Below are 72,089 nucleotides of genomic sequence, written 5' to 3' on the forward strand. Positions count from 1 at the left end.
CCAAATCCGTGAGAACCACCTCGGGTCGTCTCCTTGTGAGTGTGTAATATCAGCTATTTCATTATAAAAATTGTCTCTTATGAGAAATAAGACTTTAAAAATAGAATGCGGTTCACAATTGGTGGTTTTAGCGCTGTACTTTCGACAGTCGTTAGCTTGAACCAACACTGCCTTTCGATTCAAACTTAGGGTTGATAGGCTTATGATTATATGTATTTGCAACTCAGCCAAATTAGTATCTGGCCTACGAGGGAACAAGTTGACGCCCACATGCCAGAAGAATTCAAAACCACATATCCTTCAACGCGTGTCAAATTGGTTGCAAGTGAGATCAAGTGTGAAGTACCAAGCTCGTTAGTGTTACAATCGGGTACATACTCCAATTAAAAATCATGTAACACTTACAAAGCTCTAATCGGAATCAGTCCAAATGGTTTCGTAACGTTTGTGTCAAGCTTATACACCGGCTGCATATCGGATAAAGAACTTACTCAGAGAAGTGGCTTTTGCGAATTAGATTTCGATGAGAATGACAGTGTAATGGCCGACAAAGGCTTTTTAATAGATGATATGCTTAAGGAAAAGAATGTTCGACTCAATATACCACCTTTTCTTGGGCCACGAGATCAATTTGAAAAACACGAACTTGAAGAAACCCAAAACATTGCACCTGTTCGAATACATGTAGAGCGCCGAATACAAAGAATAAAAGGTTGGCACATTTTTGACCGGCCGATACCGATAAGTTTATCTCCAGTGATAAATCAGTTGTTTACTGTTGCTGCACTTCTCACCAATTTTCAAAAAAAAAAAATTATAAAGAAGCATAATAACTAAAAACCGTGCAAATAATGAGAATTATGATTTATTTCAATTCGACGATACATTAGAGTGGCCAATAGATGTATGAAAATATGAGGTTGTTTTTTAAAATATAATTTTTAATTCATGATTACGAAGAGTAATTTATAATTTATGATATTTGTCAAATTTTCCGTATGACTAGAAATTAGTAATATTGAAATAAACATTGAGTAATTAACTAAAATTATTTCGCTACTTTCGTTATTACAAAATATAATTTTCATTCATAATTCATCTTGTTAAAATAACGTAAAATATTACTACGGAGTAAGTCAATCACAGATAATTTCTATGGCATAATAACATGATATCACCCGTTAAAAACTTCATTTAGTAGATAATTCTACTTTAGTAAAATAAAAATAGGAACTTAATTATCATATATCATAGATGATACTTATGGGATTGACTTAAGCCGAGTTTCTGTTTTTGACTAGTTTACACAACATGTTATTAAAAAAAAATCGATCTAATTTTTCTTCCATTACCCTCCACTCGATTGCGTGAAAATATACTCTTTGAATTATAAGACCTTGAGCGACGTAAACAATATAATCGCACCACGTGTATCTAGTCAACGCCATTTGACCCATTGGTTGGTGGTAATGGTTGTGCATTTTATCGAATTTCAAATTACCATTTTCTAGTTTGATGTGATAATCGCTTGAATTCACTAGTTTCGATGGCTTTTCGTCACGAGTGTCTCTATCCCGATCCTGTACGCATCTCTGATTCGCTGTTTTTCTCGTCTGCTTTTTGTGGTTATATAAACGATTTTTTAAAAACACGTTTTTATCCTGAATGTATAAGAACTTGACGTGTTAATATCTTAAACACCATTAAAATTTGATCATGCATATTAAACTTTATTTTCTGTTTATAGTACTTAGGTCATGTCAATAAAATTTACAACTCTAAAAAATATTTGCTAAATTTAGGTTTGAAATTGATGACGACACTATAATAGGCTAGTGTAGATTCAATATTTAAAACTATGATAATGATGTTAAAATATCTGTAATTTTTTTAGTCTTTTACTGTCACAGTTTACTAATATATTTTACAAAATTTACAACCCTGAATTTTAAACTTTACTAAATTTGTTTGAAATTGACTAAGTATAGCTAATAGTGGAAAATGCAATATATTAAAAATTATATTATATTTTTATAATATCTGTAAATATTATATTAATTTAGTCTTCGAGAAATTTTCACCCCTGAAATAGAAATTAAGCTACAATATAAATTTGAAATGGAAGAAGTCCGCTAATAGCGGAAAATGCTATATTTTTAAGACATGATTCTGTACATATAATTTTTATTAGTCCTTCCTAAACTGTTAGAAATTATTGAGCTATGAACTCTTTTCAAATGACTGGTTAAAGACGATCTGGTATTAAATTCTTTAGAACAAATCCCGCAAAACAATAATTTTTATACATCGTCGATAAATTAAATTAAAATCTTCGATAAATGCGACGGAGACTAAAATGCATATTCGTTAAACAGACGACGCCACAAAAGCAGACGAGAAAAACCGCGAATCAGATATGCGTACAGGATTGGGATTGAGACACTCGTATTTTCGTCTCGCAGCGATGAGGGACATTTTATTTCGATAGTCCCGAAGGGGTTAGCTTCTCTTGGATCATATGCAAATCCATCGGGTCAAGCCAAAATTTATTTGGGTTGATGACATATCCAGATGGAACTACAGTGACAGTGTGGCCTATGTTGTGCATTTCTTGAACGTACTTGCTTTTAGCTACTGGTTCAAATTTCCCCCCGTACTTTATGGCATTTAGATGTCCGATATCCTTGGGGTTCATAACATTTTTCAGTCCAGCTTTATTTCATTCTTCCTTTCGTCTTTTACACACAGTTCCAAACGTAGAAGAATTTAGCCTCGTTGACCTCATCTTTTTCCATAAACTCGAATCCGACTGACTTTTTGAGTCTTTTTCTATGTCTTTCGAATCTTCATTAGTAACAAAATTTTTCTGAAAAGGAAATGTAGAAGAATCAGTAAACTTTACACCCTAACAAAAAGCTTTTAAATTACCAAAAACATATCATTTTACTGAAAATCGAGAGGAAAATAAAGGCCAGTGATTTGTAGTATTGAAGAGTTCGTTGAAAAAGAAGGTATTTTAAAATCTACAGCTCTGCTGGACAGTGTCACCACTGGGTACCTTGTCAGAGTATGGACAACCTCAAATCCTGTTGTATTGAATGGCAGTTGAAAACTAAGCGGGGAATTCATGGAAGCGTCTCCCATTTTGGTGTGAACCCATTTTGATGAGTTCGGGAGTGGAATTCATGAGAACATATCATCCTCATCGTCAGATTTAGTACTTTCGAAAGCCGCTTTCAGTTTTAGCAGTGCCAATTCAACTTCTTCCGCAGTCCGAGGGTTTGCTCTACTCTCGTAGATACGACAAGGTAGTGGCTTCGTACTTCCACCTTTCTTGGATGACTGAAAATTTACATCAACAAGCGCCAAAAGAGTTATAGTTGAAGTCCGTGGTCTATTCCACTTCTGCGGGAGATCTGTACAGGCAACTTGTTGGGGTGGATCAGATACATCCTTCTGTTTCAATAGCGATAACAACCGCAGTAGTGAAATCAGATGATTGCAAGTTCCAGATTGGCCAGCTTTGCATTCGCAGTAACATCCATCCTTTACATCTACTTGAAGTGGCCAATACTACCGCTACTAGATATGGTTTTTCAGTTTTCCTTTGACTGCGAAAGCATTTTGCTTTTACAAATACTAGTCCATTTTCCCTAAAATAAATTAAGATTAATATATATAATATAATTCGACTGATTCAAGAAGAACATAAATTTTTCAACTTACTTCAAACTGTTAGAATTTGTCAAAATTGTATCTGAATCAACATATCCCTCGACAAGGTAGTTATAGCTTTTTCGGTAATGCTTTGTTGTGGGATTTATTGAATTGTAATACTTTTGAATAGTCTCCGAGGTTATAAAAGGCACATCTTTAATGGAACGTTTGTAGCCGGTTATGGGAAAAATAATTACACTATTATTATCATTCATTGTAATTAGTAAAAACAAGCGACTATCACACGAGGCGTCGATGCACACGACAGAATCCCTAAAATTTATAAAAGACGGAGTTTATAAGCAGACAACATATCTTCCTACAACTACTAACGCCACCTCTTGACACCTTCTATCATTAAAAAAAAATTCGAACAAATATTTGTCCATTTGGCTTACTTCCCTGTTGGACACTAGTAAACCCACCTATAGCCCGTTCCTAACCAAGTTGTAAATTTTCCAATGGCGTCCAAAAAACGTCCAAGCCCGGATATTGACGATAATCGCCCTTTTGTTACAATATTTTTAATTATATTTGATATTTCCTCTGTTTTAAAAAGGCTAGGCCAAAATAAATTGATTTTTAGAGAGAAGAAATATCAAATTTCTTAAATTTTGAACACTTATCCCTGATCTCCATCCCGATTAATATATTTTTCTAAAGTTAGCAACGTGCCACCCGATGAAGCGTATAGTTGGCAACAGGGAGTCATTTTCGAAGGCGCATTATTAGTTTAATATGTATTAACATAAGCTTATCATAAGGTATCCATAAGAAGAGGTCACATACCCGTTATTAAGAGGTAGGTATTCGAAATCTGCACCTCCTAGTGGTTATGTTATCAACTAGGCATTTCCCCAAATGAATTTAGCTCGTTGCATAATGAATGCGCAGACAAGGAATTTTTTTCACCCGGGCAAGGGGGATTTTTGGCGCCCCTGTTATTTTGAAACTGAATTAAACTACCCCCCCCCCAGTAAAAAATATTACCATGTCCGTGTTATAAATTTACGGTTTTCATAGCAATAAATAATTCCTTTAATAACCTTCTAAATACTTTGTGTAAACATATTTACTACCTTCTTTATGGTACATGGTCATTTTACATGGGGCTTGAAACACTAGGTAAGGTGGCAAGACTAGTATACCTTAAGTACATTAATTATAATGTCCATACTGAATAATCTCAGTGGCAAAAACACTTCCAATTCAACGACCGTGTCGGTCTGACCGTCCTGACGGTCTCCACTGACTCACCTCTACGCCAACATGGAATCGCTCTGCAATAAGATCCCAGCCTTCCGAGGTTACCCCTCAACTCTCCACCCTGCTATTGTCGCGTTAACTCGGACTTTGCCGTATACCGTCACGACCGATATCGACACGGTGGTGGTGTCCTGATCGCGGTCGGCAATAGCATAAAATCTTATCCAAATGTTTGAGGGTCGCTTGCGTCTATCGTCCCCCCTCGTCCAATAAGTCGTATTTCACCCAGGTCAACCCCTTTAACTCTCGATTCAAAGTTCTTGTGCACTGTGCTACACGTAGCACGTTCTTCGTGCTACCAGAACTACGTCTTCCTGTGAAAGCATTCTCGACTTAGCGCTCTCGTCTCCCGGAGTAGTTGTTGGTGACGTGATACACCGCCCAGGTCTTGGGGACCACGACTTCCTTCAATTCAATCTACCAGCTCTCCGCTCACCACCTAGACTGCCCCCCCCCGCACATGCCTAGCGATCGGCAAAGCGGATACTGAAGCTATCTCCGCTGAACTCCAGTTACTGTGCCTCCCAAACCAGGATATGTGTGACAAGTGGACACTTTTAAGGCTACCCTCTCTGAGGCGGTCTTACGTCACACCCCTCACGGAACATCTCATCCAGATTCGGTGTCCCCCTCCTCCCTACGGTCTGCCCCCCTATGGAAGATATCACAATCTCAAGCAAGGGAATCCTAAAGATCCTTCAGCAGCTAAATCTGCATTAGCGCCAGGGCCCGATGGACTTCCCCCGGCAATCCTGAAACGTAGCGCGGGACCGCTGGCCTCACCGGTGGAGGACATGATTGCTTGCTCGCTCTCCACAGTCACACTCCCCCAGGACTGGAAGTGCGCCAATGTAACGCCGATTCCAAAGGGAGGGCCCCAGATGATCCAGAGGAATACAGACAAATCTCCCTGTGGGCCCAACTCCTAAAGGTTGCTGAGCACGTTGTCACCTCCTCCGTCACCACCCACTTGGAGCTCCATAATGCCATTACTCCAGCCCAGCACTGCTTCCGCCGCGGTTACAGTACCGAAACCCAGCTCCTCTCCAGCGTAGGTGCTTGGTGCATCGGTCTGAAGACCGCCCCCGAAGTGGATGTGGTCTTCCTAGACTTCAGAAAGGCATTTCACACGGTGCCTCATGAGCTCCTTCTTTCGAAACTACATAGCTACTGCGTACGTGGCCCCACTCTACGGTGGCTAGCCTCCTACCTGGAGAGGCGTGAGTTCCGTGTAGTCCTTCCTGGTTCCGAGTCTGATTGGTATCCCGTCACTTCAGGCGTACCACAGGGCTCAGTACTTGGCCCTCTTCTCTTCACAATTTATGTCAATGACGTAGGCTCTGGTGTATTATCTCGTTTGTCCATTTACGCCAACGATGTCGCCCTGTCTCGATCAATTTTCTGCCCTGGCGATCACAACACCCTGCATCTGGACCTCGACCAAATCATGCTCTGGAGCTGCCACTGGAAGCTGAAACTAAACTCCAAAAAATGCAAAGTGCTAAGCTTTCACCGCCCAGGGTTTAAACCCACCTCCTTCGGGTACCAAGTTGAAGGCACGGCCATCGATCACGTTCAAGAGTTCAAGTATCTCGGTGTTACTTTAACTGTCACGCTCTCCTGAGATGTCCAGGTTTCTATGACTGTCTCTAGGGCCCACCGAGCTCTCGGCTTCCTCCGCCGAACCCTCGATGGCTGTTCCTTTCCCACGAAAGTATCAGCCATAAAAACCTACGTCACTCCGATTTTGGAGTAGTGTTCAGCCGTGAGGTCCCCACACACCGCGACGGAAACCCACAAACTCGAAATGGTTCAACGAAAGGCCTCCGTTTTGCCACATCAGTCGGGTACTCGTGGGACATCAGTATCTCACAAGTTCTTAAGAATGTTAACTGGTCCACTCTCGCGTCTTGTGGCGATCAACTCCATCATCCATAAAGCGAATGGGGCGCTTTCACCAATCGCGCATACAATATCATCGTGGATTCGTGCCCCCCGCGGTTTGAAAACCGGCCAATCCTATGTTATCCCCTATCTGAAAACTAAGCTTCGGAAGCACGCATTTGTTCCCTCCTCCATCAAGGACTGGAACTCACTCCCGGACCACCTGAAGTCCCTGCCAAACCACGTAAACTTCACAAGTGAAAATATCTAGGTCAGCTCTAAGCTGACCTTCTCTTTTACTCTGACTTGAACTTTAGAACTTTAATATATGTGAAATAAAAGAATTAAGTTTACGAAGATCCCGTGAGTTGAAGATAATAATAATGTATATTTTTATTTTTAACTCACGGGTTGTCCTTAGTAAACCTAATTATTTTATTCCTTACATCATATCTAACATAATTACTCATAAGTATGCCTCTGTATAACATTTGCATTGAAAAAAAATCAATGAGACCTTGTTTCACGCGGAACATAAATTGAGCGGACCCAAAAGTGCAAAAATGCTTATAATCCTTGCGCTATTGAAAAGGTTACCATGGAAATGAAATCATCTGATCGCGAGGCACTAGCTAAACTTGACATGGGCAAAGCCAGAAACGCGCGAGGAATTCTCACTAACTTCCGTTTCCCGTCAGTAAAGTTGATGACGCGTATTTCGTCACAGAGTTGTAAGTGACGTAATTTACGTCTTATCCCGTGAACAAGGTTTCATTCACGAAAATGCTTTTATGGCATACTTATGAGTGATTATGTTACATATGCTTACATTAATTGTTTTAACAACTTAATTAAAACACTATTTTGCGAGATTTTTTTAAGGCCTACACTTATGGACTTTTTTAAAGAGCAAGTCTGTCGCTTGCTTTTCTGCTTCAACGGCTTCTGTTAATTTCCTTTTTTTTATAAAAAGAACCAGAATTCTTCTTTTTCTCTGACATCTGAATTCAATTCAATGTGACTCTAATTAATATCTATCTAACTAAAACTATTGAACTAAAACTAATAAATGGCTTTCTGCGCGTGCTCGTAAAATAGAAGAGACTTAACTCTGTAACCACGGACACACGACAGATTAAATCATGCCGATAGACTGCTTTGGAACTAGCCATTGAAAACGGTTTAAATGCATTTTAGAAGATTGAATGCCGGTTCATAAGAGCCTAAAAAACAAATAGAATTATTGAAGATGGCCTGCTAGTTTATTTATCACAAAGCTGGATAAACGACAACGAAATAGCAAGCAAGTATACAATGAAGTACTGTATTCCTTTGGGCTTCCTTCTTTTCTTGTAGTATCGCCCAATCACTTTTTCTTCTTCATATTACATACGCTGGTTTATAAAGAAAATACCAGGAAAATGCTTTATCCGTCAGAACTATCCACTGTAATTTTATGGATAATTTACTATTGTAAAGTAAATAGTAGAGAAAAAATGTTCATCGACGATGTTGACATTTTCGTTGGGAAAGCGATATGTATTTCTAATTAGCTAAAGATTTTTCGAATTATGTTATGCTTTCATTAAAATTTTTATAAACAAATCCAATTCTTGGTAAACCAAAGAGGTGCGGAACTCAATTTCGGCGCCCCTCTCAAACTGGCGCCCCGGGCAGTTGCCTGTGTTGCCCGGCCCTTCAGCCGCCCCTGTGCGCAGAAGGCGTGCGCGAACGTTTTTACACTTAGAACCATGCGGGAAAAATCTCCGCCTCCAGCCCTTAGCACCGTAGCCAAGGCTAATTCGCAATTGTATCATTTTCAAACTTAAAATTAACATTTATCGTTGCAAAATGATTCATCAGAACCTAAACTGCTTTAGAAATTAGAGTTGTGTTTCTGAAGGTATTTATTTTTCAATTTTGATATTTAGACGCCTTTTGTGTGACCTTTATGATGTGGGTGCAAAGGGTGCGGTCGCACCCGGCCCCGCGCTAGCTGGAATTTAAGGGGCCCCGCAAATTTCACTTTTATGTTTAGAAAATAAGTGATTTTGAAAAATATTTATTTTCATATTCAAATAAATTGTGGGATCATTTCACCTATTTTATTATACATCTAAAATTTTTAAGAAACCATTAAACGAAGCGGGTGACTATTTTTGTAATAAACCGGCCCCGCAGCGTAGTGGGCCAGCGGGGCCACCGCTGGTTTCTCGGTATTTCACACTTTCATTTAACGGGAAATTCCTGGAAAATCCAGTTATAGATAAGGTAACAATGCAGGTGTCCATTTCCAATATCCGGCGGTCACTAGCCAGGGGCGCGGGCACCGCTATTTCAACAACAAAAATTTATTAGTCGCCCTGGCTTAGACTGGTCAATATGTCAACAAGTCGCGATAGAGATATGGGTAGAAAGTATATGAGTGGCGCAGAGAAGAAAAGACGGAAAAGAAAGCATGAAGAAATTGCCGATAAAGAGAAGGATGCGCTTTTAAATTTTTTCGAAAAAAGGAATTGTTCTGGCACACTTATAAACAACGAAAACTGTAGGGATCACGAAGAATTAAGAGAGAACTTCGTTCAGTCATCGGGTGTCGAAGAAGAGAAAATTGTTTGCGCGATTGAATCATCGTTCGAACGCGTAACTTTGTCACCAATCAAGGTTTCTAGTAGTATTCAAAATTTAGATAACTCAGTTTACTCAGATAAGTGTAACGGCCTATTGGAAGATTCGGTGCTGAAAGTTAATCTAAATGATCCGTGTGAATGGCCAATATTGAATGATAAGAATAGACTACTTTTAGTCGAACATGGACCCAAGCAAATTGACGATTGTGAATTTCCAAAAAACTCTGAAAATCGGTGCTTTTCTGTTAAGTATTTTAAAAGATAATTAAGAAACGGTGATTCATCCAAGAGTAGGTGGATTGTCTATTCTAAAAAGCAAAATGCCGTGTTTTGCTTTCCATGTAAGTTGTTCAGCGATTTTCAGACGGCTTTTAGTGGGAAAGGCTTCGATGACTGGGTTCATTTAAGTCAAAGAATTAAAGCGCATGAAAGGTCACAAAGTCATCGACAGGCAATGAAAAATTGGATAGAAACGGAAAACCATTTGAAAACAGGAAAAACTATAGACGAAGAAAACGAAAAACTAATCAAAAGTGAATTTTTGAAGTGGAAAAATATATTTAAGAGAATAATAGAAGTTATTTTATTTTTAAGTGAACGCAATTTGGCCTTTAGGGGGTCTTCTGACACTTTGTTTACGCCTAATAACGGAAACTTTCTTGGGTTAATCGAGCTTCTCGGAAAATTCGATCCTGTTATGCAAGATCATTTAGACCGCATTAGCAAAAACAAAAAGAATAGGTTTCCTAACCACTATTTGTCTCATTCAGTTCAGGATGAGCTTATAATGAGTATGGCGAATAAAACCAAAGGAAAAATATTAGAGAACATTAAGTCAGCCAGATATTTTTCGATTTTTTTAGATTGCACTCCCGATGTTAGCCATAAAGAACAACTTTCAATTATTATTCGAATTGTAGATATTTCCGATTCTGAAGCTGAAGTTAAAGAATACTTTTTAGGATTTTTAGAAGTAGATGACACAACTGGGTTGGGTTTATATGAAACGCTGAAGGAGTTTTTAGCTGTGAATGGACTGAAACTTTCCGATTGCCGTGGTCAAGGATACGATAACGGCGCCAATATGAGAGGTATAAATAAAGGCGTACAGGTGCGATTTTTAAGAGAATATCCTAGGGCTTTCTTTACTCTATGTGGCTGCCATAATCTAAACCTAATGCTTGGAGACATTGCAAAGTCGTCATAAAGGCTGTGTCATTTTTTGGTGTAATCATGAATATATCTAGCTATGAATATCCAACCCTACGATATAGCCCTTCTATCATGTCGATTTGATTTGGGTGGCAACTTTCGAGACCAATGAAGCGTTTTCAGCCAATCAGGAGACTGAAGGAAATGACGGCATGCTCCTCACTCGGTCGGAGCAGTAGTGATTGATCACGTGACTAGATAAGCCCAACCCAAATTTTTGCGGGAGGTTAGAGAGGCTATTGCTATTGTATATTCATAGCTAGATATATTCATGGTGTAATGCAGAATTTGTATACATTTTTTTCCGCTTCGACATCTCGATGGGGTATTCTTAAAACTCACGTAAAAATTTTAACACCGAAACCATTGTCGGAAACCAGATGGGAATGCCGTGCCGAGAGCGTTAGAGCTGTTAGATTTCAAATTCCGGCCTTTTTAAAAGCCCTAAGCGAGATTTCAGAAAGAGCTTCAGATGTGAAAATTAAGAGCGAGGCTCAGGGTTTAATTCAAGAACTTAATTATTTCGATTTCATAGTTAGTTTGATTATTTGGTACGAAATGTTAGCCAAAGTGAATATAGTTAGCAAGTTAATGCAAAACCAAAAAGTGGCAATGGACGTAGCGACTAAACATTTGGAAGAAATTGAAATTTTTTTTCAAAATTATTGGGATAATGGTTTTCTTAATGCCGTTGAGTAGGCCAAAGAGATAGCTGTTGAATTGGATATTCAACCAGTTTTTAGGGAAGTTAGGACACGAAAAAAAAAAAGAAAATGTTTAGTTATGAGGGTCCTGATGAAACAGTTTACAATGGTGAGGTTCAATTTAAAACGAATTATTTTTTAAAAATAGTTGATAACGCGTTATCCGCCATGGAAAGTAGATTTAAAATGTACAGAGAGCACAAAGATGTATTTGGCTTTTTATATGGTGGGGGTGCAATAAAAAACATTTCGGAAGAAGATCTACAAAATTCTTGTAAAAATCTTGAAACAACGTTAATTGACGATGTAGACGGAGAAGAATTATTTGAAGAGTTTCAGTTGTTTAGAGATGTTATTCCTGTAACACTTTTGACAGCTATTGATACTTTAAATTATATAACTAAAAATAACATGGTTGATTTGTACCCTAATATTGTAATAGCTTTGAAAATTTTGTTGACCACTCCAGTTTCTGTAGCCTCAGCAGAAAGATCTTTTTCAAAATTGAAATTAATTAAAAACTATCTAAGATCAACTATAAGCCAAGAGAGACTGTCATCACTAGCCTTATTGTCAATCGAAAATAAAGTGGCGAAATCATTAGAGTTTGATGACGTAATAAAAGATTTTTCTGCTAAAAGATCTAGATGTCAATTTTAAAGGGTAACTGTTACAAATGTAAATGCACTATGAAAAATAAAATTAATGTCTTCCAATGTTAGAAACTTAAAATAGAGCAATGTTTGATCAATAAAACGACGAGGGTAAAAGGAAGGGTAAGGCTATAGGGGTTATGAAATCTGAAAGGCGAGAGCCCCGCTAGTATATTTCGAACCCGGACCCGCAAGTAAGATAATATTTTAGATGTAGAAATTTTGAAAACGAAGATGGCGCTACTGCTCTATCGTCGTACGTTAATTTTCTTATCTCCAGGACAATGCCATTAACACGGGCCCCTATGGTAGACCTTTGCTTATGGGGACCTTCTGATAGGCTTAAGGTTTCTAGTAGTACGACCAAATTTATTTGACTTGTGTTACTTTCCGTAAATGGATAGATCAAAATGGCTGTTTATAAGTAGAGCGGTGGAATAGTTAGCAACAAGAGGAGCCCGGTTTTATCTCAGCTTGTGGCACTGCGTTAAAAATTCTTGATCACTCCTGCGTGATTTTGCAAGTCCTCATGTCGCATAAAGGGCTTGCCACTACCCTTATGAACAATCTAAGCCAGCCCACTGAAATAATAACATCAATAGTCGGACAATGGATTAAAAAAACTAATGATGTTCAGCAGAGCTAAAAACCTTAAAAATACCTGTCCCGAACACTATCTCGCGGGTGAAATTAACAAAACGGTATTCATATTTTTATTGATGCGTCACCATCTGAAGCAATCTTTCAAAACGAACATTAGTAGTGTCGCCGAAAAATAATGGACTTGGAAGAAAAACCTGTAATAGATTTGAAATGTCTTTTGTAACAGGTTTATCATGAGGGTGAGATTACATCAATTTGCAACACTAGTATAACAAATATGATACTTGATGAAGTTGGAGTCTATTCCACTTGGAGAAGAAGCATTAAAGCAGATAATCATGTGATACAAAAATTTTTATTACGAATTTACCATAACTTTTAGAGTTATAAACTTTTATATTTTGTGTAGAGTACATTACATATATTAAAAATACAGATTTTATATGTCGGAAATTTTATTAGAAATTTAAGTAGCCATGTAAAAAGGAAAAAAATATACAAAATTAAAACAAAGATTTGTGTACTTTACTGTTATTGGAGGCCATTGGGTTACGCTAGTTGGTAAGATAACAGGAAAGTAACAAAATGGTATCTACTCTAGGAAAAAATAGATTTCTTTTATTTAAAATAGCGTTTTATTAATGGTATTAAACAAATTAAAATCAGTTAACTTGAACAACAAATCAAATAGCAACCTGCACACATTAAAATATATTATATTTCATAACTAGTATTCAAGTTAATAAATCAATTACTATTGATTTTAGAAATTAATTATGTGAAATTCTTTTATTATTTTTTTCCTCATTATGTTTTAATATTTTATAACAATTTCTTAAATTTTTAGTTCAATTTTTTTATTATTATTGTCAAAAGTTAACACCATTTGTGCCGCGATGTGATGCTAAGAATCGTATCTCGAGAGAACTACGACGGGGAATGGAGGGTGGGGGGTGGCCATCACTTTTTTTACCCTATTGTGCAGCGGGATAGGGACTCAACCGTCTATAGCCTTGGCTGAGCTAATAATTATTATTACTATACATTGATTTAATTGTACATGAAAAAAGCTTGCAGAATAAAAGCATTGAAATATCTTTGAAGGGTATTATTTTCATTCTTAGTAAGCATTATTGTTATTCTGACAAATGTTTTTGTTTTTCCAAACAACCAGGTAAAACTGCAGATAGTTTCCATTGGAAATATGCCAGTATCATTCACGAACAGGTGCTTTCGGCCGTGTGTTTTTAGCCCCTAACATATACGTTTTCCTATCGTCAATATAACTATTGGTATTTATAACGTAGCTGAAAAATACAAATAATTTCTTTTATTCACAATTATTTAAAATGATCTACGCTACAAAGAATATCAGAAGGTTGAGGATATTTAAAAACTTGTTGAGGTTAACGGTAATAGTTAGTGTAGGGAGCTGTTGGCTCGATCACGTGGCATGCAGGGCTTGCCACCACCCTCCTACGCAGTGTAACCCGGCCACCTGAATTAAAAGGCTTCAAAAGTCGCTTGATGACTTAGGCCTAGGGTGGTGCCTTGGGTATTAGCCTAGCTGATTATTATTATTATTATTATTATTATTAAATTCTTTCGTTTTAGAACATTTATTTATGAATAACAACAAAACTTTTAATACATAGAATTTTACATATTGATCTATGTATAAAAGTATTAAAGTGGACGAGTTATTCTTTTTTTAGTTTTATTTGTTTCAAAAGACACCAGCGTTTGCACTCTGTATTTCCTGTACAATAAACACCTAATATTATTTATTATTATAAACCTACCTAAATTTAATATCACATCGACAAGTTTAAAGTCTTTAATAATGAAAAATATATATGAAAACAATATTTTGGAATGTACAGGCACGGATATTATCCGGGCTTCGAATCATTTACAAAGTTCAGGTAACTGGTAGGAAATAACAAAGAAAAATGACAAAGCCGAAAGGATCTCCTGTAATTATGACTCAAACCCGGAAAATTTCCAGCAAAAAGAATATAAAAAGTGCAATTTACTTTTAAAGACATTTTTTTTACAGAATAATTTAAAGCAATTGGGTCAGAAGACTTAAGCGGCTTATCACCATGAATATTTAGGACATTATTTAAACACCAATTAACTTTTTCCCTTTTTTCAGTTTACGTAGCGGCAAAGATGAGGAGTTCACAAACTACTGGATTCCCGCCTGCTAGTCACAAAGCGTCTGCTTAGAAGACGGAAATCCAGTAGATTATGAGCTGAGAACATTTAGAAGGTAAAATTTTTCCTGAGGTTATAACAATTTAGTGTTTCAACCTCATAATTTTTTTAAAGTAAAATCTTACCCTAAAACATTTCGGTGAATGGGCCCAATTGGGATGATTTTGGAGCGCCGTTACAAATTTCAAGGTAGGCAAGGGCTAATCTAGTCTACCCTGGCACCGGTACTGCTAAACAACTAATTAAATTTTCCAATGAATACAGGGTGATATGAAGTGTCAGAAAATCTTGATTAAACATTCCAAGAGTTTCATCAGAAAATGCTTCTGAGAGAAAATGGTCGCTCATTCTATTGATTCATCTCAGATGCTTCATGATGAGCAAAAAAAGTGCCATGTAGACGAAGAACCAGGCAAGGGTTGATACGAAACCCAACCACACTATTGAACTTTCCAGTCCCATTCCTTTGAACATAATCGCTTTGAAAGCTAAGTTGGGAAGCGTCATCGGAAGGAAATAAACCATCTTTTTTAGAACAGCAGGAGATGCTTCCAACGGCCACATTACACCTACGACCAAAATATTAATTCAATTAAAATTTACATTCTAGAACTTCATTGCTTTGAATAAATGAATGTAATATTTATCTTAAAACAGACGTTCTTTGCTCAATTGGTTCCAAACTAGATATCGGCGTTTGAATAAGAAATTATCTAATTATTTATTTTTATTCATAACCAATAATTACCCAAAAAATATCAGAAAAAACCCATTATTTTTGCATGCTAAATCGTTGTTTATTCGTATAAAATGTTCAAAAATAAACAGTTAACCAAAATGTTTATGATCAATCGAAATTTTGCCGGTTAAATTATTTGTTCCGCCGATCTCTATTCCAAAACTCACGTATCTCAAACAATTTTATTTGAAACAAATATGTAAAGAATATTTGTCTTGTTAGATTTCGACAGTTAACTTAATTTCGTGATGCAAAGATGCGCTGTAACGTTATAACTGTTAAATTAAATGTTTCTCCAAGACATTTTTTTTTAAATACTAAGCAATAATATTACGCAACACTATTCAAAATTTCCCAAAAGTAAAAAAGTACATATCTAAAGTAGACAATGTGAAGAGAGTAGATTTCAAAATATAACATTAATGTTAATGGAATATTTACCTTTTTAATGAAATATGGTTAATTCGTTATTTACAATAGTTTGTTGAAAAATCTAAACGATAAATTGTAAGGGTTCGCGCTCATACCTACATATTTAATATCTAGCCGGGCTTTCTCTCCCTCATGAAAGATTCAAGCAGAACCATTGTTATGTTGAAGTCATACCCTCTTACTTTATTGCAATGTATAAACATCATTCAGGATAAATTTTGGTTACATTTATTTATTTTTATTATTGTTTTTATACTTTATATAAAAGATAAAATATTCTAAGTTATTTAATATGTGACTAAATTACTTGCTTTCAAACTGCTTCTTTACTTATGATAATCGGTCTCAAAGATTTGCTTTAAATGTTAAATGATAGATCGGGAATAACAAATGATTTAATTATATTTAAATAATATATATATTATTATTATATATATTAAATATTTATATAGAGTCGCTCTGTTAAACCCGATCTTATATTTTAAGAGGTAAAAATCGTTTGGAACTGTTATAAATGACTCTGAAACAAACACTCACCACAAGCAATGAAGTTGAGAGTCATATATCCTGAAGTTGCAAAGATACCAGCAGTTGAACTATCAGAAATGCTTGACAAGAAAATCCCTATTAAAATTTCTCAGGTTATATATACTGATGTAAACTAAATTCGAAATATATAGATATTAATATTTTTAAAAGGATCCATGGATAATGATTCAATTAAAGCCATTTATTTTAAAAACCTTTAGAGTCATGGCGTTTTAATTCGAATAAAATAATTAATATAGAGTCAGGATACTTCATGACAAAACATTTTATAATTATTTATAATAAAATAAAATAAAAACGGCGAGCTTTCTGACCGTGGTAATAGGCTATAGCATAAATTGCAAGGTATACAGGGTAAAATTTCTTTAAGAAAACATTTAAGCGCCATCAAACGGTAGAAACCTTTAAAAATAGTCGCGTGGTTATAAAAGTAATTTAAAGTTGACCGTTGAACAGCGACTTCCAGCTTAGGTCAAATTACTATTTTTTTTGCTCGCGAATGCACTACCAGGGGCGAAATCCATAGTCGCATTTTGTACTTACGCTGTAACATAGCGCGAGATGTCGCCACGGTGGAGGCTGCTGTTATTTGTCGTCTGCTACAACTTCCGTACGCATTAGCCCTACAAGAAACCAAAGACGATGAAAATGATTTTTCGCAAATGATTCCTAAACCAAATGGTTCTAGGTGGTTAAATACGAAAATGGGAAATGCATTCAAAAATTCAATTCTAAGTTACCAACTTCCGATAATCGAGTCCGGAATGGAACTTTTTTTAAATTTTCAAACATTTCCAATTTATAATCCTGTGATAACTGATAGACTTTTACGGGTAATCATATTTTCAAAGATGCACGGCAAAGAAGACTGGCAAAGCAGTGGTTGCTATTTACCTTTACCAGAGGCTGAAATAGAAATTCTTTTGGTGAGAAGCCTAGCTTTTTACCACATTTTTCAATAAAAACAAATTGTAATTTTGAATAATTTGCAGAAAAATGAGCTTTCTTCAGAGGCAGCGTCAAATCTAGAAAGACAGACATTTTCGCAAGGAGAGTGTGTGGAATGGAGGCACGCCAGAAGTACTAGATTGAGTTCCTCCAAATTTGGAAATGTTTGCAAAAGAAGAGGCGAAGTATGGACCGAAGCCGGTATTTCCAATATCCATGTGAGCAGTGATATTGGACATTTAAATAGTATTAAATAGGGCCAAACAATGGAACCTATTGCGAGGAAGAAATACATAAGCCAAATGAACAATCTAGGCCACAATGTAATAGTTCACATGTCCGGGTTTGTTGTCAACCCTTCTAAATGTTGGCTTGGGACTTCACCAGATAGGTAAGTGTTTGATCCTAGGGAAGATCCCCCTTATGGGCTCGTCGAACTTAAATGTACTTACTCGCTAAGAGATAAATTTTCCAGTGAATTTATTGAAGAATCAAAGGGTCATATAATATTGAAGAAAAAAATGGGGTAGTGCAATTGAATGTCAACCATGGCCACTTTCATCAGGTAATGGGTCAAATGCGCTTAACGGGTTGCTCTTGGTGCGACTCCGTGGTTTATTTGTCCAAAGGCTTAATAATTTGTAGGACGCGCTTTAATCGTTCTATGTGGATGGATTTGGTAGAAAAATTAGATAGGTTTTATTTCACTCACATGCTAAAAAAAATGGTCCAAGTTCCTCTGTTATAACTTAAAAAAAAATATTTGTTTTTGAAGAATTTGACCTATCAATAAATTAATTGAGTAATGGAGTCTTTATTCATTATTAGTAAAATTTAAATTTTCATGTGCCTCGAGCTAAAATCGAAATATAGCAGTTATAAAATCAATTTAAAAATGTAGTTAATCTAATGGCCAATCAAGTTCATCAAAATCGGAAAAGTCAAGTTCATGCAGTTGATTAGAAGATGTAGTTTTATGTTTAATAATCGGTTTCTGAAAATTAGTTAATATGGCAGTGACAGTCCAGAACTGATTAATTACTGGTGCTAGACTAATTGGTATCGGTCTGTCATATATATGCCACCCCTTAGTACGTTGAATTCTGCGCTCTACATAAATCCTCAACGCTGGATTTTTTGCGTGTTCTCTAACTCCTCTTTGGAAAATTGATCTTTGTCTTTAAGGAATGGGGGTATATTCGATTTCACATTAATTTCATTTAACATTTCTTCAATTAAAAAACCTTTACCTGCCATTACACTATCTTGAATGTTAAAATCTATATCCAAGAAACCACTTCTGCTAGTTATATCTTTATCCGATATTGAACCCATATAAAGCCCTGACACAAGTGTTACATAACCATTGGGGCTGATGCCTATCAAACCCTTGTATGTGTTGGTTGACTTATAATTAGAGTAAGTTTTGGATTGTTAAACAAGTGAAGATGACGTTTCACATTTAATTTCCGAAGCATCAATAATCACACGAGTAGTTGGGTATGTGGTTTTGAATTCTTCTTGCATGGATTCATCAACTTGTTCTCTTGTTGACCAAAAACTGATTTGCCCTAACTGAAAGTACATGTAGTTAATATAAGTGTTACACACATTGCTCACGGTACTTTTGGAGATACCAAATCAGTCAGCAAGGTCTTGGACAAATAAACCGAGTCTTAAACTCATTAACCTCATAAAAAATTGGTCTAGAGGTTTTAAAACTCTAGGTCTTCCAATCATAGTGGGAGTTCTATGTGGAGTTGAGCTGTTTCCATCACAGCCTTTTCCTTTTTACCAATATATAATGTTTTGCCCATTTTCTCCCGGATCCAAGAATTCATATAAAGCAATGACTCTTTTGTAGTTAGGAAGCCCGGTGTAAAAAGCAATTGCATCGTCATTGTCTTTGATATTGTCTAAACTTGGTAATAACTTCTTCAGATTTGTTTCAGTAAGATTTCTCTTCTTATTCTCTTCAGCTTTTTAAGCTTATAGGTTTGCATCCGCACACTTTCATTTGATTTTTTTCAAAGCTTCCTCGAGGATTTCTATTTTTATCAGCATTTTTTCCATATCGTCACCGTCACCCCTAGTTTTAGTTACATCAAACGATTGTCCTTGGTTAATGGATTCTAATACAATTTTGTTGAAGATGGAAGAAACTGAAGGCACACTTTGTTGTTCTTGATCAAAGGTTAATACCTGTTCAACCGTAACCTGCGATGTATTCGACTCTGTCTCCCATGAACTCCTAAAAACCAAGCTCCAATCCTATGGAATCCGTGGCAACACCCTGCTTTGGCTGTCCGCCTACCTGGAAATATTTCTTTTTCGAGTGGTTATTCCAGGGGCTGCGTCTGATTATCTTCCAGCGGCCTCCGGTGTCCCCCAGGGCTCCGTTCTTGGCCCCCTCTTGTTCGTCATTTTCATCAACGACATAGGGGATAACATCTTTTCCCAGCTGTATATATTCGCCGACGATGTAGCGCTCTCTCGGACCATCTACACCTCCATAGATGTCAGCACCCTCAAAGATGATCTCAATCTTATCAAATGTTAGAGTGACACAAACAGACTGCCCCTGAATACCGCCAAATGTTCTGTCCTCTCCCTCCATCGATCGGGCCAACCAGCCCACTCTCTCAGCTATACTCTGGCCGATACTAAGCTTAAAGCTGTTTTATACCAAAAATATCTTGAAGTAACCATAGCTTGCACCCTCGATTGGAAACCTCACATCTCGACTGTCACCTCCAGGGCCGTGCGCGCGCCCTCAGCAATATAATTTAAACAATAAAACAAAATTATTTAGAACATAGCTTTTTTGTGACGAAACGTTTTCACGTTACCTACAGTAACTTTAACAGCTACAAAAAGCGGGAATATCTTAGCAGGTTTGACAGACGATCATTTTCAAGGTCGCGTCTAATGCCATCTAGTGAGGGAAGTAATAATTTGGACCAATTCCGACTGTGGCGTCTTAACCCCTGTAAAGTAAGCTTGCCTATTAAATCAATCTTAAAAGTTGAACTTTTAAAAAAAGTAATTCTTAAAATTTTGTGATATGTTTTTAAATATTTATACTTTTTTTAATAGAAAAAATTAATTTGTTAACTTTATTTAACGACGACTCGCACATTAGTATTATTATTGTGATAGTGATGTTAAGTCTCTGACTAGAAAATTGGAAAAAATAAAAGACTAAGACTAAACCACGTTTATAACCTAGGCTTAGTGAAGCAGCTCCTATGTTTTGACCACGGCCAACTCCGATCGCGGAAGCGCGTTATTGAAGTTGGCAGTGCTATGACGAATTTCAGGGAGCATTTTAAAAAGTTAGCTACGACCAAAACAATTTATGCTATCGCCTATTGCTTAGCTTGAAGAGGGACCACGGTCCGAAAGCTCGCCCTTTTAATTTTATTTTAATTTAAATAAATATTAAAAACTTTTGTTAGGAAGTATCCTGATTAATTATTTAATTCTGATTCAATTACAATTTGCATGGATTTCAAAATATAATTAATTAATTTCGACTAAATTTAGTTTTGATTTGTTATCCATGTATTTCCTCGTTTTAAATTTGTATCTAAATTTTAAAACCAAAGCTATTACTTATTATCATAATCGATGTTTTGTCAAAATTCATTTACGGTAAGGGAACCTATTTTTCGATCTAGTTTATTTCTACCAGGAAAGTAAGTATGGGTACGCGTGTGCATCTCACCAAATGCTGTTCCTTGCAGCCCTTGCGATATCGTCAAAACGGCCAGAAGGACTACAGAGCCCTCTTGTGGCACTTTGAACATATAGAATATAAAAACCATCATTGAAATGGCACCCGTGATGATTTTCAACATCTCAGTGGCGTAGGTGGAGAAGAGCGTGTCCGATTTCGAAGCGCCACACATTTGAATCCTTTCGAGGGCTCCACTGTTCCTCTCGTTGAGCTGTTTGAACACGGCCAAACCAGCGGACAGGGCACTGATTAGGAGCATCAAGATTCCAGGAATCATGGCGTCCCCTGCATTTGTATCGTGAGACCCGTAAATAGTGGAAGACATCTAAAGCAGCAATGAAACAAACGTTATTCTAAAATCTTGCGGTGATAGACAATCGGCCTACTATTATATGTTTAAAGATACGTATGACTTAACCAGCATTTATGAGTTACTGATAATTTCTTACAGGACGACCTGTTTTAGATACCAAATGCGTAGTGCCATCTGTGTGGGATTATTATTATTCGAAATGAATTAAAATGTATTTATTTATTTATTAAAGTTATCAATTAAAGTTATCGGAACTAAATAAATTGTTAATTGATTTTTACCTTATTGAAGGGATAAGTTCAAAAATTTAACACTGTCAGTAGCGGCGCTAGGAACGTTTTTAAGGTAGGTTAAATGCAGTATTTTGGACACTTGTAGTCTATTATAATATTCTTTGTTTTTCATATTAAGACTAATCTTTGACATAAAGGGATGAAAATTAACCTTTTGTAGTTTAATTTTATTGGGTCTTGATTATTTTTAAAATAGTTTTGGTGTACTTATATTGATAAAAAGAAAATGTTGACCGTTTTCATAAAATCTGCTCTTTGGAAATACTAATTAAGCTAGAACATACCTTAACCTAAACCTAGCCCCGCTACTGCATACCGTCTATACTAGATGGCATTGTAAAAGTAAGTTATATTAAGAATGCATTTTCGTTAACTGAGAATATCTGTCCGCAGTTGCTATGCGTTAAGGATTTACTGGTTATATTCTCAGCCTACTGGGAGGGAGATAGCATGCGTTTACTGGCGAGCCCTCTGCTTTCCCCCATTAGCCATCTTCCCTCGTTATCTAGAGCAAGATAAGGGGCTTTTCTACCTTAAATCCCGAGATGAACATCATCATACTGCCAGTTAGCGTTGATTATATCTTTTAAGTATTGTTCCATTGAGGATAGGGAATCATCGTAACATAATTAACTGATTCAAATTAAAATAAAGTATACACGTTTCCAAAAATCTGAAAAGATACACAAATTATGACACACTTACGTCTAATGGAAATCTGGCAACCATCCTCATTTTGTTAATGGAATCCAATAACTCTTCATAGAACGATTGATACGACTTCAAAAATGAATGTAAAAGTGTGTAGTATATTTTTTGATCTAGAATATTCAACGATATTCAGTTTATAGATTCTTGACTAGCTGTAAAACAGTAAAAAATACCCACTGGATGAATCAAAATAGCAGGAAACAGTACTACAATTCAAAGTTATTTCATCCACGTTCAATCGTTGTTGCAACTTCCCTTTTAAGCAATCCGAGAAGTTCTTCCCGATGTGAAGGAAAGCCCACGAATTACCGTTTTTAACAGAATCGTATGCGTTTCTAAAACTGGCGACTGTCTGCAAAAAAATTTTAATAATGCATTTAGTGAAGGCTACCTGCATTAAGCACTAACTTTCTAAAACGATAATACCGGAAAATAAGGCTTAGTATGATTTGGTTGCAATATGCTAGTTAAGCAAAGACCACTAAGCCACAGTATGCTTATATGCAATCCGTAAAATGTCGAACAACGAATGGGTAACAACATTTAAAATACAATAAATATATGATAAACAAATCAAGCGAATTAAAATTAATTTTGGAAAATAAGAGGAGAACTACAATTATTAGATTGACAGATGCACGTTGAAACGACTTTCCTGAAATCTGTCTTAGAAAGAAATTGCAGGGTCTCAAGAGGTAGAGCGCTCCAATCATTGATTACTCGGCAAGTGAAATGGCGATATCGCATCATGGGCCAAATAATGATAAATCCAGGATATGACTCTGTTACCTTCACGCGTACTAAATCGGCCGTCCACTATAAGACACAGGCAAGTTTCCGGTTTCCTGAACGCCATCTAGTAATGACTGAGTCGGAATTCGGAAATAAGTGGCGGTTGTAAATAGAAAATCCTGCCATATTTCGCCCCTCATTTTTTGATAAATTTTAACGATTCTAGGAAAGTATATGTTTAATATTATATAATTTTATATATTATACTAATTATGAACTTAGTACGTATAAAAATAAGTACTTACTTTAATAACCACACTATATATGATAACTGTGTTTATATATTCCAGGATATTTACTACGACGACCACGTGTATTATTTTTGAAAACTGTCCCTAAAAAATGTGCCCCCAAAATGACGTAGGTCCGCGATCGCGCGTTTTTCCCAATAGGGGGAAATAGTGGTCGGGTGTTAGCGCTGTTGGACGGGTTTTTCGCATAGAGTCATGTCCGGGATTTATCATTATTTGGCCCATGGTCGCATCGAACTTTCAACCAGAGGTTTAATCAATTTAGTTAAATGACCCCTTGTACGTGTATTGGAAGATACTTCAAATAGTTAACAAAATAGATTAGAGTTCAGTGATTTAAGGGAACGGGAATATAAATCGAACACATAAACAATATCATTTATGCCATATCAAAGTACCGGGTCAACAAGTCTAAGGGCTTTATTACCGACCGCTGGCGAGGAATTATCCAATTTACCACAGAGGAAAAATCGACATTGGGTAGAATAAGTGAACAGTAAATAGTTCTTATAGATTTTTCCGAGAAGGACGACCAACAATGTGTAGTTGTCATACTTCCGCTCTAGGTGTCCCGTCTCTATCTACAAGTATCCCCCCGTTGACGTTAATTTAACATATATCAGACCCCTGAACGAAAGGACTGAATTTTCCCACACGTTACAATCGCTATTAAAACAAGTTAAGGAACTTTATAATTTAAAAGTAATTTAGGTTTAAATATTTATAATTAATACCGGCAAATTAATTATACCAGATGGCACTGCAACCGTGGCCTAATTTGTCGTTGAGAACTGTATTTTTATTTATCATTTTATATATTTCTTTACTTTCTCGTTTAAATTTATTAGATGGCTGTGTTTGTAGTTCCATTTCACAATAAAATTAATAACGTGTTAAGATAAGAGTGCATGTTCCGCCTCGGATGAATTTTCGCAAGTGGTTCTCTGATGATGTTGGGCGAAGCCGTTTGAAATTAACTAGCACATTGGACTCAAATCGCACTTAGCCTTAAATGATATAATAAAAACTTATAATAAATAGCTATATATAAAATATGTACTTCATCAATTAAAGTCTGCACTCAACTTCTAGCGTGATAATTTTAACTTCGAGGAGGTAGAATCGAACCAAAAACCGTTGGTTAATCGCCCCAATGCCACGAACTACTGAGACCCTGAATGAAAAGGCACATCAACCGAATAAAAACATAAATCGAGTGCTACAGAACATTTGACGTAGGAGGCCTTTGCGGGGCCGCCATGGTCTAGTGGTAATGGTGTTTGGACGATAATTAAAGTTTCATAAATTTTTGATTATTGATCGAAAAGTTAATAAAAATGTATTCCTCGGCGTTGGTAAATGTTTTTAAAAATGTCGTTATTCTTTAAATACTTACAACGGACACACGACTCCTGTCCAAGTGCTTGACAAATGTATCTCCTAAGTTGTTGTGGCCGATGTCACAATCTTCATTCACGACAGAGATTGGAATGTCGTGAAGTCGGCTTCCCACGCAAACACAATAAAAAAGGAGAGTAACGATAGGGGTCAATATTTGGAAAATTAGTTCTGGCTTGTTCCTCTTGAATAATATTAAATTTCTTCCACACAAAACCAGGATTCGCTGCAAGAAATGTGCCGAATACGTCTTCACTTGATGTCTTTTTATTAATCCCACAGTTGCATCGTCGAGAGCAATGCCCGCATTTAATGTGTTCGTGAGGCCAGTTTCAGTTTGCTGTAAATTTATTTGAAGTTTTTCAGAGGCAGTTTAAGATTTAGCCATTATTGAAGAGCCACATTGGGGTTTGAATTTTAATAGTTTCCAGTTTAAGCTCTGGAAAAATCTTAAATTATGATAATTCAAAAATGTATAAATGTTTAACGTACATTATTTTCCGCCGGTTAAATATTAAATTAACAACAAACTGATATTAGTTGATTAAACTTGACTGATATTTTTAAATGACTTTAAATTTAAGTTGTTAGTATTTATAGAGTGATAAACCATTTTTTGATTATTCACAAAATACTAAGAACTGGAGGGAAGACCCAATTATTCAATGGGGAGCTCACTCAACGCAAAATAAGCTTTTCCGAGTTTCCACCACATGTCACGAGCTGATTTCCAACCCTAATTAACCCTAGATCACCCCAATGTAGGACCGTTGCGTTAGTTGTTTTTAGATCAATCGCTTTAAACACTCGCTATTACTGTTTATCTCAGAACATTTTTGTGAAAGGGAAAACCTCTCAGCTCTCAATTTAAATTAATTATTATAACTGTTGGTTAAAGGTCTACCTGCGCCCAAAAAAATTAATATTTTATTAGATTATGTATTGTACTCAACACTGTCTAAATGGCATTGTAAAATATTAATTGTTTTATAAGTTATTCCAAATAGAAAATGTGAATTATAGCAGACAAACTTCCGCTTTCAATTGACCCGAAAACACGAAATCTTGAATGTATGACGTAGAAGAAGTCAAACAAAATATATTTTACTTAAACCGCCAAATTGGCTAGATCATGATTACGTATGGCAACGTTTGGCTACACCCTAGAAATTAAAAAGCCAAATTTCCTGGACAAGTTATGTCGCGTTGTACGATGAAAACATACTAAACATTAAGAAATAGAGGGCTCTGATTACCGTATCATGGTTTTTAATACCAGTGGATGAAACTATCTTTACCCCATCTGTATGAAAGAAACATTTCTACCATGGAATAATTATTTCACGGTTGGCGCCGTATAGTCTAAATGAATACATTAGCGACACGAATTCAATCTTATTTAAATTGCACTAGTTGTTACATCGCTTCTGTTAAATCTGGTAGCAGATGCGATAATATAAAAAAACGCTATAAATATGCAACTTTAAGATCAATCAGTTTCTCACCATTTGGTGATTGTTTTCCGTTGTGGTACTGTCTTGATAAAATAAATTGAAAAAGCATTTCTCTAAACTACGGCCACCAAATGAATCCATTAAAGCTTTTGGAGTGGCTTCTTTAAGTATTCGGCCATTTCTCATAGCACTAATCTGAAAAAAAAGGGTGAAATAATATTTTGCAAAGAAGACGAACGATGAAATTTTCGCACAATATTCTGAGATAGTATGACAACTAACACATACGCAATATGGCAGGTTTTCTGAGCCTTCTCATGTGTGATGAGAATTGTAGAAAACCACCGTTATACTGAAGAATGACAAAGTATGAAATGCGAATAATTTAAAAAGACCAACGATTTGGGAGATACCACGCTTTATTAGGTATTTCAATGATCTTAATTATTTCTTCTTGATTTACGTATAGATGGCAAGATTGGGAATGGTTAATTTGTTAAAGTGTTGGTTGCTCGAAAAATCGACAGAAATAAAAAAGAATGAAGCCCAGGACGTTTTCTTTCCAAAAATGTCATTATCAAAACCAATTTCCAAGCCTAAGTGTATTAACTTAGAGTCCGAAACCTTTTTCGTTCCCCAAAATGCTGACATTTTCCGCGAATTTCTCTCCTCCGTAGCACGAGAAATTTGGGGCAAATCAAAGCTGTAGTTTTATTCCTAAAATAGAAGGAACTGAAGTGGAGGGATTCTGTTTACTTGTTGAAGTTCTCAAACCAGAGGTTTTTATTCAAAATATTAGGCTTATTATCGAAATAATTTTTTTTACGCGCCCGCGATCCGACCTTTTGTGAAGAATTTAGAAGGATCCTTCGGTTTCATATCGTTTTTCTACCACGTAGCCTTGTGTAAGCCTATTTCAATTACTACTGCGTAGGACATTTTCCTGAGTGTTAAATCAACCTGCTTTTAATCACAGATGTAAAGAAATGTATTACAGACAATTAGCCAATGATACGCTTCGCATTTTCTGACGTCATGGGTGCCGAGAAGAATTTTAGAAGTCTGAAAATTCGCCAAAAAACTCGATATCCACCATTTCGACTTCTTTTTATAATAATTCAAAGACCACTTAACCGATTTTGATGAAATTTTCTGTATTTGCTATAAAATGTTTGCTCTTACTAATGAATCATTAATTAGCCATAGCTAAAATTTCGTGCAACCAAGAAAAAAAGGTAGAGAAGGAACGCGTTTGCTCAATTCAATCCAACAGAGAATTTATTTTCAGAATAATGCCCGTCTGCTGCTGCTTCTATGACTCTCAGGTGCTCTTCACTTTGAGTTTTCTTCTTGTTGAAATACCACTTCTCCAATTGAATTTTTGAAGGAAAAATGTTCTTCTTCAAATGTTTTGAAATATAATCCAAGTCTTATTCCACTTACCCGGCACTCCTAACGGGGTCTCATTTAAAATGGCCTTAACGTAAGCTTGAACGCTCGATTAAGACAAGAAGAGTAAACTGTACCCGTGCTTGGTCATATTTAGTTCCATTATTGGCCTTGAATGCATAAATACAACGGACTACATTGGAATTCTTATATTTGCATTTTTAAAGGCCTTAAAATTCGGAGGAAATCAATGAAATATTACCAAGAATCTTTACAGAAACTTACAATATTAGCGTCCTTGGCTTCTTCGATGTAGTGCGTTGTCATAATAATCGTTGTGTTTTGGGTAATGGCGAGATGGACAAGGTGCGACCAAATTTCGCAGCGTAGCAAAGGATCGACTCCTACTGTGGGCTCATCGAGGACCAACAACGGAGGATTGTGAAGCAACGCAATAGCCAGAGACACTCTTCGCTTTTGTCCGCAACTGTAATGAACACAACCCAGCCTTGCAAAAAATATAAAAGCTACATATGTTTCAGGGGAGAGAAAGTGCTCACTGAAATGTTACATTAGAAACCAATTTTTAATACTGGAGCCTTAATATAATTTATTTTAAGTAATTGGCGGTTCATGACCGGTTTTCTTATTTACAATAACACTGATTAGTCAATTAAGTATGATAAAATTGAATCATGTTATGAAAGTGTGGTAGTTTAATTCCGTATTTCTCATTTTCAATAGAATGATTATTCGATTAAATAGTATAAAATTCCAAAAATATTATAGTTGGATAACGAAATATTTGCTCCTTGAGGAATATTTGTACTCTGACAATGTTTACTGAAGTTGGAGCTACGCAACACTTTAAGGGGCTTTAACCCTTTTTAATTTTAGCACGTGGTTATAAGAACGTCGCGTGCCGTTATTAAATAGAAGCTGGAATGCAGGCAGTGCTGTGAAGCATAATCAGAGTAAATGTATTTACCATTGTTACTCTTTGTTACGATATTAAATATTGAACTTTTTTGAACTCTCCATAATGAAATACAATATATAAAAGCTTTAAAAGAGAGCTCATCGGGTCGAAACTTAGTTACTCGGTGTGCTTTCTACACCCAATAAAGTTTGAAATATTTTCGTTCCTTCGTGTCTATCTTTAAAAATTTATATTCCACCACTTAATTGTTATATTTGTCAAATTTGACTTTACCTTAAATTGTCCACGCAAACATGGTTCGGAGGGAGATGTAATATATTTCTCAATGTTTTTATTCGGTCTTCGAGATGGGATGTTTTTAAAGGTTCAATTTTCCAAAAAGCCACACGCTGATGTAATTGTGAAGTGCCAATTCCTGAAAAGCAAATTCGATTTCAAGTCTTAATTTTAATAATAAAACTCATCATGTAAACAAAGGCAATTGATCTTATGTTTGATATATTATTTAAAAAATCTTGACAGATAATTTATTCAGTTGCTATACGAGCTTTAACACTTACTCGTATTACGTGCTTGTTCTTATGTACTCTCTTAAAAATCGCTGAATTTTAAGTTTTGGGTGTTTGGCTTAAACCCAGATTTTAGCCAAATATTACCAAAATTTATGTGGGTTCAATGTTGTACATAAAATCACTTTTGCACAACATCAATTTAAAATCCCACTTATGCACAACATATCGACCACACAAACTAGAGCGGCGAAACGACCGTAGGGGTTTTAAGTAAAACGGTTTTTAATAAACAGCAGTGTTTTTTTAGTGATTTTATATACCAATTGCTTTTTTTGTTCGGTGGCTTTCTTTTGGGTTTATATACAGGGTGTCTTAATTTGATCGGCCCAGGCGTTTTTCTCAAAACCCATAGTTGCTAGAAATGTGAAATTATCAGGGTGTACTCTCTGAGGGAGGACCCTTTACTTTTGGATTTTTCAGAAAAATCGTGAAAATTTTCACCGTTTTAAAATGTTTATTTTTTGAACAATAGGTGGTAGACGAAATATTTCAATCAACAAGTTGAAGAGCGTACTCGAAAACCTTCAATGGAATTGGTTTGGTCAAAAACGGACAACATTTCATTGAATTAATACTTCATGAAAAAAAACAAGTTGGTACTACCCAAAAAGGTTTACGTCTCATGAAAAATAAGAGAAACCTATCTAATTTGAAATGATCGTATGTTTGTAAAGATACAAAAAGGACTTTTCTAAGCCAAATCATTTTAAATAATTATTTAGAGAAAATACAATTTTATTTTCAAGTCTCAAACAGCTCCGAGAAGGGTGTTGTAGCTAGGTCTTTTGTCAGGATAGTGAATCACTAAACATTTGACATTTAATGTTACAAAACGTTAAAATTCGGCAAGCTTGCTGGTACGTGACCCCTTGTCTTAACCTAAATATAGATTTAGCGCTTGACAAGGGGTCACGTACCCGAAAGCTTGCAGAATTTTAACGTTTTGTAACATTAAACTTATCATTTTAAAACCATGAAGTTTCCGTCGTGTTACATAAATATTATTATCATATTAGCCATGGGCATGAAATTGAATTTATACAATCCTAATTTATATTTTCCAGAAAATATCTCCCTTTTTGAAAAACCGAGGGACAATACATTCGAAACAGCGTCCCTCTTGCCTATCTCTATCATCTCGGGTGTACCTACTCACATATTAACGCAAGCCGCTGTGAATACACGCCCCTTTTTTATTAGTGTTGAGGTATCAAGACGAGGGAGGTGCTGCCGGAGGCTTTCGGTGCTGAGCACTTGCATTTAAACTTTCAAATTCACAGTTATGATATAATATAATAATTGAATAATAAAGCCTAAAATTGCGCACTCTTAAATCTTCGGGGGAAGGGATCTATTAAGTGGGTCGTTCTTTTAGATTTTCAAACTCACTTGATTTTTCCCACAATACCTAAATTTGCCAACAATCAAACTAAATGTGAAAATACTCGAATCTGTGGCATACTTTTTCTATCGTTTTGACATCGGAAATAATGAAATCGTTCTATACATTTTAATTTAAATAACATTATTTACAATGAAAAGTCATTATAATTTGAAGATTTTGTTACACTTATAATAACAACAACTAACTGGGGCCCGGCCGAAGGACGGGCTTACGAGCTAGTTCTTAATAATACAGAACCCGATCTACCAGTCGAATGTTAAAGATTTTTAGAACCATCACCCTATTCTTCAATAGCGGTGAATCGTCACTACGATATGTTGGATTTAGCACCGCCCATGAATACCCCTCCCTACATGAATGGTAACTATATTACCTGAGGCATGTACCCCAATCCTGGTCCTGGAATGAGAGAATGACGCGCCATGGGGCTTAGGCCAAATACTTGGACTTGCCCTTGCACTTTGGACGAGATGTTTCCGGTAGCCACTTTCAGGAGGGTTGTTTTTCCGCAGCCACTGGGACCCAGCAAAGCGTAACTGACCAAATACAATTGATATTAGAAGAAAATCCATCAACAAATTGAATGATTCCAATTGCCTCAGCCAACGAATTTAGACAGCAAATATTAAAAGATGAGGTCTAAGCGCTTTGCAGTTATTAACCACGATGAAGTGCAATACGCTTGTAAGCATAACCTCCTAAAATTAGTTTGAAATTTTGAAATAGCTTTTTAATTGCTATTTCTTGAACTAGTGCCCGTTTCTATAAGTCTTCCATTAGCATTTCAAATTTATAATACAACACACGCAAAAGGATAAAAAATTTAATGTACATCTTTTACAAGAGAAGAATCCGTTCTTGAAATTAAACATGGACCATCGCAACCTCGAAAAAGGTTACAAAACCACACATTTCCCCATGGTAATAATATTTGAAAGTTAATAAATGATGGCTTTCGTAACTGAAACGTACTCTAAAGGCTATCCTTTATGGTACATGTTTGAGCAAATAACACTAGCGGTATTGGGAGTTGGAGCTGTAATCAATATTCATAATAAATGTTGTTTATTTCTTTGGTTTTATACGTGACGGCATATTTTTATTTAACATTCCTGCACAAACTTCGTCCTTCCAGCTTTTATTATGTGTTAACGCATATTGTTATAGCTCCACGACGGGGTCACGAAAGATTTGAAGCTCAGTAAATATATTTTCAGTTATTTGGAAATAAAAGTTGTAAGATCGAATGAAATTTACCAAAAAAAAAATGCAAAAGGTAGTGCTAAATCCCTAGAAGAATTTAAAGGTAATATAAAACCGAATAGGTCTTAAAGTAAGAAAACGAATTATAAATGAAATAAATTAATCTGAAACTCCAGCAGTAGTCCGGTTTCGCCCTATTTGGTGCTCATCAGCAAAGATGGGCACTATCATATCATTTTTGAATCTGATACTTTTTCTGGATCGATTTCAGAAATATAACTTATAATTTTATCAATTTTGGTACGATTTTTAACTAAAAAAATTCAATACAAATTGCTAGGTTTTGATTCCACGGATTTTTATTGTTTGAAAAATGTATTAAAAAATTTTAGAGGAATCAAATTGATAGGGGGTAAGCTCGTGGTCTTGTTGGTGCTCTGTCGATCTCAGCCATTATTTTTGACACAAATTACCTTCAAATACGTTAAAAGGTTCCAGGTTTTAGTGTAACTCGTACATACGTACACGCTATCCTAAGCACGGCCAACTTTGATCTTGCGCTATAGATATAAGTTAACCGTGTCCTAAGAAAGGCGCCAGATAAAGTGATTGCTGATTGGTGGTTTCGAAATTCCGATGGCATCACGTCTGGTTGTTTCGAACTTTCGATGTCATCACATTATTATTATTTTCATAAGTTATAACTTACTACTTTATATGTAACTTAAAGCGCTTTGATAGTGGTGCTTTCTAAAGATTTTTGAAAGGTAAAAAAATCCATCAGGTAGGAAGTACTAAGATTTGATCTTATATTGATTTTTAAACTTTGTAGTTTTGATGATCGGGTGGAAAGCAATTATTTGATATTCGCTTGATATTTAAACATTTTTAGGCATTGATAGAAAATTTGATCGGAATAGTGATAATGGCGCTATATTAAAATAATTGAGAGGAAAAAATTGAACGAGAAAAAATGTTCATCTTTGATTTTAAAATGATATTTTAACGTTGCGGGGTTTAAAAAAAATCGTGATAGTGATATTGTTGCCATCTTGATGGTTTTGAGAGGTAAAAAGATAGATAGGCAAAAAAGTGCCATCTCTGCTCATCAAAACTCTGAAGCGAATCTGACCAGTGTCTAACAAATCGGAACGTGAGACAAATTTAATAACAAAAAAATCTCGTTGCATAGCAACTCAATAACCTATATGAACTTTGTTTGTTAACACGTTACATGCTACTTGTAATTAAGATATTATTTAATTCTGAATAAGTTAAAAAATTACCATGTCTACTCATAGGCCACTGACACGCTCACATTATCCAGAACTTTGGCGGTAGAGTGTTTTCTACCGTAGGAAAAAGTCACTTTTCTCAATTTAACAGCGAAATCTTCGTTAAGAACCATGATTCAGATCTATTATAAAGATTAGCTTACACCGAATTTATCGTTTTCCTTTTTGTCGCGTAGTTTAATGTTATCCCATTCCAAATCAAGGATGGCTCTTATTTTTCACGATTGAGACGAGATTTCTAGGGAAGGATATAAATAACGCCCTATGCACTTTGCCACTTATATGTATTAATTAACGAGTGGATACAAAGTACAAGCTAAATTTTAAAAACCTGTTTTCTTCCAACGCGAGTATCCAATGTAGAGTTATTTGACTTTGCTATTTTACATTCTTGGCGAATACATTGCCTTCAAAACATTGTGATGCAGCGATTAATTAAAATTTAAAAGACCCGAGGAATGAACAATTAGAGCACTGAAGGTCATTTGATTTTCTTATTTTCCTGAGGATGACATTGCGTATCCCAACGTTTCCAAAATTTTAATAAAAATCTGTATTAAGAATATAAATTATTCAATCTACTTACGATTTAAGCGAATGATAACTGAGGTATGTATTTTAAGGTTGAATTACATCGCAGTTAGATCTATGGCTATTTTGTGATTTACAATAATTTTATGTAGCTTTCCTTTGATGCCTGATTAATGTCCAAAATTGTACCGATCCCAATTCGAAGTTGATCGAAAAGTGATTCAGGACATACAGAGCGCCCAAGTGCGACATATAGAGCAAAACCATATGGTAAAACAGAAAACCCTATACAGCTGTGAACCAAGAATTTCCATTTTTACGTGCGAAACCAATTATTAATAATAATTTTTAATAAATTTCTACTAAGCATTACTTATATTTCCACTTTTCATGTATTCGTTCGAAAAATTTAAACATTCGAAAAATTAAGTATTCACATGATTTTGGAAACATGGTTTTAAATGCAATATGGAAAAGCTGATGATAGTAGGAACTTTGTCAGTATCAATGCGTGTTAAATAAGATTTTTTTTTAAATTTAAATTGTCTCGTATAAGAAATAAAACGTTAAAAAATTGAATACGGTTCACAATTTTCCAAAAAAACACATGCTGTTACGGATAAGTATGCCAAAGGTTCAGAGGCGTCTTCCGTTGGTATTAATGAGTATAGAATGTTTAATGAGTATGGCTTCAAAATACTTCGCCTCAGAGTTATGGGCTTCCAAAAACCACCCTCAAAAATTGGTACATAGCCTTAAAACTGACGAACTTTATTCTTCCCTGAACCAAATTGTTGTTTTTATCGGTGAAGCGATAAAATTTAAAACAAATGGCTGTTGTAATAGATGGCGCCGGTTTAGTTATGCATCACAGGTGGCGTTGTAAGTGAATACAAACAAGCCCGGAAAACTGTATATAAGGATGAACAATTCGAATATCGGGCAGTTGGATTTTAATGTATAATCATGTTTTAATAAACTTATCTACATATTTATAGTGATATCTTTTAAACTACAACAGTGGCCAAAGTACACTATTACAACTAAGATAGTTTGACAAGTGATATTAACTTTGATACTGTTCCTAATTAAGTTAGGAAGAACATTTTGTCGTTACGAATAAATATTAAAGATACAAATGCCGACAATATCTGACAGAAATTTATTTCACATTTTAAAAACTGCTCCCACAAGCGTAGGAACCTCGAGGGGCCTGAGGTCAATGTCCCTCCTAAACAATTTACGGGGGAGGCAACTTTAATGTTATAAACAAATGTAATTGCCCCCCCCCTAAACCATATGTAACATAATTACTCATAAGTATGCCTCTGTATAACATTTCCATTGAAAAAAATTCAATGAGACCTTGTTTCACGCGGAACATACATTAAGCGGACCCTAAAATGCAAAAACTCTTATAACTCTTGCGCTATTGAAAAGGTTACCATGGAAATGAAATCACGTGATCGCGAGGCACGAGCTAAACTTGTCATGGGCAAAGCCAGAAACGCGCGAGGAATTCTCACTAACTTCCGTTTCCAATCAGTAAAGTTGATGACGTAATTAAGGTCATATCCCGTGAACAAGGTTTCATTAACGAAAATGCTTTTATGGCATACGTATGAGTGATTATGTTACATATGCTAAACGTTATTCTGGGTGGAAAATTCAACTTTTTAAAATAAAAGTGGGAATGGCTTATTAATTTTCTGAAGAAATGTGGCTTGTTATCAAAATTAACTGGATAATTACTTATTTATCAAATTAAAACCCTTTATAAAATTTCTTAATGCCAAAAATATTAAATCTGGTCCGTATTGGGGTTTCATTTTCTTAACGCCAGGGACTGCCCCCAGACCGCCTGGCTTTAACTGCTTTGCCACCTCCAACTCCTCACACGTTCCAACGCCACTCTCTAGTCTGTTCATGTAGCTAAAATAACTTTTTGTTCCAAAATAATGCGTGAAAATGCGCGTATTGTATGGACGGGCTCAAAGAAATTATCAAGAAGGTTGCATAAGGTGCAGATTGCTTAAAGACTTGTGCCAGATCAACGGCCGTTTAAGGCTGTAGATAGAACGCCAAAAGAAAGCTGTCAAATACAACGAGCTAGCACTCGTTAAAGTTCCATAACACGAAGAGAAAGATCTTCGAATATTTACAATAATTGTTAAAAATTACTATAGTCATTTTAATTAAAACGCCGTTATTAATTATTTAGTTATGTGTTTTCACGTGCTCTGTCATATGTTCAATAGACATTTTCACTCATTGGGACTTAGAACAAGCCTCTGAATTTTTGATATACCTAGCAGCGTGACCAGGGAATTATAAGAAAATATAGGATACCAAATAGGTAAAATAAAGGAACATATAGGAAACACCATAGGCAAAATAAAGGAAGATATAAAAAATTGGCCAAATTAAAACAAATATAAGATACTTGTGGGTACACGACGGCAAAATGGTTTTTGAGCTATACTACACCGAAAAACCGACGTTATTATTCATGTTTTATGATAACTCCAGAGTCCCGAATACTATTTTCCCATTGTTTAGTAGAAATGCTAGATAAAATTGAAAATTAAAATAAGTACAATCAGTAAAATGAATGAAACGGGTGAAATTATAGTAGAATAAAGGAAATCAGGTAAAATTAAAAGAATTTATAGGAAGGCATTGAAAATATAGGACAAATTAGGAATTATAGGAGGGCTGGTCACCCTGACCTAGCCATAATACCCTATCTAAATGACTTCATTTCTTTAATTTATCGTCAATAGTGAGTCAAACTTCAAATTTTGTGACTGGGTAGATCCAAATAGAAAAACCCCGAAAATGATGCCTTAAAACTGCTTTGATAATATCATTAATGATGAATATATCTGCCTCTATAGCTTGACCCATATGACCCCCGGATCAATACTTAAAAATATCAAAATAATCAAGGACATTTAAAAAAGATCAGCTTTTTGCTACCAAACATTTTAATGTTTTTGAATGTAACGGCGGCTAGAGTTAAAATAAAATGCAAAAGAACGGGTTCAATTTTGGTTCTCTATGGGCTCATTCGGCATTAGTTTTTGAAATAATGTACTGATGTTGTGAGTTGAACCCAACGGTGTCCACCTGGAATAATGAAATCTTAAGTTGGTAGCTGACTTCGTCCTATGGTGGTACTTAGAGTTAGTCCCATTTGTGGACACGTCAATTTTCGTCCCATTTGCGTACAAACATTTTTTTAAATAAAATATTAGATAACATAAGCCAACCTAACCTAAGCCAAGACAACCTTAGCGGAGTGATTGGCACTTAAACCTCGCTGCAAGATGAGCCGAAATCGATTCCAGCTTGTGGCACTGGGTAAAAACTCGGAATCTCTCCTGCTGCGTTCAGTTTGCGAGTTCTCTCCCTGCTGGATAAAGGGGTTTTCCCCCAAGTTCTTCGGTTTCCCCTTTCCATAAAAACTTGTTGAGGTTAATGGTAATAGTAAGTTTAGGAAGCTGTTCGCTCGCGTGGCATGAAGGGCTTGCCACCACCCTCCTACGCATTTTAAACCGGCTACCCGAATTAAAGGCTTTAAAAGACGATGACTTGGGCCTAATGTGGTGCCTTCGGTATTAGCCTAGCTGATTATTAATATGAACCTTAACTAACCCAACCTAACCTTACTTAACTTAACCTTACTCAACCCAACCAAACTGAACCTAACCTAAAATTGGTTTTAAAACACCACAATATATTTTATATATCAATATACGAATATACGAATAAATAAATAAACCGCAAATGGCTCTGCTTTTACCAATTTTTTTTAACTTTACTAATAACATACGGTCCGCAAATTGCTCGAATCTTTAAGTGTCCGAAAATTAACGGGTCCGAAAATGACAGATACGCCAATTGGAGGACACCCCGCAAATGGCCCTAAAATTAACTGGTCCGAAAATGGCACATCCGCAAATGGGAGGACACCAAGCGAATGGCCCTAAAATTAACAAGTCCGAAAATGGCACATCCGCAAATGGGAGGACACCCCGCAAATTGCTCGATACTTTACGTGTCTGCAAATGGCATATCCACAAATGGGAGGACACCCGGCAAATTGATTGAAAATTAACGGGTCCGAAAATGGCACTTCCGCAAATGGGAGGACACCCCGCAAATTGCTCCAAACTTCACGTGTCTGCAAATGGTACATCCGCAAATGGGAGTACACCCGGCAAATTGCTCGAAACTTTACGAGTCCGAAAATGGCACATCCGCAAATGGGAGGACACCCCGCAAATTGCTCGATACCTTACGTGTCTGCAAATGGCATATCCACAAATGGGAGGACACCCGGCAAATTGCTCGAAAATTAATGGGTCCGAAAATGGCACTTCCGCAAATGGGAGGACACCCCGCAAATTGCTCCAAACTTAACGTGTCTGCAAATGGTACATCCGCAAATGGGAGGACACCCCGCAAATGGCCCTAAAATTAACGGGTCCGAAAATGGCACATCCGCAAATGGGGGGACACCCAGCGAATGGCCCTAAAATAAACGAGTCCGAAAATGGCACATCCGCAAATGGGAGGACACCCCGCAAATTTCTCGATACTTTACATGTCTGCAAATGGCATATCCACAAATGGGAGGACACCCGGCAAATTCCTCGAAAATTAACGGGTCCGAAAATGGCACTTCCGCAAATGGGAGGACACCCCGCAAATTGCTCCAAACTTCACGTGTCTGCAAATGGTACATCCGCAAATGGGAGTACACCCGGCAAATGGCCCGAAAATGGCACGTCCGCAAAAGGGAGGACACTCTGCAAATTGCTCGAAACTTTTCGTGTCTTCAAATGGCACGTCCGCAATTTGCTCGAAAATCAACAGGTCCGATCGAAAATGGCACGTTCGCAAATGGGAGGACACCGGTGCTTTGCGGATTAGACTAGCTAATTATTATTTTTGTGTATACTATAGAAAACGAATTTGCAAATTTCAGTATTTTATGAAACCTCCGCGATGTCAAATTCATTACTTATTATTGAGTAATTTTGTGTTTTAGAATATCGTACTTCATAATTGGTTATTTTTAATAACTTTTTAACTCAATTTAAGCTCCGACATACGTCGAAATTTTAATTATTGGGTAGGTCAGTTAATTAGATTTGATGGCGAGCCAAATTTAGCATCTAACGTTTTTACCGGTCAAACACTGATCTACCCTTAAAACTCTTTCTGCTGACTAGTGTAATTTAAGAAGACAAGAAACCATTATCCCGTCTTAAATAATATACAATACAGTGTTTTGTTAACTAGAGAAGAACTCAAGAAAAGCCAAATTTATTTTTAGACTGAACTACTCTAAACAGCTGTAAATAAGAACTAACCGTATATTTTGCTTACCAAACGGTTGGTGCCACAAATACGACGAGAGCCTTTACTACAGCTACGTACCAAATAACACATTGAGCCGCAATGGCATATCACTCTGCTTTGTGATTTTTTAGCTTAGCTTTAACTTCGGTATCGATCGAAATTATATAATTTATCGAATGATTTCTGTAATAACAAGTTAATTTCTGTTATATTAAAAAAAATAACTCTGTAAGCGATCCGTGAAAATTTACATAATTAACAGGATGTTTAAATTTAATCGTCCCATGAATTTGGTTCCAAAACTATTTTACCCCAGTAATGATTTCAAGTTTGTTTTAAACGCTATTTCTTGTATATTTGAAGACATTTACCTTGCAAAATACCTTTATTCACAAAACTCCGACCTCAAATTCCTCAATGCGTTCTACGCTCTTGAGAACACAGCCAACTGGCGCAGTCACTAGATGTCAGGGCAATCTGGTGAGAGTCAGTTTGCCCCATTGAAGTTTCCTATCTATATACGAAGTTAATTTATCTATGCTTAAAACTGTTGTCTTATGACGGGATTTAAGCAAGCGCGCGTGACATGTAAAATAAAACCGCCTTAGTTTTTCTTTCCCCTCTCTCTTAACTCTCTTTTTTATTTTGAGAAACTGGGAATTATCAAAGATGATTTTGATATTTTCAGAATGTACACTATCTGGAAACCTGTTTAAGGCATTAAAAGTTAGATCATTGTTGTTTGTAAATTTTAGCAAAACTCGTGATATTTTTCACTATTTTGGAATTTCAATTTTTTTAACGATAGAAGGTAGACGAAAACTGTCTATGAACAAGTTGTAGAGCATACCAGCGAATGGATCATAGTTCAAGATTTAATCGATTCTACGAATAGAAGCCTCGGTACCTAGCGGCTCCATGGACAACATTGCTCACGATTCACCATTGTATTCGACTCCCAAATCTGCGAATGACGGTCTTGCTGTTACGAAACCTTCAGTTACATCACTCAGATTCAATCACAGCCACAACCCGGCCCCGCCCATAGAGATAGAAAATAAATAGAGGCCCAATGAAATCTGAGGGTTTGTTCCGCGCTGCTATCAACCTTCACGAGCTATGCGTTATAGGGAAGAAATACGTGGCGCCACAAACGGCCATCTAAGAAACTAAACTCCCTTTGTGGCAACCAACTGGGTTCTACGACGTCATTGCAAAATCCACGTAACTTCTTAAGACTTGTGTATATAGTTACGTGGATTTTGCTTTCAGGCGACGATTTCTAGTTCCTCCAGAACGGTGTGATGGCGCTACGTGCTTCTTCCCTATAACGCATGCCACGGTGGGAGGGGATGAAATTTCCATAACAGAAAGCAGGTCTTTTTTCCCCTGTCTGGGCCTCTTCTTATTTTCTATCTCTATGGCCCCGCCACTAGGACCATAATGTCACACCGAGCTCGTAAATATATTTCTTGATTCTTCCGCTAGAAACGACGTTTCCCGTAGTCTTCGTCACCACTATTAGATGAGCTGTTAGACTATGGTAGAATAACGAATGCTCTCACTTTAGCTTTGAACAAGTATTGATTTTTCATATAGGTCGCGATAACTGTTCTAATTTTACGGTTGCTTAGCTACCTAGTATTTGGTTAGGTAGTTTTTACTTTTTTATTAGTGTTTAAAATAAATAATTTGAGTCTCTGGCAATCTCTAAACTGGTTATTAATATTTTGCTTGTTTTATCCCCGAGACATATTTAATTGATGAAGGACTCTCACTAACGCAAATATGTTATGCGAGTACCCGGATGTATTTGAAGTGTTGAGGAGGGTCACGGTGACTTCTAGTGTAACTATTCTAATATAACAATTAGTTCCTCAATAAAATATTAGGTCACGAAAATTAACAAGTTGGTGGTAGGTGGCATAAGCTCTGTTTACAACTATTTAAAAAAACCTATCTAAATTGTAATGTTTGTATTCTTGCTAAAATGAACGTTTTTTAAACAAATTTGTTTATTGGCAATGAATTTTGAGATAAAATTGTTAGAAAATTTAAGAAAGGAGGTTGTAAGAAGTGTACAAAAATGTCTTATTTATAACAAATGAATTTCCCAAAGCTTTTTATGCATTTGCAATTTCTTTAAATTTAGGTTTCCATTTAAGTATTTAAAGTGCGAAGCTACCGATATTAAATTCATTATCTCAACTTACTTGAGTAATTACGTATGCCTCGTTATAGCCGCGAATAGCGGATAGAGATTTACTACGGTGATGGTCATCAACACGCACGTCTAATAAGCCAGTTATTTCAAATGTTCTATAATGAAGATCGACCAGATCACCGCATTATTATGCGTGCTGTTCCTGACTTTTAAGATGATGGCAACGTGGATCCCAGATTCCGCGGAGGGAACATCAAAACATTAAAATGGAAGACACAGTCATCACCTACTTTGTCGCCTAACCTCGAGCAAGTATAAGAATGACATGCTCCGATTTGGACTTGTCAACGTAGTATGTTTGGAGTGTCCTTGACCACCATAACTTTGACCCATACCGTGCCACGCTCCCCCAAGCACTTCACGATGGTGATAGGCGACTTAGATTTAACTTTAGCGAGTGGTTCAGTACCATGGCCGACAGTAGCGGCGCTAAGGGCTTTAGCCACCCTGCATTTCTAAGAGGGGCCACATATTTATAAATAAGAGGCCACATAATCCGATACAAGGTCAGTAGGGGTCCAGTAAACGAGACGAGAGCCGCAACAAAAACGACAAATTGCTCTTCTCGCTTCCTCGAAAGTTTTTAACGTTAAAAATTACTGCGTTTTGTCAAAACTACGAAAGATATAAATTTGAAAATAAGTCCCTGAAAAATAAGGTCAACGTTGCTAAAATGTTATTTAGTACCAAAAGCGGTGAAAACATAAACACAAAGTTTGCAAAACCAGGTTGAAACCAACGAATATCTTAAACCTCAAAATCTTTTCAATTGCTATAAATATTTATTGACGTACGAGCATTCCCAGATCTCGTAAAATATTTTCCAAAACGAATAATTTTTAGAGCTTTATCTATTGAATAAAATTAACCATCCACGACCTCTACTTTCCTATGAGATACGCTTATGTACACTCTGTTAAATAAGTCTTCGGCCGTTGGGATTTTGGCACTTATTTGCGATTTTCCAAAAAAGTATGAATGATAGCAAGTTGAAACCACTTTTATTTTTAATATTTTACTAATATCTTTCATACTTATGCCTTGATTCACGTGTAGCATTTCCATATCCGCCGGAAACGCCAAATATCGTTTTCGACAACTTTTTTAATAATGAGGTTACGCTCCTGAAACCTGCATTTTTGGATTCAGAAGGGTCGATTCATATTTATAAAGTGCCATTGTTATCCGGCTACGTCGAACGGCTGCTATTAATCGACCCTTCAAGTGATCTGGACGAATGTAAAAATGATTCCGATTGTATACTGCTCCATCGAATGATTGAATTCCACATGTGGAGCGATTGAAATCCGCACTAGAGATTTCCTCACCACAATCAGGTCCAATTTCGCATCAACTTCTGGGCTGGTCTACTAGGAGATCGCGTTATTGGACCATTTTTTCCTCGGAATCGGCTTAATGGGGAGAACTTCTTGGCCCTCCTACAGAATGAAGTTGCAGAAGCATTGGAACTTGTATCTTTGATCGAAATCCCACACCTTTGGTTCCAGCATGACGGTGCGTCTCCTCACCAGCAAAGAGGGGTGATACAATTCCTTAACGCTGAGTTGCCTGGGCGCTAGATTGGAAAGGAGGGTCCAATGCGATGGACTCGTAGGTCCCCAAATTTGACACTGCCGGACTATTCCAGTGACTAGCGAAGAAGACTTGCGCCAGAGAATAATTGCAGCGTTTCGACGCGTAACTCAAGCTATGAATCGTGGTTCATTTCAAAATATGCTGTATCGCGCAGGAATGTTTTAGCAGCGGATGGTATTATTTTTGAACCTCATTTAGTATAAGACTGGTACATTTGTAAATTTTGTAACACTTTCGGAAACTGTTTTTTCCCTCAAAATTAATAAAAAGATTTGTTAAAATAACGTTCATTTTTAGATGGGGTTCTTTTAAAATAACTTGTAAAAAGGCTTAGACCATCTACGACCACTTTGTTATTTTTCATGACCTAATATCTCAGTGACAAATTGACCAATTCCAGGCACACCAATTCAATTTAAGGTTTTTGAGTATGCACTATAATTTGTTGACAGTTTTTGTCTTCCACCTAACGTTAAAATTTCACATTTCTAGGTAATATAGTTTTTGATCAAATTAAAATCCCCAAACTTGACTTTAATTTGCTACTGTCACAATGCTATTATTTACTCTGCGGATTTCCTTCGGCAATGAAAAATTTATTTAAGGTAAGACTTGTTAAACTATGCTTTTACTAATTATATACTTTTGACACAGATAATATCTTATTCAAAATAACGAGCTCAAATCATTGATGTAAAATAAGTTATAGTTTTGTAAAGCTTTTTTTATTATTGGGACCCTCTGAAATAGAGTGAACAGTGCTCCTCGAGGAAGATACCGCCGAATAAGTCACGAACATTTAAAAAATAATATGGACAACATTTGATCCTTTCTTATGAGCAGATTTCTTAAATTTATTCGGTCTCATTCTAACACCGATATTCAAAACCCTAAAAATACGAAGCAATCAATCATGTGTCACTGATATTGAAAGATGCTATTTTTATTCCAGTTATTTTATCTGAATTTTGAAAGTTTTCCGGCACACGATTTAGAAAACAGTTGCCATTGTTTCGTTGTTGAGAAATGAAACAAAATACAGTTTACTTATGAAAATTAACTTCGCTTCCGGTTTGAACTTAACCACTTCTGTAGTAAAATGCGTTTGGGTGAGAGTTAGCAAAATTATAATTGCCAATATGGAAAGTAAAGTAACCAATTATGAAAGAGCAATTTGCTTGGAACGAGAAAGCATAGAGATCAATATAATATAAACTCGGAAACTTTCAAGATTATCATTTACATTTGAATACTTATTTGCGTGTGCAGCTCCACTCTATAGTTGAATCATAAATATAAGTGTTCAAATGAACACCGCGAACGAATAATGAAAACTGCGAGATTAATAATAATAATAAGAATAATATTGAAATATTAAGTTGACTTTGATTAAGAAATATCTGTTTACTGAATAGAACTTAAAGTGAGCTAAAGAATTTAACAATAAGATGTGTTATTAAAGTCCATATGTTAAGGAGTTTTCATAACATTAGTATCAACTTATTTGAGAAACCTTTGAGATTTCGATTTAAAAGGGTTTTTACTTTGGAACAGCGTAGACGATTACTATGAATAGCTTCAGAATTCCAAGTGATAAAGCTCCTTAAACAAGCCTTATTTAACATTGCCTTTTATTAAATATTTACTAAGACAAATATTTGAGGAAATCTTAAACGTTATATTTTTATTTAATCAAAACGTAATACAAGAAAGACTTTTATGTCAGTCCTCAGTCGAAAAATCATATTTTTTTGAAATACCAAAAGGGAGACCCTTATAACCAACCTGTACCTTAAGATATTCGATCTTCACCTTTGAATAAACATAATATGTATATTTTATCACCGTAAACTTAACTACGATGCACAAACGTTTTTTATAATATATTGCAAGCAAGTATACATATTTCATAAATGTGGAAGGGCAACACACTTCCTCTACCACCCACCTTCTTTTATTAACAATAAAATCGAAACACATGGAAGCCTGATAATATTTATCAATTTCAGGTGTTTTATATTTTGGCGCTTCAGCTCCCTATTGCAATTTTAGTAAATGTAGTAGAAAACAATTTTTGAGGTGATGATTAAATAAAGAATGCGTTTATGTCCAAATACACGCGTACTACTATGGCCAAGAAAAATTCTTGATCTACTTAGAAGTCAGTAAAATAGTAGAACAGACCCCTTATTAAAACCTTTTTAAGCATTCAGAATGATGGGGAAAATTATTAATATTTATAATCGTTTCAATGCTTACTTTATATTGGGCTATTTAAATTTTCTATTTCACCAAAGTGCACTTTTAAACTAGTAAATAGTAAGTATTATACTATAGAGACAGATACTTCATGGTTTAAAATCAACTTTTATTAAAAAATAATGTTGGGGAAGCTTTTCGAGCCCACTCGCTCCTTTTCAACCCAGATAGAAATGGCGAAAAATCCAAATACAACAAACAGATAGCCAAATCAGTGTACAGTTATTTTTGTTGAACGCGCTCTTCCGTTTTTATGGCCTTAAATCTTTTAAAACTGCCCCAATTACTTACTTTCTCCTTTCCCCCGTTTAGGTTCATACCCCCTCTGTCAGCAATAAAAATGCTTTCTTTGAAGGCCGTCTGAACCAGTTTTTTCTTTTTCCAACACTCTCGCTTTTTCCCACTTGATGGCGTGTCCGTCGCCAGAACTCCACATGTGTTCGGCTATCCCATTCTTTCTATTGCCATCTTTTACACAATCCTTACGCTCTTTAATCCTTACATTTAAATACCGCTTCGATTCACCTATAAATTAATTTCCGCATTTGCAACCGATCTCATATACAATGGCAGTCATTTCATCAATTTTTTTATCCGGTTTATTTTTAATTAAGAGCGAAGCCAATGAACCTTGGTTAGAGCTAACAAGTTTTATTCCTAATGCTTTTAATTGGCGGTTGCTTTTTTCGGTTATTGATTTTACATAAGGTTACACTAATATTTTATCATTCCTAGTTACCGAGTAGTTTTTATAATTTTTTACAAGATTTGTCGCAAAAATTTCTTCTACCAGTTTATTAGGATAATTACAAGTCAATATTTGTGTTTTATATAGCGCTTTATCTTCTATGGGCCAATCCGAAAGGGTTTCAATCCGATGATTTAACGATTTAACTATTCCTACCTTTACACTCCTGGGATGTGTCGATTTAAAATTTATATAAGATTTTGCGTGAGTTGGTTTTTGGTACATACTACTTTTAAGTTTGTCACCTTACCTAATTATTAAAATATCTAAGAACGGTAACTTCTTATCATTTTCTGTCTCATAGGTAAATTTAATGTCATCGTCCAAATTATTCATTAGTCCCAAAAGCGTGTCATTATTATAATTTTGGTCCTTCACAATTAATATATCGTCCATAAATCTTTTCCAAAAAAAATATTTTTTCGTTAAGTTTAAGCTGCGGATCCGTAAAAATATCTTCCTCTAAATTTTCTAAAAATAAATTGCCTATTACCGGCGATAAGGGACTGCCCATTGCTAACCCATTCAATTGTTTAAAATACTTATTTTCAAACTTGAAGAAAGAATTTTCTAAACATAAGCGACAGAGTTCTCTGATTGTATCCACACTTAAATTCGTCTGTGCTTTAAAAACAGGTTGGCAAGCCAAAATATACCTCTCCTCGGAAGAATTGTCCCTAGTCGTATTAATTTCTCGAGACGACCGCAATTCGGATTTATTTACTTAAAACATAGTCCCGGTTCAATCCCGCCCGGTATAAAATTTTAATTTTAATTAAAATAATTGAGACGAAACCATGGAGTTTAATATATTTATAATAATATAAACAAGTTCACCAAAAAAAACAAGTTGGCAAGCCAAAATATACCTCTCCTCGGAAGAATTGTCCCTAGTGGTATTAATTTCTCGAGATAACCCTTAAAGATATATCCCCGCAATTTAGAGTTATTTGTTAAAAATCTTATCCCAGTTCTATCCCGCCCGGTATAAAATTTAATTATAATTAGAATAATTGAGACGAAACGACCAATTTTAATTTATTCAGAATATCATAAGTTAAGTAGTTACAACAGTGAGTTTGACGTACTATAACAATGCACAATTGAATTATACCCTTTTTACAGTACAAGTTTGTCAGTTGAATATAATACAAAGCAAATTTTAATGAAAGAAATAGCTACAGAGGGTATTATAACGACCGTTCGCTTTTCGGTTTATAATTTTAACGGAATCGGGCCGATTTTAATTAAACGATAGTTTCTCGAAATTTTGGTAAAAGAATATTCCCTAAGGCCGCGCGATAAATTTACGAGAATAATTTCCCGTCGCCGTTATATCGCAAATTTAGTTGATTCGGGATTGCCAGAACTGTAATGTTGTGGGCGAGTGATTAGAAATAAAATAGCAACCAGAATTATGCAAAATTATAAATGTTTATTTTTATTCAGAACAGTCTATGTAACGTTCTAGATTTAACTTTCATCAATAACCCAACAATATATATCCCTCCTACGTAATTGTGCAGAACTGGTTCTCAAGTGTCCAAGACTAGATTTGTCTTAGTTCATCGTGATTGAAAAATAAACCGAAACACACACTTACACAAATTATACTGAGTAATTTTAACTAAATTCAAACTACCTTATTATAAACTCTTGTCTTAATTAACAGCTGAGAGCTGTTCGCTACTAATATCTTCCAATCTACTTAATTAGCCTCACAGGTTGAGTTGATAATTTCAAGGGTATAATTAGGTTATTCCAATTCAAAAAAAAATCAATTTTATCTTACAGCTGACTTGAGTTAGTTCACAATTCCTTAACACTTTCAGTCTTAAACACGCACTGTTCATACACTTAAGTCCATTCGCTCACGTTCCAAACGCGAAACACAATTTAACTATTTCTTTGACCGAAGACCGAACATACTAATTAAAACCGCAAAGTTACCTCATAACTTTTGACCGACACCAGGACCCCGTCCTGTAGTAGTTCGTCTGACCGCCAAAAACTAAGAAAGACTAATCTTCCAAATTGACGGCAACGGCTTTATATACGTTTATTTGATGTTTTTTAGTCCCGTCAAGATTTGACTAAAGTTCGAAAAATTGAAGAGATTATATTTTTTACCCGGTTTGATTGATAGTTCTCCACACGGTGGCGCTATAGTATTACTTTTATATAGTTTCCGCGGGAGTTTTGAATAATTATCCTTTTTCTAAGCGTTATTAAAAGGTAAAAAACCAGCCTTATCATAATGGTTTCTTTACTTTTTACATTCCTAAAGGAAGTCAATGGCTCGGCGGTAAATACTCAGATATTTAATTAAATATAATTTTAATATAATTTATAAATATAATATTAATATAGTTTATAAATATTTAATTAAATATAAGGTTAATATAATTTATTAATATTTAATTAAATATAAGATATATTTAAAGATTAATATAATTTATAAATATTTCTTTAAATATAAGATTAATATAATTTATAAATATTTCTTTAAATATAAGATTAATATAATTTATAAATATTTAAAATGATGTAGAATAAATTATAGTACCTAACGTTATAACTTTGTAAATGACATTCACCAAAGCTGTTTTTAGAAAAACACCGTAACTTAACAAGCGTTGGTGGCTGAGTGGTTAGAGTAAATCTCTTGCACAAGGCCGACCCGGGTCCGATTCCAGGCCGGCGCTAATAAATTGCAAATTGATACTAAGACGAATACCGTGTACAAATGGTGGAAACCCTGCCATTGGACGCTGAGAGGTAGCATAACACTCAGCACTCGGTCCGTCCTAAAGTCATTAAGAAGAAGTTGGAGATAAAACGCCCGTACAAACACAACAAACTCAACATCCACATCCATCATATCACAGACACACCACGATCTCTACACCCACAACCGACATAACACGAACTCAACATACACAACCATCAAAACACAAACACAACACTCACAACCGTCATAACACGAACTCAACATCCACAACCTACGCATAAACGTTACAAAAACGTAATACACCAAACCGTCACGACGGTGAGCCAAAAAACACCATCCAAACCAAACCGCAAATGTATCCGTTAACGCTCACCGTCACACGGTGGTTTTGCCAACCCATCGAGAAACTGCGAACGCAGAAATTTCGAGAAACTGCGTACGCAATGATTAACATTCGCACGGAAATGCAGGGCAGACACACAGACAGACAGACGCGGTGATTGTATAACCCGTCCTAGGGGACTTTGTCCCCTCGGAGAGGTAAAAATCGCCGTATCATAATGGTTCCTTTACTTCAATATTTTGCCTGTGATGTGTTTTGTTTTCAAGGAAGTCAGTAGCTCGGCGGTAAAACATCTGCTCAGTTACACGACAACCTGGGTTCGATTCTTCGTCATGATCGTATTTTACAATTAAATTATTAATTCATAAATTAGTTATAAAATTATAAATTTTTTATAAATTTAGTTCATAAATATTTACAAGATTAAATCAACATAATTTCATTCGTAAAAAAACCAGATTAGGCCTTCATAAATTCATTCATAAAAAAATTCAAGACTTTATTACCTATTATGCTTAAGATGAGTGTCTTATTTTCAGTGAAGCTAAGCAGCTATCGCTGGTTCTGTGGTAGAGCGCTCGACTGCCAAGCCGAATGGCCTGGTTTCGAAACCTGGGTGTCGCATTTGTTTTTAATCAATAGAGAAAATGCTAAATTAGAATTTCTTTGATACAATAATTTAAATTTTTATTCTATTTCAATTAAACCAAAATTTCGTACTCTATTAAATACGCTTCCGATAATGCTGAAGGTCTAATTTTCAACGAAGCGTAACAAGCGTCGGTGGTTCTCTGGTAGAACGTCCACCTGTCAAGCAGGAGGTCTCGGGTTCAAATCCCGCCCGATGCGATGGCAATTTGATACTAAGACGAATACCGTGAACAAATGGTGGAAACCCTGCCATTGGAAGTTGAGAGGTTGCCATAACACTCAGCACTCGGACCGTCCCAAAAGTCAATAAGAAAGAGTTGGAGAATACACACCCATAACAAACGTAGCGACGGTGGGCGTTAACGAAAAAAAAAACAACGCAATCGCAAATTTATCCGTTAACGCTTACCGTCACACGGTGGTTTTGCGAACCTTTAAACTGCTAAAACGGTTGTTCGACTGCGTACGCATTGATTACCCTTTGCCCCGAAAATGCGAACGCAGTCCACCCACACACACACACACACACACACCCCCATACCGGTACACGATAGACAAATCAGCCACGAGTATTTATAATAAATATGTTGGGACCTTTTTTTATAAGCTTAATTAGTAGCAAATATGATGATTAATTAGGTTCCATAGTGAATGGAATTAAACACTCGTTACGCCACATATTTAACACCGATTTTATATGTGGGGACCTCAAATTTCGCTATCATTTCACCGGTCCAGTGAGTATTTGGAAATTGAAATAGTTCTTTTATTCATTATAGATGGCGCCACAATTCCAGGTTGCTTAAGTCCCCACTACCTCATTGAACACACCCAAGGGCGACGTTTTAACAATCATGTAAGACCTTCAGGGGCTTATAAAAGGATTTTTCAAAACTGTCCAAATCAGGGATTATATATATTTAAAATATTTAAATGGGAGAAAGGTACATTATCCGATTTTCAATTACCAGTTCGTCGAAGCTAATATTACGAGTGACGCACGCGGCATTGATGTTAGAGTATCCAGTGGCGTAGCTAAGAGATCAGAGGGCTTCCCGCAAAAATAATAAAGGGGCCTCTTTTCAGAGATTTATTTTATTTATGGAAATTTATGGTAAATTTATAAAGTTTATTATTATTAGTTTATTAGTTATTTATTGCAGTAATCTGCAACAAAAAATAAACTTATAATAATAAATTTAAAAATTTCAATGTTAAATGAGTAGTGAAGAAAATAAATATAAATATGGATACCTTTGTGGGCAAAATTTGACCAAAGATTTTGTGTTAAAAATTGGAGGAGCAGTGGACTGTGATTTCAAAGCAGAATGACGTCATTCTGTTGTTCACAGGAATATTTTTTAATTATAATTCAATTAATTTGCCAAATTAAGCAACAATAAAAAATAATATATGTTCTTTAAGGCCGTACCTAGAACGAGCTCTAAACTGTTTTTTTTTTCAGTTCGAAGAGCTGTTTTTGTTATAATATATGCCCATTTATGAGAAGTGGTGCTTTATAAAATTGGGTTGAGTCACTCATGTAATTTTTTTTTAAATATTATAAATGAAATGTGTCTATCAATAAAAGTTTGTCGATAATTGAGCCAGTTTTTTTTAAAAAAAGGAAACAAAATAAATTTTTGTAATATGAATCGTGTACCCGTGTGTAGGTGCTGGTTTGCTCAGATTGTTTATTGTTAGTAATTATTTTAGTTTAAAGAGTGTAATTTAATATTTTTAACATTATTTTTGGAAATACTACTGAAATTAAATACTATTATAAATAATTATAAGTGAAAAATACAGCAATTACAAAATTCTTAGTTAATTTTTTCTTACTAGATGGCGGTATAAAAAGTGGATTAAATGTTCAAACTAAAATTTTAAATTCAACACCATTATGAATAATCAATTTATATTAAGTGAACAATACAACGATTCCAAAATTCTTAGTTATTTTTTTTAACGAGATGGCGTTAGGAGCCTAAAATGAATGAAAATGACAAAAGAATGAATTCGAGGAATTTAACTAATTATTGGAGGAATTTAAATAATTATTCGAGGAATTTAAGTAATTATTCGAGGAATTTAAGGAATTATTCGAGGAATTTAAGGAATTATTCGAGGAATTTAAGGAATTATTCGAGGAATTTAAGGAATTATTCGAGGAATTTAAGTAATTATTCGAGGAATTTAAGTAATTATTCGAGGAATTTAAGTAATTATTCGAGGAATTTAAGTAATTATTCGAGGAATTTAAGTAATTATTCGAGGAATTTAAGTAACTATTCGAGGAATTTAAGTAATTATTCGAGGAATTTAAGTAATTATTCGAGGAATTTAAGTAATTATTCGAGGAATTTAAGTAATTATTCGAGGAATTTAAGTAATTATTCGAGGAATTTAAGTAATTATTCGAGGAATTTAAGTAATATAATTTATTTAATATAAAAAGCAGAGAAAATGTTCAAACTGAAAGTAAAATTAAAATAAAAAAATATTAACGGAAGCGAGATTCAATCTCTCACCCGTTGGTTCTAAAGGGCGCGTCCTTCACCACTACACCGATCTCCTCGCTGCGCAACATGTTTAGCCTACATAAGAAACAAAATTATATTTACCTGATTGAATCTTTTGTTACTGAGCCATAGTAGGTTTTTTGAATTTTTTAGCTTAAATTAACTGTGATCACTTTGAATTTGATCCATGTTAATAAATAATTACTTACTAAAAGCATGGGCTGAATTGGGATTATTGTTATAAACCCATAAGGGGCTGCTAAAAAGCTGTTTTAAAATACGGATATATACAATAGCATCCAAGTCTTAACGATGCATTGAGAATGAAATAGCCAGAAAAAACAAAATTACAATTACATAGAATTCAAATCGCTAATTATTTTATTGGGTGGGTAGTTGATTTTATAATCACCAGCAAAAAATAACGGGCGTCTTTAAATTTTCAAATGGAGGATCCGCCCCGATTGCGTTCACGGTTAGTTGATAGAGAAATAGGCCTGGCCAAGGATAAGCAAGATTATAGAGCGATTTTATAGATAACCAGAATTATAGATAAGGTCTCACATTTTTTATAGATAAGCAAAATTATGGAGCGATTTTTATAGAGCCACCGAATTTATAGATCCAAAATTATGGAGCGATTTTTATAGACCCACCGAATTTATAGATCCAAAATTATGGAGCCCTCTAACTTCACCTCATTTTATGGATACCTCCACTTACCTATCTATATGGATACCTCCACTTACCTATCTTTTTTTACCTAAAATGTATTGGAAAAAAATAACGAGACGAATATTATACTAAATCATTTTTTATTACACTTTTCTGTACATGTTTTAATAAAATAGGCTGTAAAATATTATTAATTAGGGAGATTCTTCTTTTAAAATGGAAATTATTTAATAAGGAATAGTTTGTTCGATCTTCTACATCGAGGAAAAAGAAAGTTACGGGAACGAGGTAAAATTTTACGCGATGTTGAGCATGAATGATTTTAAAAAGACGTTCCCGCAATAATAGTTTTTTGCAAATTTGCAATCGGGAAATAGTCTCCCGTGTTCCAGAAAGGCATCGTCTTCCGCACCCCAATCTCCGATCTCACCACCGCAGAAAAAACACTTCACGCAGTCCGTAAAGTTGGTGTAGAAAAAACCCGCGAAAGTCTTCAACCGTTCGTCCGCATACCTCATAGGGCCTAGTTGGGCATCGTAGGTCTCCTGTAGCTTCGCGAACTCGAGCTTGGCGTACTCGCACTCGGGGAACAAGGCGGTGTGGCAATGTAAGGGTTAGATCCCAGCTCCCAATCCCGCACCAGACCGTCGCACCAGAAGCAGATAGTGATATCCTTATGCCCTACGAAGAAGAAGCCCGCCTGAGCCAGTTCGAGAGTGTCCATATATTCCACCGGGAACTTTTTAAAACTAGCGACTCGTTTCGCCAGGGTATTCATTTTTTTAGAGGAAGTTAAAAATTTAGTCCGACACCTTCGTAAACTAGCGATCGAATGATTCCTACCGAACTAAAATCCCGGGGGAGAAAATCTCTAACTAGGGGGGGGGGGGAGAGACCCCGAATGAAGGAATTTCTCAAACCGTGAGAAAGTTAGGGAAAAGAGAGATTCCCACGGCCTCCAAAACCTATTATCCAATTGTGCAAAAATGTTTAGTCTCCAGTCGTTTCCGTTTATCACCCTCTAAAATGTCAACCACCTCTTTTAAAAAACAGTATACTATGGCTTTCTCGGCAGTCGAAGAATAAGGTGGCTGGTTATTTTCTACAATATCCTCGTCAGCTATAAAATGAACTACGTTTCCACATTCTTCCCCTAATAGAAATTTACAATGGGGGAAATATTTCCAATGCTCGCCGAAAGGACTATCGCCTTTTTCCCAAGCCATAAGTTCACCCTCACACGCGAAGCATTTAACAGAATCTTTATAATTTAAATAATAAAACCCAGCCCGAGCTAAGGCTCTACCATCTACGATATTAACAGGGAATCCCTTGTTAAACGAGCGAATTCTCTCAAGCTCATGGCGCATAGGATTTAGCTCCGTCTCATCCGTCTGCTCTTTATCGTCTTTCGGCACTGTTAGGACGGGATTATTCCCCGTATTCTCGTCATTTACGAATTTACATAAGCGATTCTGCTCGATATGTTTCAGCAACGGGACGTCATTAGTCATCCACCCCTTGACGACCCTCTCGCAAGAGAAGCACATGACGTTATCAGTGTGCCCGGTGTAGAAAAAACCAGCTTTCGCTAGCTCCCTCGCGTTTAAAAACTTACATGGAAACCCTCTGAAACTAGCGATTCTATTTTTCTCAAAATGCATCTTTTTAACGGAAGCCGCGTAAAAATGGTGTCTATCACCTTCGTCCGCGACCGATCGAATGATCCTTAGAACCGAGGCGGGGGTAAATCCCTCTTTCCATCTCTCACTAGGGGGTGAATGACCCCTCTAAAAAATAGTCTATTACCACGCGCCCCCCTCGAATTCCTCGGGAGAAATCTATTATTCCCCGGGCATGTCTAGACCTTGTCCTTCATCTAAGACTTCGACTATTTCGTTTAAAGAATCGTATATTAATCGTGATTCGGGGTAAGTCGAATAATTCAATTGGTTGTCCTTTTCTACGATATCCTCAGCGGCTATAAAATCCTTTACATTTCCACTTCTTGCCCTTGAAATAAGAAATTTACAATGAGGAAAATTTTCCCAATGTTTCTCGAACGGACTATCTTCCTTATCCCAGTTCATTAGTTCCCCAGAACAGGAAAAGCATTTTACGCAATCTTTGAAATTCGTATAAAAAAACCAGCTTTGGATAAATGCCTAGCTTCCCTTAAAGGATCAATCGGCAAACCTTCCTTATTATTAATATTATTCTTAATATAATTATTATTAAATCCTCTAGTAAAGGAACGAATTCGCGCGATCTCGTATCGCATCGGCTTTAACCCTTCAAGCTCCATCGACACGGCTGGGACATCCCCCGAAAAATCATTTCTTATGAACGGACAAAAGTTACACTCTTTTTCGTGTCTTAGTAACGGGACGTCGTCGGCCGTCCAGTCCTTGACACGCTGACAGGAGAAACACATTACGCTGTCCCGGTGACCGACGTAGAAAAAACCCGCTTTCGCTAGCTCCCTCACGTTTAGAAACTTACAGGGAAAACCCTTGAAACTAGCGATTCTGTTTTTCTCAAAATTCATCTTAAGAAAAAAAGCGTCTACCTCTTACTTCTCCGACTTCGGGAATGACCCAGGGAATGACCCGGTACTAGACGTTTAAAAAAACCTCGACTTTCTCTTTTCCCCATCCCCCCTTACGAGTTTAAGCGTGTATGTTGAATAAGAAAACTTAAATTCGAACGAAACATTTATTAACGCAAAGGAAGATATTACAAAAAATGATAACAGTGAATATAAGAAAAATGATACGAAATGAAAATACGCGCGCGAATTGAGAAAATTACGTAATGGTTTTTTAAAAACATAAGAGTTCGAAAAATAATTAAAAGTTTTTTTATTAAGAAAAGTTTTAAAAGAATCCTTCGTCTTCCTCGAAGAGCGGCGAGGGAGCCGTCTGGTGATGGGTCTCCAACCACTTGGCGAAGCGGCAGGCCTTCTCCCGCGCACAGAGAAGCGTCGGGCTCCCTCGTCGATGAAACCGACACCGATAGTTCTGGCCGATGCTGATGTCCTTGGCCTTGGGGCAACCGATTTCCCCGAGTTCGATCACCTCTTGGGGGATGAGTTTCCTGAGGACGTGACATTTCTCCTCTCCCTTGCAGTAAACGAATTCGGAGTCCTCGGTTAAGGCCTTGAGCCGATGTTGTAGCTCGATGTAAGGGGTATCGCCGTGGTTCCAGAGGTAACCGTTGATATGGGTAAAGACCCATTGATTTTGCCGGGCTACGTGGTGAGAAAGACCGCTACCGTGGTACGGAGGTTTAACGAATAATTTTTTAACTAGGGGAAACTCCCCGACGAACGCGACGGCAACTTCTTTAACGACCGGTTCGTATTTCGCGCCGAGTAAGAATTCAAAATCGACAACTACCAGCGGTCTTTCCATGATGTTTCTGTTGGCTGATACCCCCTCTGACTCAAGGTAAGTTAAATCCGCTTCTTAAATAGGGTCTCCACGCGATTGTTATAACTCCATTGGTTCCTCGTGAACCTATCAGCGAAGGAGGTCAAACTCCGCCCCCTATAGCGATGTTCCAGATAGAGCACGCAGTATTGTCCGCAAACTTTGCTTCCCACGGCCTGTAGACGACGTCTATTGTAGAGTATTTTCGAGGAATTTTTTCTCAGGAACTTTTTTTATCGTGGGGAGGGTCACCGGACGACCCGCCGAGTCAAAGTACCCGGCCCTCCTGAAAGCGTCTAGGTAAATAGCTACCCAATGAGTCCCGGGCCCATCGTGAGGATCGAGGTTAACGACCAGGGAGGCGGGGAAGGAAGGGATATATTCGGGGAGTCTATCGGAAGCAAAGGCACCTTGATACCCGGGTAAATGCCCGAGGATCTCGTTTATTTCTAATGTGTTCATTTTAATAATCAATCACCACGTTGCGGTCTTTGTCTATTTGCATTAAACTATGGAATTCCCCGTAAATAACGACCGAAACCGATTCCGTAAGCGGGGTTTCGAATCCCAACTCGATACGTAACTGTCCCCGCCTTACGGGGTTCCAATGAGAGTTGTCACTTGCGGAAAGATCAGGCGTGATATCAAAGGCATATAGAGTATAACCCCTCGGATATTCTGAGTGCGATATATTATTCCCATCATCTTTAAAATGTATATTCGTCCCCGTAAACAAGGTGTAATATTCACGGGCAAATTGATTCTGGGAAAACTTAGGCTGGAGAGGTTTGCTCGGAACCGCGTCCGAATCAACGTAGAGAGATAAGAAATTTAACCCGAATGGTTGAAAGTTATAAGGATTTTTATGAAAATCGCCCGCGCAAGCCGTATGCGAGACTAGGCCGATTATAACGCGTTGAGGGAGCGGTCCCAGCCACACATTGTCGAGACTCGTATTTGAAACGCCGGTGAGCAGTACGTGGCTTTTCACTTCGGTCCTGGTAAAGGGGTACTTCGCTGTGGCGCCTAAGAGAGCGTTTTCGTGAGCCAGAATGATTTGAGGACTTATCTTGCATTTCCGTATTTCCAAAGTAGCGTCCGTTATAGCGATCTTAAAATTTCCCACGTTTAAGGAGGGGTCTCCCATAAGGACAAAGGCCGTTTTACTCCTAGAAAGTCGAACTTTAATTTCCACCCCGCTTAAAAGGTATTTCGGAATTTTGAAAAGGTCGGCGTATATTGCCCCTACTAAGGAAATTTCCTTTGAATCCTTAATAGCTGCTTGACGAATCTTGCTCCCCGAGTTGGTAATTATATCGTCAAACTTTCCGGCAGCGTCTTTGGCGTAGAGACACGAAGTCAGGTGAGAAGTTTTAGCCTCGCCGGAATAGTTCAAGAGCGATTCTAAATAGGCTCGGTATGAATATCGGCTTGCCGAGGGCGTGATTAAATTGTCGTTCAAGTAGATTTCAATTTGATCGAAGAGACTATGCATTAGGTTATTACAAGTTGATAATTTAATGTCGGGGTCTAAATTAGCCCCATTCTCCCGCGTTACTTTACATTTAACGTGAAGGAGACTCATCGCGAGATCCGTATACTCCGGGCTTTTAGGGATACAAAATTCAATTTGGGAATCATCTCGTAGCGTAGAGATCGGTCGATAGAAAGTTGGAGTCGCGCTTTCGACGCTAGTTTGCACGGGGGTGACCGAGAACAGGTCCAATTCCGATTTCAAGGCTTCAACTTTGTACATTTTGGTTCTTTTTAGTTGAGGGAAAAAATGTCACGAACGTGTTTCGTGGACTTCCGACGAGCTACTGTCCCGATTCTGCGTTTAACGGTCCTTTTTCTAGTTTTCCTCCTGCTCGTTGTTTTCTTCTTGCTTCTCGTTTTAGTTCTCCTACGCTTTTTCCGCCCCGAACCGCTTTGTCCGGTTATCCCTTCTAGCGCTTCACCGCCGAAGATTTTATATTTTCCCCCGCAACGGCGTCATTGAGAATTTTACTGCCGACTCCCAACGCTTGTTTTCCTATATACTTCGCCCCTCTAACTAAAAGAGGGGAGGCCCAGCGGAAGAGCCCCGAGAACAGACTTCCGAGACCATGTCCTTTCTGATAAGCCGCTCCTTGATAGAAATTAGACCCCCCGGTTTGGGCTTGGTTAAGATAATAATTTTTATACGGACAGGACCCCCGCGCGTCGAGGACATCCGGCTTAGGCATCTTGTTTCCGTAGATGTAGTTTAACCGTCAGAGACCCGAAGGCAAATGGCGCCGGTTTCCCCTGAGGGTTCATTATATGTACTTGGATCGTGTCGAAATAGCGTTTGGAGACTCGCACGTAATGAAGCACGTCATATATTTTCCTGACGTTATCCCCGAACGACCCTTCTACGGGGACAATCCTAACGCGAGGAACGAGAGTGTCACCCACCATTTGATCTTCGACGATATTAGTGTAAACGTAAAGTTGAGGGGGGATTTGAAAGCCTATAAGGGCCGGTCTAACGCCCCGGTAACCCCTTTCCAAAGATTGAATCCCGGGATCGAAGCCCAATGTCATGGCTAGACCAAAATGAAATTGCACTAGTACGTTATGACGAAAGGGGCTTATTCGAACTCGGCGAGTGATCTCGTTATATTGAAGAGACGTCTTCATATCTTTAATAATTTCGTTTATTATCTTAATTAAATGTTCGATAGAAGAATAGTATCCTATGGGTACCCTATAAACGTGGGAGGTCCCTCTGGGTCTTCTAGGCTGAGCCGCGCATTCGGCGATCTGAGCTTCACCCGTAAGAGTTTCACCGTTTTTGGCGACATCGAAAATCTGCTCCGTTTTTTTCCCTTTCGGATTTTTTTCCCCGGCGTGGTAATTTTAAGTGTTATTCCCAAAGTAGGTTGATCGGCTTGAGGCGGCTCTAGGTTTTTTTCGATGCTAGTCTCCGGTTCATTTTGCTTGACTTCGATTGGAGACGGGTTACATTCGACAGGAGGGATTTCGTCGACAACCATGAAAACGATAGTGTTTTGTCCCTCGAGGACGTTGAAGAACGCGCTAGTGTAATTTATCTCAGCTAGTCCGCACTCCCAAGACCCCCCCAATTCGACAGGTTTCGGTAACGCTGAGGTATAGGAGGCCATCGTATTGTCGGCGTAAACCCGCATGCTAGCGTTTGAAGGTAATGTCAGATACATCTTTTTTCTTGACCCACGAGTTCGCGTTCGACGGATATCCTACAAAACTGACAAAGTATTCGACCTGATTTTTGCGTTTCCGAGACTTGAGAATTTTATCGATCTTGTATAGTCGAGGTTTAGCGACTAATTGCAGTTCTTCCTGATAGTAACGTCCCTTTATTGCCTCCCCCGTTAAATCTTCGATCGTGTAAAGGGGCGGGTCTAAATTTACGAGGCGGGTGATTTTAAAGACTTCCTTTGACCAAGTACCGGGGTAGGGTTTATCAAATACCCCCCTGTATTTGCTGATACGACAAAAGTCACCGACTTTAAGTTTAGGTTGACGCCGGCTTTTCACGGGGATTTCCTTGTAAATTGTTTTAAATACTTTCTGGATATTATCCGGTTTCACGTCTAGAGGCGTCATTTTTATCGTAGAATGTTTCGTGGTATTGTAGCTATGAATTAAATCAGGGAGGACGTCCAAGTATCGATAGGTGTTATTAGCGGTTAAATATTTATACATTTTAGCCTTTAGCGTACGATTTAGTCGCTCGACCATACACGCTTTGATTGTATCGTTTTCGCTAGTAAAGAATTTAACTTTTTTTCTTTTAAGGAAATCCTGATATTTTTTCCCCGTGAACTCCCCCCCTTTATCGGTTTGAACTTTAAGAGGCGTGAGATCCTCGAATATTTTCTCGGTCGCGGCGATTACGTCTTCGGCTTTCTTACTTTTCATAGGGACTGCCCACGCGCGTCGCGAGAATGTATCGATACATACTAGTAGGTAATTAAAGCCGGAATTGTGTTCGGAAATGTCTCTCATGTCCGCTAAGTCCATTTGAAACTGGTCGCCAATATTAGTTACAAAAACCTTGCTCCTTTTAAATTTCCGATAGGCGGTCTTATGTAACGTGTACGATTCTTGCTTCGTTAACCATTTTTCTACCGTTTCCCGGGGAATACCTCTATCTTTCACGGCCTGATAAAGTTTTTCCAATCCGTCGAAACTCGCGGGATGTTTTGGATCGTAATAAATTTTTTTCAAGACTGCCTCGGGGTTAGAAACTCTTCCCATATTGGTTGTTCCGTTTTCCTTTTTTTCGCGCCTCTATTGATAACCCCTTTCGATAAGTCCCGGGGTTTAAATTGGAGCGGAGTCCGAACGACTGATGCTTTTCTAGGTTTCGCCGAAAATGTAATTTTTTCTTCTTCACTCGCGGGATGGTTTTCTTGAATGATACCGTAGGCGTGAACAAGGCGTCGAACTCGTTCCAACCGATGGGGGGAGGCGTTCGTTTTCTATTTATAGCCCCAACGGCGTAACTTACGAGCGTAGCGATATCTGACCCGGGCACGCGCGTTTGATCTATAAACAACTCGCCTTCACTCGACCACGAAACTTTATCGCCTAAGCTAATCAATCGGTTAATTAAGTCCTTCGCACTCGCCCTAAACTGAATCGGAACGAGATTTAAGAAGGCCGTGTCTTGCCCGGTTTCTTTTCTATTTTTTGGCTTCGTCGCTATATCCTTAATGTTTTGATAACGGTGGAACATCTGCTCGAATAATTTAACTTTATCCCTAATGTCAAGATTGGAATTGAGTACGTCGGTCATGCTATTATTTAATTCATCCACGGAGGACCCTAACGGATGTGGAAACGAAAATTGTGGGGTATCTCGAGAGGGGATGAGAACATTTTTATTATTATTATTATTATTATTATTTTTTCCTAACGAGTCGAGGGGGACTAAGGCTAACTTTTGAGCGTACATTTTTTTATTTCCTCAAGAACGACCTAAAATCCCGCTGAGGGCTGAAATAACGGTGGGGATGAGAATACTTAGAATCCCGTGACCTTTTTGAACTAAAATTAATTTCTTCTTACGCCAGGCTACTTTTTTAGAGGCTACCTGTCTAATGAATTTCTTTTGTTTAGCTAGTTTTCGTTTCTGACAAGGGTTTAACTTTAAATTCCCTTTCAAAGTATTATCGCAGCATTCAGCAATAGCATCAATTAAGGGTTTTTTAGCGTGATGGAGAATAGCGCGTCGTTGTTTAAAATTTGATCTACCTAGGGCCGAGAGAAAATCTTTGTGTCCGGCAACCAGGGCCGGCATTTTCGAACTGGTTAGGGACTTCTTCCTCTCCGCTGACTTTATACTCCCTACTTTTTTTTCTTAGGGATATAGACCATTTCGGTTTCGTCGGGGAAAATATCCGTTCTTAAACGGAAGTCATCGGGGCACTCCTGCCTATTGTCGATAAGAATATAGCCGTGAGGGCGTTTGGTCGCGTCGAGATAGGCCTCGATAGCGAACCGGTAATTGGCGCCTCTAAGTTGACGGAATAATATAGCGGGTTGAAGTTGGTCACGAGGGTTCTTGAACAAAACAATGTAATTCGCGTTCAGCGAACAATCGCGCGCATCCTTTGTTTTTGGGAAAATGTTCTGGGTTATAAATACGAAGCTTATATTAGGGTGGTGAACGCCTTTCGTGAAGAAAGCCCCGATTTGACCATTGTTTTCGTTCATTAAATCGTCAGCGATGAGGAGAATGTGTTCGCCTTCTTCACCGGGGTAATCATCGAGATTGGGGACTCCTTCTCGGAACACTACGGAGTCTTTTAAAGTGTCATAAAGTGTTTGCCACTCGCTATAATGCCAAAATATTTTTGTCGGCGGAGGGGAGATCATTTCATCTTTATTTTTTATAATTCGCGCCATCAAAACGGACTTCCCGCTACCGCTCGGCCCGCTCAGAAGAGCGGAGAAAGGACCATACAGTGGTAACATGCTTTTTATTAAATGAGGTCTCTAAGTTAAACTACATCGATATTTAAGAAACAAACCGTTCGGGTAAAAATAAAAATATGAGTTTAGCGGTGTTCTTTACTTAATACTGATGCTGCCATTTTAAGTGGGACTTACCGTCTAATATGGGTTACATTATAGGTTAATAGTTTTAAAGACATAACGACTTATCTTTCGAATATGTTGGATAAAAAAACAGTTAATACCGAAACTTCGCGTATAAGGGTAATTAACCAATAATTCCTTTTACAGACATTCTATAAGCGAGTTATACCCGAATATTAGGATATGTTTTTTCATTCTGAACTAGTCATTTTTTTTAAATATTATTCTTTATATCCGAACGGTAATGTTTCGAAATTATCGATAACGCGTAATTTATTGACAACTGGTCGATATTTTTTAACTTGCTTTACAGTTACCACTGTATGATCATTTAACCGACAAATATGGTGGGGGATTTCGATTTCTTTCTCGAGAGTGGGCGCGTCTACGTTGATTCCGAGCATCCCTTTCAACGAGTCCATAGGGATAGAATTTCTAGTGGAATAGTTCTGTCTGAGACCTTTAGCCTTAACGACCTCCTTAATTTCACCGGTATCGCGGTTGAGTACGCGGAAGGCGTAATTTTTCGGGCCGCCCGAGCAAAATTCAGTAATATGACAATTTGGACCAAATTCTGATAATTGGTCCGTCATATCCCCAAGAAATGTTCCTTCCTGCACTAGCTTATTGCCATCGCGTGATCTATATATTAAACTATCCGTATCGTGGTATAGTATACTATCCCCTAGAGCCTCTAGGTGACTATAGAGCCTCATTCGGGCAAAAGCGGTGGTATAACAGGCTAAAACTACGTTTACATGGGCCAAAGCCGGATCGATTTCCTTGAGATGTTCCCATTTGACAAGCAACGTCTTATCGTTTATCGCCAAGACACTTTTCCTTTCGATATTCGGGTCGTTAAATAGTTTAAAGAATTGTTCTCGGTCCTTAATGATCTCGGTTTTTACGAGGTTATTCCGTTGTCCCCACTTACCGTAAAAACTATTTAACATTAACTTCGCGACGGCACGTTTACCGGGGTTGAACGCGATCTTAGCGGGATCGAGTTTAACGCCTTCGTGGTCCTCGAAATCCGAGACGTATTTGTTTTTTTCGTCGGGGGTAGTGATCCCCGCTGGAAACCCCGAAGCCTCGGCCTTCATTTTGTACATGGTCTTGATGTAGTCCGAAAACAAGCCCCCCTCCTGGGTCTCCTTGTTATACTGCGTTGTTTGATAATGCCAAGCTTCGTACATTTCAATCACTTTGTAACCTCTGGAAACGGCTAGTTTCAGTTCGTCGGAAACGAATGTCCCCACGAATGCCCGCTCGGGATCGGAATGAGGACACCGTCCTTGAAATCTTAGACGTGCACATGTACCACATAAGACGAAAAGAAGTCGCGAATTAAAGTGCATGGGTAGGATAGGGTGAAAAAGTTTAGGAGGGGCGAGAACGCGGCACTGAATTAACCCGTCCAGCGAATCGAGATCTCGTAAATCATCAGCGTCTAGTAAAACTTTCGGGTGACCGACGGGTATTCTATCTAGAAGGTTGACAGTCGGGTAAAGTGAAAGCATGTCGACGTTAAACGCGCGTTCATCGCCTTTGGCCTTGTAGTAAAGGACTGTCGCGTTAACTCTCCCTCCGAAAAACGCGTCTCGAGGATTCAAGGGTGAAATTAACATGGCGCATACTTTTTCGAAAAACGCCTTATCCTTCGCTTGACGGCGAAGCTCGTAAAAATCACATTCCCAGATCTCTATAACGTTTTTCTTAAGTTTCCGGAGTTGAGCAACGACCCTGACTGTTTGTTGGTAAAGGAGGTTAAACGTTTGTGAGGGATCTGACCATACAGGTCTGGCTCTTCCGACTACTTGACACCGTGGACACCCATGAAAATAGCAGCCCTGGAACATGTAAACGTCATTTCCGTCAAGACCGTCCACTTTAAATTTACCTACCATAGCCTCCCGCCCCCGCATAGCTGACACTATTCTTATACCCCTGCGTTTTTCTTCCCAGGCGAGCCATTCAAAAGCCGCGGTTGATTGTCGGTCCCTATTTCTCATCCCTCCGGGGGGAGTATCCCTATCGTGTCAGGAATAAGAAAGCGTTTCCTAAAGACGTAATTGCAGGTGCCCGGAAGCGTGATGGCAGCGCGGAAAGGGTCAGTGTCGCAGATTTCCATGAATTCACGTCTAAACGTCGCGCATCCCAGTCGGAGTATATTGACATCCGCCGTGCAATACGAAATCGCGTCTTTTAGAAAGTCAAAGTGACCGCCCGCGGCTATTTGCTCCCCGTGCCATTTAAGAAGGGCCGCTCTTTCCTTTACCCCTAGATAGTTAGCCCCGTACGCTTCGAGGGGCGGAAATTTATCCCCCTTCTCGGTCGAATAATTAGTGGTTACGGGGTCAGCGGGATCGAAATTATTTTCGACAAAATTAAACAAAAGGTGAGGGAATCTACCCTTATCCATGGAAGGCCCTAGTCCAAACGTCTTCCTAAACGCGGCGAGTCCCATGGGGATGAACGAATAGGAATCGAGAAAATTGAAATTAAAACAGTTAAAGAAGAGAATTTTAGTCCCGTTTACTATCACGAAGGGCACAAAGGTCTCGTCGATTGATAGAACGGCTTTGAAAACGAATTGGAGATCATAACATTTCGCGGCGTGGGCGAATAAGTAAATTTTTTTAATATCCGCTAGAGTTCTGATATAATCCATAAACTTCCCCATAACATTTCCCCCGTAAAATTTTTTTTGTCGCGAGCTAAAGCGGATGCATACCCCGCAATCGAAGTTCGAGTCTCGCTCGTCGATACACGCGGGGCATACAATTTGAGATATTAGAAGGAACGGCTCATGCTCGAACGCCCCCTTTTTATTTACGTGTTGTTTATTCTGAATCGACTCGATGTCATAAAACACAAAAAGATAAGAAGGCAAGCCCCCTAGTGCTAATCTTCGTTTGGTCATGTCAGGCTCGGGGTGGTCTTTAATTCGCTGGACGAAGCAAAGGTGAGGATGCGGCGCGTGCTTTTTACAAATACGACAGAAAACTTCCGAACAAGAATGGATAGTTTCCCTAGAGCGATAGTCCACGTATTTGTAACAGTCTTTGCACACTTTAACCTGACTACAGAGGGAGGGAACCGATTCGCGATGGCTTTGGAATCATTCCAGTCCGTGGAAGGAGCGAAAACAATCGGCGCATTTGACGAGCTCGCCGGAGCATTTCTGATGTCTGAAAAAGGATTTGCAGAAAATCGCGCATTTGTGGCGTTCCAATTTATCGTATCCGATCAAGCAGATGGAGCACGCATAATTAGTGGCGAAGAACGACGTCAATTTCGCGATTACGTCATAATGTTTCAGAGATCCTCCGTGAGGTAATCTTACCACGTTTAACGTGAATAAAATTGGCGAGTTCCAGAAATCATCTCCCTCATCCAGATAGATCTCGCCTTCGAGTAAATCGAAAACATCACCGGGCTGAAGTTGCGATTTCTGACGGAAAGAAATTTCGAGCACCCGCGCCGGGAAAACTTCCGAGGTACACGAAATTTGAACTCGGTCATCATCGAGAAGTTGATCAAAAATAAAGGTCACGAACTGCGTAATCCTCGGTGGTAACGGGCGATTTCGCGGAAACAGCCTTCGCTGCTGATTTGGGGCAATTGATTTTAATTTTCAGATATAAATTAAGGGTTCTAACATTTTTTTCGAAATCAGTTTAATCGCGCCGCCGCCCATCCCTAATTTTCTGATCGACCCCGAAGTCGCCGTTCCTTCTCCCCCAATTATACCTTCGTAAGTTCGTTTTTTAGAAAAAGTATATTTTTTTAAAAACTAAATGTTTTTTACAGCTCTGACCTCCTCAATTCACCGCCTGTTTCGCCTCCCTGGATTTAAAAAACTTTATTGTATATTTTCTTGTAAATTTTTAAAAATTTTTATCAATAAAAAATGTTTTTTCGAAAAAAGTGTCTTTTAAATAATTCCTAGTAAGCTTATTTTTTGTCATCTATTTTCACCATTTTACTCCTTTCTATGGAAAAAAAGTCGGGTATTGTCCCCTCGCCGTTTGGCCCGCGGCAGTTTCTACTTGCAGGTGCGGGTGATTCAACCCCTGCGGACACCCCCCTTCTCTCGACTTGCTCATTGTCATCTTTTTTGACCGCGAGTGCTAGAATTCTCTGACTTCATTTCTAAAAATGTCATCCGAAGACGACCAGCAAGAGTCAATGTAAGCTAAAATTTGGCCTATTTTTTATTTTACATTTCTTAAAAAATGATTTTCGTTAGTCCCGAAGAAGACCGAGCGCAATCCGCGGGAAATGTCACCCCCCCCTCCCCCCATTCCGCCAGTAGTGTAAGTTGAAATTGGTGAAATTTCTTTTACAATTCTTTAAAAAATATGAAATATCATAGCCCCGCTGGACGCTTGGAAATTTTACAAAGATTGCTGGCGCGTAGCCTAGCTAATGCCCCCATCGGAGAAGCGTGAGTGGCATTTGGTCTAATTTTTCTACATTTCTTAAAAAATATGATTTTCATTAGTCCAAGACCACCCCCGCGAATACCGGGGTACGGGCGGGGAATCTTACAACATCCTCGTTGCGTAAGAAGAAATTTAACTAATCTAAATAAAAAAATAATAATATTTCTTTAGCCTACAGCCGCGTTACCCGATGTGGTCCTGGACGCGGTACCACCCCCGCGAATTCCGGGGTACGGGCGTGGCTGTCCCGTCCCGGGGTACGGGCGTGGCCGCCCCGTCCAGGGGTACGGGCGTTGCCGTCCCGTCATCCCCGACCCGTAAGTTATTATCCTAAAAAATATCGGTTATTTTTTTAAATATATTTTTATCGCTAGCGGCTGTCAACTCCCCATTGGGCGGGGGATCTTCCAGCATCGTCGTTGCGTAAGAAGAAATTTAACTAATCTAAATAAAAAAATAATAATATTTCTTTAGCCTACCGCCGAGTTACCCGACGTCGTTATAGACGCGGTCCAGGCCATACTAGCCGCGGCGCTGGCCGAGAGGGCACATTAATGTCTTGAGTATGTCTTACTTTTTAATCGCTGCTCCGGAAATTTTATTAAAACCTATTTCTTTTTTCCAGGTAAATTTTTTAAAAATCAAATACTCGTTCTTATTCCACCTATAATTTTTTTGATACAATGAGTGATGGAAGGGTAAAAAAGAAGCCCCCTAGTATAGTTAGAAACCCCTTTAGTACTTATACTAGCTTCTTTTTTGAAATTTCAGCAGTATATTTCGGAACTTTTTAAGGGTAATAAAAAAATCTTGTCCGAGCGCGATATATTTTTTTTCCCCGGGGTGCATGAGTCATCCGAGAGATATTAATACCGGGGGAGCTCCCGGGTTTGCGTCATTTCGTATTCGGGTTTCGAAGCGTTCAGATGTCTTACGATTTGGGTAGCAGAAAACAAGATGCCAACTTTCAGCGGAAAATCAATTTTCGCTGGCGTTTAGGAAAAAATTCGTGTCTATCGATTGGTTTAAAAGGTGAGGACCTGGAAATATTCTTTTTCAACGACGTTACTTTCCAATCCTCGATATGCCTCCCGCCTGTAGCTTTTAATAAGATGTATCAAAATTGGTATCTCATTGAATCACATACTAGAGAAGTTGAGAAAAATAAATTTAGTCTCGAGCTTGCCAAAATTGGGGGTCGTACTTTTGAACTTTTAGCTAGTAAAGGAAACGTTACTCTTTTGGCTTATAAAAGTTTCGGGAAAAAAGAGGAATTCCAACTTGGCGAAGCGGGTATCCTAGCTTTAAATTTATGTATCCACGCCGTCGACAAACATTTGACTGAAATTGAGAAGGAGAGGCCCTGTATTGAAGCGATGTTCGAAGTTCTCAAACTTCACGTTCAACGCGTTGCCGGCTACCCTGACAGCGAAGATTTTGAAGAGATCCATTTCGGCCAAGGAGATTCTGATATATTTCCAGACGTAATGCGTAAATTTGGTTGTTATTCAAGTCCATTTACCATTATAAGCGATTATACTAATCTAATTGAGAGGCGTAACCTGACATCTGCTCTTCAAGCGTATAACTTGTTTTTCTTGTGTTTTACTCAGTTACCTAGTCTGGTGTATTATCAAAATTAAAAATCAAAAATGAAAAAAATATATGTCTTGTTATTCAACTAATAGTAGGCAATTGAATGCGCGTCGACTTATTCCTACAAAAAAGAGCGAGTAACATTCTTGGCTTGCTATTGTCGGAAAAAAAGAGGGGGACCCCTGGCGCGTAGAAGTCAGCGGCTTGAACGGTCATTGTAAGTATCCATAAAAGAACGGGTGGTGAACGAGGCTCTGGCGCGTCGACTTATTCCTACAAAAAAAGAGCGAGTGACATTCTTGGCTTGCTATTGTCGGAAAAAAAGAGGGGGACCCATTGTAAGTATCCATAAAAGGACGGGTGGTGAACGAGGCTCTGTAAAAACGCCGGAGGCAAAAAAAAGTCGAGGTTAAGTACAGTGGATCTATAAAAATCGCTCCATAATTTTGGATCTATAAAAAATGTGAGACCTTATCTATAAAAAAGGTGAGACCTTATCTATAATTCTGGTTATCTATAAAATCGCTCTATAATCTTGCTTATCCTTGGCCAGGCCTATTTCTCTGTTGATGTGATGCGGATTCCCCGTTTTGGACTGCCTTAAAAAGCATCCTATACAATTCAGAGGGTTTTTAAGGTGGAGGGAAAAGTGAGCGCATAAGCTTAAGCTAAGACAGTCTTTATCGAAATAAAATCGGTTGCGACGGAATGTGTGAATTTGTAAAATTCCCGAAACTACGTTCAAAAGATTTTTGAGGTTCGCATTTATAAATTTTAAATTTGTGAGTAAAGATGAAATTCTCAAAAAAACTCTCATTAGAAGCCAAAATTATAAAAAACGTAAAAATCCCCACTTATAAGAAAATAATGTTTCAGACACTAATATGCTTTAGCTAAGAAAACCTTTATCGAAATTAGATCGGTTTCGACGTAATATGTAAATTTCTACGTTCAAAAGATTTTTGAAGTTACCATTTTTAAATTTTAATTTTTTGAGTAAAGATGAATTTCCTCAAAAAACTCTCATTAGAAGCCAACCTAATTAAAAAGACAACAGAATAATTATATAACTTTTTGGCAAACGTAACAAAAAGGTGTGTCTATGTCTCCACAAAACGTAAAAGTAGTCCCCACTTGTAAGAAAATAATTTGAACACCAATGAACTGTAGCTAAGAAAACCGTTATTGAAATGAGATTGGTTGCAACGGAATGTGTGACTTTTTAAGTTCCCACGACTACATTCAAAAGATTTAGGAAGTTAACTGTAACGTTATTTCTTAGTCTGCAGGGAAACCAAAGCCAACTTACCCTGAGTCGCTACAATTGTATCCTTAACTCCCGGGAGTGATGCATATCCTTCGTTACACGGGGTAGCGATTGCTGCTGTCTAGGGGTTAAGCTTACTTTTAAAATTATTAACTACGGTAATAAGGATTGCCAAACTTTAATTGAACTCAAATATAACATTAACTAGATAACAACTATTTACTAACCCGGAATACAAAACAACTAAACTAAATAAAACACCTGACTAACCATTATACATCACACTAACAACTACAGATACACAAATACACTTTAAACATCCAAAACAAACTATTTACACTGTAAAACAGAGATAAAACTATATTTACACACCTCCCACACTCCTAGCCCACCTTCATCATTGACAAATAAACAAATACACATAGATACTTAAGTTCAGCGAAGGTCCATCTTCCGCGCTTGATTCTCTTATGCCGTCACCATGGACACCCGACGGACGCCTCGCACCAGCGCTTCATTACGCGAGCTTTTTGCAGCTTCACCGCGCCGACTCTCCCGTTGCGTTTTGCCGCGAACCACCTTGTCTCGAAGAGCAAGAGACCCGGACTTGGGCTTCCGATTTTCGGATCGCGACCGAGATCACGACACTTTGGGATTTTTCCCGCGCACTTGTTCAATCAAATCACGCGGAACTCTTTTCTCGGCCTTCTCTCGTTTTTTTCGGTCCCAACACCTCAGTTTTGTTTAGAGCCAATGTCAATCAAAACACTTGACCATCGCCGCGACCGAATGGGAACCAAGGGGCTGATCTTCCCTTTGCCCAATTGGCGAACGGGGGTGACCCCTCGCGCGGAATGCTCGTGACGATGGGTTTTCTGGGAAAACCCGGGAATATGGGCCACGCACCTAATAAAGCAATTAAGCGGAGCTAGGAGCGGAGTTTCACCTTAAAACCTGACAATAACAAAAATACACTAAACAACAATGGACACTAGAAAATATTTTAACAGTAGCTTGGCAATCCTTATTTTCTTGGGAGCAATGTAAAAACGGGAAAGAATGACTACGATAAATTAAGAAAGAGCGAGGGCTAAAAATAGAACGAGGGCTTTTAGAAGGGATTGACAATTCATCGATATGTATTTTAAGAAGGGGAGAAATGAAAGCATCTACCGCCAATTCCGAAGTAAAAGATAAGGAAAGGGTATAATAGGTAGAGCGACCCCTAGGCCTACAGAGTCACCTCTTCCTAGAAACGGCCCTTTTGACCAAGGCGTTGAAGAAAGTGATCGTAAATCCAAGACCAATTACTGCACCCAGCGACCAGCGCGAGCTCAGTAATTGGCCACACACGTAGGACCACTTGCCCAACTAAAACTAAATTGAATTTTACCGAAAATATAGTACCAAAAGCAAATAAATATTCGGGAACTAAATATAGCGTTACATTACATTCTTAAATTTTTAATTTTTCAGAAAAGATGAAATTCCTGAAAGAAAATTTAATTAGAAGCCAAACTCATTAAAAAGACCACACCACAATAGTTATACATATAACACTTTGGCGAACATCCCAAAAATTGTGTATATATCCCCATTATATTATAAAAACGTAGAAGTCGTTACTTACACGAAAATAATTTTCAGACAGAAATAAACTTTGGCTAATAAAAACTTTATATAGTCAGGATCGGATTTTGCGGAATGTGTGAAATTTTAAAAACCCCACTGATATATTATAAAAAACTTAAAAGTTCCCACTTATACGATAATAATTTTACATACAAACGTTCTCTAGCTAAGAAAACCTTGACTGAAATTAGATGGGCTTCAACCATGGACACTATCTCTAACCAGACGGGAAAAACTAGCTTCCACCATACAAAACCAGCTGCCGCCGCCACTGTCTCTCTATAAAGGGGGGGGTGGAGGTTCAAGAATTTAGAAAGTTAGGGGCTGTCAAGGCCATATAATTCGTCACGTGGTCGACAAAACGTTCCGTTAGAAATGGGGGCTTACATCGAGGTTTACATTCTTTCGAATGACCTTGACGGCCCTGCGAATCGAGTACGGCCGACTACCTCAGCTAATACGAAGTAGGACGCAAATGGACAGTGAGGGCTTGGATTAATAATATGTTACATATTATCAATCCAAGGTGAGGGGGTACCTCTTTTAGGCTGCTTTTCCCGTCCGGTTAGAGATACAGTGTCCATGCTTCAACGGAATTATTGAAAGCCCGTTCAAAAACAATAACGTATGACTAGAAGAAATAAA

The 72,089-nt window shown here is 37.5% G+C and overlaps 3 protein-coding genes across 3 annotated transcripts; all 3 read right to left on the reverse strand.

Annotated features, from left to right (window-relative positions):
- Positions 1–14,808: 14,808 nt before the first annotated feature.
- Positions 14,809–33,358, reverse strand: LOC149963240 (ABC transporter G family member 20-like). The gene is made up of 11 exons (XM_090170523.1): positions 33,304–33,358; positions 31,188–31,350; positions 29,111–29,252; positions 28,183–28,384; positions 26,560–26,703; positions 25,053–25,394; positions 22,791–22,965; positions 22,608–22,723; positions 21,285–21,621; positions 16,598–16,684; positions 14,809–15,458 (listed from the first exon to the last, which is right to left on the reverse strand). Exons 1-11 carry the CDS (start codon positions 33,304–33,306, stop codon positions 15,247–15,249), a joined length of 1,923 nt encoding a protein of 640 aa, XP_090026649.1. The 5' UTR covers positions 33,307–33,358; the 3' UTR covers positions 14,809–15,246.
- Positions 33,359–53,930: 20,572 nt separating this feature from the next.
- On the reverse strand, positions 53,931–54,512 carry LOC149963241 (baculoviral IAP repeat-containing protein 7-B-like). The gene has a single exon (XM_090165410.1). It carries the CDS (start codon positions 54,510–54,512, stop codon positions 53,931–53,933), a length of 582 nt encoding a protein of 193 aa, XP_090021536.1.
- A 2,344-nt stretch (positions 54,513–56,856) lies between these two features.
- Positions 56,857–58,149, reverse strand: LOC149963242 (uncharacterized protein F54H12.2-like). The gene has a single exon (XM_090165424.1). The coding sequence runs from the start codon at positions 58,147–58,149 to the stop codon at positions 56,857–56,859; it is 1,293 nt and encodes a 430-aa protein (XP_090021550.1).
- Between the last annotated feature and the right edge of the window lie 13,940 nt (positions 58,150–72,089).

This window comes from Leiobunum rupestre, chromosome 1 (assembly GCF_980474605.1).
Source record: "Leiobunum rupestre chromosome 1, qqLeiRupe1.1.hap1, whole genome shotgun sequence".
In the NCBI taxonomy this organism is placed as follows: Eukaryota; Metazoa; Arthropoda; class Arachnida; order Opiliones; family Sclerosomatidae; genus Leiobunum; species Leiobunum rupestre.

What these genes read in the sequence shown, in the direction of transcription:
- LOC149963240 (XM_090170523.1), bottom strand. An exon ending in ACAGGAGTCGTGTGTCCGTT is followed by an intron (nt 22,966 to 25,052) that starts GTAAGTATTTAA and finishes ATTTTTTTGCAG; the next exon opens with ACAGTCGCCAGTTTTAGAAA. An exon ending in TCTCAACTTCATTGCTTGTG is followed by an intron (nt 15,459 to 16,597) that starts GTGAGTGTTTGT and finishes TTTTGGTCGTAG; the next exon opens with GTGTAATGTGGCCGTTGGAA.
- LOC149963241 (XM_090165410.1), bottom strand. Translation starts at nt 54,512, where the DNA reads ATGTGCTTCTCTTGCGAGAGGGTCGTCAAGGGGTGGATGACTAATGAC.
- LOC149963242 (XM_090165424.1), bottom strand. Translation starts at nt 58,149, where the DNA reads ATGTACAAAGTTGAAGCCTTGAAATCGGAATTGGACCTGTTCTCGGTC.